This window comes from Callorhinchus milii, unplaced genomic scaffold (assembly GCF_018977255.1).
Source record: "Callorhinchus milii isolate IMCB2004 unplaced genomic scaffold, IMCB_Cmil_1.0 Scaffold18, whole genome shotgun sequence".
Taxonomy (NCBI): domain Eukaryota; kingdom Metazoa; phylum Chordata; class Chondrichthyes; order Chimaeriformes; family Callorhinchidae; genus Callorhinchus; species Callorhinchus milii.
The window spans coordinates 14788592-14859561 of record NW_024704759.1 but is presented as its reverse complement, the minus strand read 5'-3'; the positions used below and the strand labels follow the sequence as shown (position 1 = coordinate 14859561).

Genomic DNA, 70970 nt, shown 5'->3' with positions numbered 1-70970 from the left:
TTGAACGCACTGAAACATGACCCTATCCCACAAAACGCTTAGTTCATAATTTGAACTTAAATCGAAAATCAAAATCATAAGCGCACCACAAAAGCCGAACATTTACCTGATCGCTTTCTCTGAGGAAGAGGCTTTTTATTCTCATCATTCACTTGAGCCTGACCTCGCTGCCCTGCAGTTTGCTGGATGTCTAAAGAGGAATAAAGGAAAAGGCACAATTCAGCTGAATGCACAAGTGCAAAACATCTTCACTATGAGTTTTTAGAACAACAATGTTTGAAATTCGTAGCCAGATTAAATGACTAGCGTTGTGAGCAACAACTTGGATTTACATTGCGTCCTCCACAGACTAATGAAATGAAAGTGCTTTGCCCTCCATAAATCCCCACTCTAATTTTTCATCACTGCAGCTATTTCGAGTTACTGCTGGTAACTTTGCATGTTTTCAGACAATAATAATGAACATACGCTAACAAAGTGTCACAATGTTAAAATGCCACTTGCAGTTTGTCTCCTTGCAACCAGTGTCTCATGGCCATTGTGTATCCATACCAGGATAGGTTCTTTCCTACCTTTTCTTTGCTCCTGTCCAGCTTGCTCATTTGTATTGGCTAATACTTTGGCTTGTTGCAGGTTCTTCTGATTAATGCCATCTATAGGACTGGTCTGCACACCCTGCTCCACCATGGGACTCTTCCTTTGAGGCATAGATGCAAAGCCAGAAGCTGCTGAACAAATACAGTTTCATTCCAGTGAATACTTCAGACCCAAATAGGCAGGGGAAGAGAGTAATGCATGCATTAAATTGATTGTTTTGTTCATCGGAGAATTAAAATGAATGACCAAAACTAAATTATACAAGAGCAATAATAAATGTACAGGATAATGTTATCCAACTAGTATTTGAGCAAAGATGCAGGGAAGTAGTTAAAAGTTTTCATACTGACCACAATCCAGGCCAATACTAAAATACCCTGCAAAACTAAAGGGTAGCACATTACTACTCAAAATCCAACTCAGTTTGCATTATGGTTTTAAAACTCATCCATAAAACAGCTGTTGCAACAAGTAGGAAAAAAATGGGATGCATGGAAATATCAGCTTGGCTTGGAGACTCTTAAGCATGGTGATGGGTTTCCACATATGTCAGACACCCGGCTGACCAAAAAAGTAGTGGTACTTTCCACAGTAAGTATTCAAGCAGAATCCAACCTCTCTCTCTCCCCAACTGAAACATATTTTTAGATCAATAATATAATTTTAAAATACACAGTGAATCTATTTGAGGTGGGCTAGGGTTAGTTACCCCCCCCCCTTGAGACAATGCACAACTGTGCAACACAGTGACAATCTGTCCTCAACTCAACAGCCAAGTGCCAACGTCTGTTCGTACTAGTCCATTCAACTCTTTGAAGGCAAGTAGCATTGCAGCTGCAAGGTTTCATTTAGCAAACAACAGGAAGATGATCAAAGTATGTTCTTTAAATTTAATTCAGGTTTATACATGTTGCTGCAACGTGCCAACATTAATATTTGAGAGCACAGAATTTCAGTATTCAAAGTCTTCTTCCTTCCAGACAGTCAGTTAGCTATTAATGAACCAAGATTTAATAACCTGATCTAATAGAATTCCAATTCACCATTTTATTGATCTACAAATCCAATATTTCACAAGTAACTGAACTCAGAATTCACAACACTAACTTACAGCGACTATCAGAGCAGCCGTTGTGATGACGTTTGATCAAATTTAAATCAGGTAAATAAACCACTAATGTAGACTATTGAAATGTATTTTACAATAATAATGCCTCTTCCAAATGCTCCCCCACCGACTTAACATGAAGTCTAATCCGACAACAAAATGACATTTGTATGGCGTCTTTCACGTTGGGAGGATGTCTCAAGGCACTAGACGGTCAGTGTTTCGGACCCGATCTTGGGATCAGGGAAGGGTGGAGGGCAGTTGAAGAGGAGGGTCTTGAAGGAGGCAAGGGAGGATCCAGGCGGAGGGACTGCGGGATAGAGTTTCAGAGGGTGGGGGCAGAGTAGCAGAATGTCCGCCGCCAATAGTGGGGTGAGCGAGGCTGGAGACGTGAAGCAGGCCGGAGCCCACTGAGCGAAGGGCGTGGGCAGGATGGTAGGAGGTCGCAGAGGTAGGCGGGAGCAAAACCATGAAGGGCTTTGAAGGTGAGGACTAGGATCTTGAACTGTATCCTCTGTGTGATGCGGAGCCAGTGGAGTTGGGCGAGGATCGGGGTGATGGGGTCACAGAGCCTGGTGCGGGAGAGGACACGGGCTGCAGATTTCCGGATGATCTGCAGCCTATGGAGGGAGGAGTTGGGGAGGCCGACAAGCAAGGAGGTTGCATAGTCAAGCCTCGACAGGTACTGATCAACCTTCAGGATCTTTCCAAAGAAGCCAATCTTCATCCGTAAGTTTAAATTGTGAATGTCAGCAGGATTACAAGAGACAGAGGCAAATGCTGTGCTCAGTTGACACCTGGGCACATACACACTTTACTGGAGGTCAGAGATAGCAATCAGACATCAGTTAAGAGATTACAAAGAAGGACCAATTGATTAGTACTACAGGACAACGATTAACAGACCCAAAGGCATAAAGAAACAACGAAAGACAGATGCAAAAAGCAGTCAGTGGTGCTACTCTGCGTGATGCATAGTACTAATTCTGTGAACAGCAAGAGAGAAAGCCATATTTCTCATCTCAATAATGGTGCAGAAAAATGGTTTATACCAAATGCTGCTGTTGAGTAAGAACGACCACAATAACATCCATCCCATAGGGCAGCAATATAGTAGCCATCATCAGCTATCCCATTGGTGAATATGGAGCACTTTTTCTCGCCCCCTCCAGATCAGAGGATTATAATTGCATTGCTAATTCACAGCTAATCCTCCATCACTGAGATTGCTCATTCCTGTAGGCTGGTATCAAAAAATAACTGTAGGCACAAATGATAACCATAACAAGGGCTTAAATAACTGTAGGCACAAATGATAACCCATAACAAGGGCTCAAAAATGCTCATTCAACAATGATTTGGGTGGAGATAGTTCTGGGGCAAAAATTCAACCCTTTCAATGGCAATGTTTGACCAACAAAATCTGAGGTAGAGCTTCACACACTGGAGTCCAATAAATGCTTATGCATTTGAATTGAGCCTGACTCAGTTAAACCTGAATATAGTGAACCTCTCATTATTGTGCTCCATTTCCAACAATGGGTTTATTAAGAGGTAGAAACCTCACAAAAAATTCCAAACTGTTTTATAGAAAACAAAAAGATTAATATCCCAAAGGTAGTGGAGAAGGAAATTTACATGTATAGATATGATGAAAAAAATTATGTAGATTCAGTGGGGGACAAAAAAAATCAAATCTTTATAATTTTTATGTCATGTTAATTTTCAGTGCCTTGGGACATCCTCCCGACATGAAAGGCGCTATATAAATGTAATTTTGTTGTTTCAATTCAGGAAAACTGAATCCATTCTGATTGCTGTAATTCGATGAGAAGGATACTTTAGTTTTGAATATTTGAAATAAACCTAAACTCAACCCATCCATGAACACAAGAGACACGGAGACACGTTCGCAACTGTCAGGTATTTACAACAGATGGACAACCTTCAGGACACTACTGTTACAGACATTACCCTGAGAAGTCAGTTGGTTTTTCTGCAAAGCTGCGGGATCAGATGGTTTTTCACGCTCTGTGCAGGCTGGCTGTGGTGAGGAAGGACTATCAGTGCTGGAGTGAGAAACTGTTGTGATTTGGGAGGGTGCTGAGCATCCTGTTAAAGCACAGGGAAGGAGAGAAAAGGGAACCAGAGGATCAATTCTACCAGTTCTTGTGAAAATTAAGCATCTTCAAAGCTCCTCAAGGATACTACGCAAAACAGTTAGAAGATGACAGACTCCAAAACTACTTTCTCAGCAGGAACGTAAATATTGCAGGGGCAAACCTTGCCTCCACTTCAACCTCTAAACCACAGCTCAAATAATCAAACAGATTGGCAACTTACTAAAAAAAAAGGAAAAAAACATGTAGTACAGACTTTCACAAGTTATATGGAAAATGCTTCCCAGAAATTAATAAGTTGAGTACTCTTGCACTCCATAATCCCAATTAATAGTAAATTAACTATTGTAAATTAAAATATAATTTGTTAGTGTCTAGATGCACATCAGTATTTTTAAAAAAAACAAACGTAGATGCTCATCTTTTTTCACGACAGGAATACATGTTCAGAGACTGTTAAAACAATTACATAGAATGATCAACCTTTTAGAACAATTGATCCTTTGCAATGCATTTGATCCACAGAAATAGAAATATTGCTACCAAACGTTATGTAATGAACTACGTTGTAAAAAAAAGCTATTACAATAAGGAGCTAAAATTAACATTATAAACTGGCCAGAAGCAATTAATGAACCAACTATTAATTTACAGTATAACCTAGCCAGAGTTTTCACTAAAGTTCAATGAACTATTATTATTATTCACATTCATTTACATCAATGAAAACTGATGAAATAGAACACTGACCTAAACCCACAGAGCCACCATATTGCTGTCCAACTAGAGATCTTCCAGCAAACTGACTGTACGGATTCATACTATGGAATGTGCTGTACGAAGCAGGAGGCTGAAATGAAGTCGTTGACGAATCACTCAATGAAGACTAGAAGAAAGATGTTTATGGCATTACTGACACACAGCTTGGATGAAAAAATAGTCAAAGTTCATCGTATTTACGAGGAGTATTGAGTATTCAGGAGGAATAATAGCACAGTGCATCAATAGCCATCCAGTGGAATAGGATAGGCAAGGTTTCCTCAAAATCATAAGAGAGATAGGTGGTCAATTTTTATTAACTTGTCGACATCACACAAAGTTAGCATGGCAAACAATTTACAAGAAGCATGGCACACTAAAGTTCAAAGATGTACCAGGAGGGTTTGTAAAATACACCAAAATAAATTAATTGGAACTAAATATTATAAGTTACCAGTTATTTACCTGTACAATAGCAGGATCCTGAGGTAAAGTATGTTGAGGTTTTGGGGGTTCACACACAGTAATATCTTTGATATCACTACCACGAAAGATAATGTATTCATAGATCTCATCTTTTGGGGCAAAAGGCCTATCTGTAGGCCGGTCTTCTGTTCCAAATGACCTCACTGCCAAACAAACAAGTTTACATTTCTTACACAGCATATATTCAAAAGGGTCACTTGAGAACAAAAGCTTTTCAGCACACTTTTTTGCTGGTTGTACATTTGTCATGATACTAACAGATTCCCTGCATGAATGAACATAATTGTTAACAATTACATATTCAGTCAGAGTGATCAGCAGTATCTTTGTCCATAGAGCAAGTATATCCAAGTTTGCTCTGACCTACATTTGAGCAAGACTTGCTGCATTACATTTTGAGGAATTCATGAAATTCTTAAATATGAACAATTGAGAAAGTAGTATATTACTACTCAAGTCCTCAAAAGCAGAATTTACATGTAAAGATTGCATTTCTCATTTAAAAAAAAATATTGTGCTCACCTAGTTATGGGATTTTTATGCTGCAAACTTTTAAAATCAGCAAAAACAAGGTCACAATCTCATCTACCTGAGCTGGATTCTATCTCCAGTCCCAGAGGTGAATATCAGGGTCAAACTCACTCCACTACCCTTTCAAAACGATATATATATTCATCTTTCTGTGCATCGATTTAAAACATGCCTGACATTTTGCCTTGTGAACACTGATAAATGCTGAAAACATAGAAAACCTGAAAAATTTGTACCAGGCAGAGCAGTAACAAGCCATATTTCCAAATCCTGATGTGTGCTTGAGCAAACCGCTGTTAACTCTTAATTTGTAGTTCTTACATAAGACAAGTATTTTAGGAGAAATTGTGTTGTGATTAGTGGGTGGTTGGAACCAGTTTACCAATACTAAGTTAAGCACTAATTATCCTTCTACAGGTTAGCAATTGAAGTGCATGAAATAATCAAGTGTCCCAACCAAAGTTAACAGTTCCAGGTTCAGGCTCCATTTCAAAACCTGCTCTAATCCCCAGTCCTCTGCAGTTGAGAATGGTCATTTCAGGTTGAAAGCCAAGAATGAGAGGAGGAATTGGTGATTCAAGCCAGGATTCCATATTGCAACAACAAAAGAAAGGAAATAATTAACAAGACTGCTATCAGGTGAAATAGTTGCACCTTTAGTGCATTTTAAACAGATCTACATTAGAGCCTACAGCAGGCAGAGGTTTTTATATATAAAAAACACTTGGAAGGTGTATTGGAGATAAAGCAAACATAGGAGGAGGGCCACAGGTTGGTGCACAATACCGGGTGCAAGTTGGGATTCGGGCATTTAAAATGACTAAAAAAAGGCAGTTTAATGGCGGTTTCAGTCAAATGGGGCCACAGGTAACGTTGGACATGTCTCAACGCCTCCTCCCAGCCAGAAACATAGGAACAGGAGGAGGCCATTCAGCCCCTCGAGCCTGTTCCGCATTCTAAGATCATGGCTGATCTGAACCTCAATTACCCGCCCATACCCCATATCCCCTGACCAATCCACCTCAGTCTGGACAATGTGAACGGATCCAACATCCACCGCCTTTTGGGGGATAGAGTTCCAGATTTTCATTGCTATTCAGGGACAAACCTCCATAACACATGTCTAATTGTGCACTTTGTGTGTGTGTGTGAGATGGTGTGAGGGGAAGCGGACAATTCAAGCCCTGGTTGACGGTCAGTGTGGCCCAGTGCAGCATATCCCCCCCCACCCCAGTCCCCTCAGCCCACACCCCCCCCACCCCAGTCCCCTCAGCCCACACCCCCCCCACCCCAGTCCCCTCAGCCCACATCCCCCCCCACCCCAGTCCCCTCAGCCCACACACCCCCCCACCCCAGTCCCCTCAGCCCACACCCACCCCAGTCCCCTCAGCCCCCCCCCACCCCAGTCCCCTCAGCCCACACCCACCCCAGTCCCCTCAGCCCACACCCCCCCCACCCCAGTCCCCTCAACCCACATCCCGGCTGCTGCCCCACCCACCACGTGCACACGCACGCACTCCCCTCCCCCCCCCCAAGGCTGTAAGGGTCGCGTGGCGTTGCGGGGATGAGGAGGCGAAGGAAGGAGAGAGGGGGGAGAGGAGAGGGGGAGAGGACGAAAATAGGCGCTAAATGAAACCCCTTTCGGACAAAGTGTGTGGGAGAGGTTCCCTCTCAAACAGCAAACACACAAACAAACAAACAAACAAACAAATAGCTGAGAGCCGCCCCTGGGGCCGCCCCTGGGGCCGAGGCCGCTCGGGGGCCGCCCCTGGGGCCGAGGCCGCTCGGGGCCGCTCCGGGCCGCTCCGGGCCGGGCCGGGCCCGCGGTCACTCACCCTTGGCCAGGGCCACGGTGGAGTTGTCCGTGTCGATGGTGTACAGGATTCCCTCATAGCGGATCTGCGCCTTGGAGATCAGACTGATCTTACTGCCGATATACGGCGTCCCGCCGCTCATGGTCACCGCCTCGCACTCTCCCTCTCAGACACCTCCTCCTTCCCCCTCTCTCTCCCGTCACCGCCTCTTAAATATGGCGCCGGACGGCCATCGCCACCCCAGCGGCCCCGACCCCACACGCTCCCCCACAGCGACACCCACAGGCCGGAGGAGAGCAGAGCACGTCAAGCTGTGCAGGCTGCGTGCTCCAGCGCTGCCGCACCGTGTGAGCGTGTGGACGGTGTGAGTGAGTGTGAGTCAGTGAGTGTGAGTGAGTGAGTGTGGTATGTGAATGAGTGTGGTGTGTGATGTGAGTATGTGTGAGTGAGTGTGTGTGAGTGTGGTATGTGATGTGAGTGAGTGTGGTATGTGATGTGAGTGAGTGTGGTGTGTGATGTGAGTATGTGTGAGTGTGTGTGAGTCAGTGAGTGTGTGTGAGTGTGGTATGTGATGTGAGTGAGTGTGAGTATGTGAATGAGTGTGGTGTGTGATGTGAGTATGTGTATGTGAATGAGTGAGTGAATGTGAGTGAGGGTATGTGTGAGTGTGTGGTGTGCTGTGTGTGAGTGAGTGAATGTGAGTGAGTGTGTGTGGTGAGTGTGCGTTAGTCGATCGGAGGGATCCCTTTTCCGGGGGTAATAATTACTTATTCCATGACTGTTTGTGAGACGCTGCTGTGCGCAATTCACAAAACACAGTCGATTCACTTTACAGCGTCTCGAAGACGCGATAAGGCACTATATAAATGCAAGAATTAGTAATAATTGCTCTAAACTTTCTAACAGTTTTCGACTGTTTGACATTGCGCCTCATCATCAGCTTCTCAAAATGCTTTACAAGAGGGTAGTGAGTGACGTATGCATTTTGCAGGTGAACTGGGAAGATAATTTTTACAAAGCAGTGTCCCACAAACAGCAAATGAAGTGAATGACCAATCTTATCTGATGGATTGTTGTCCAGCACACCGGAAATGCCATTGTCTTTTTGAATTGTGCCATGGGCTCAATATCCAGTTGGATCTTGGTTTAATTTCTCATTTAAAGGCCAACATCTCCCAGCATTTTATTGGAGTGTCAGCCTTGACTAGAGGTCAGAGGCTTGAATCCATATCCTGATACTGAAAGACGGGAGTTATCCCAACTGAACCAGGTTGACACACCAAATTACTTTTAAATTTGATAAGATTATTTTTAAAAATGTTAAGTGAATTAAATAAAATATTGAATGGCTGTAATCCTTCAAACGTAAACGTGGTACATTGATGAGCTGGCTCACAGTCCAGGCTAACTCTCCATGAAGTACTATAATGGTACACACTCCCCCCACCCCCAAGGAGGGGGAGGGTGTGCCATTTTTTGTCTCCCAAAGTGACACTCGTGCGGAGTACATTTCTCCTTTGGAATTGTAGAAATATCACCAAACGATTCAAACCCTTGTGGTCATCACAGTTGAGAATAATCCAATAGGATGATGCACTTTCAGGCAGGGATCATTGGATAATGATCAGTAGCAAGAAAACCCAGTTCTAATCTCAATGAACTCATCACAGACTGAATATTTTATCATGAGAGCTATCCTGGAAGTATTTTGATCATAGAATAAATAACAAATATTGTGTTTTAAGGGTTGGTCTTCAATTCTCAAGAGATTAGCATAAGTTAGTTTTACCTTTGTCCAATATCCTATATTTTCATCAATGTAAAATACATAGACCAATTTTTTCCAATTATCTTTAATAACCATGTTCAGGTAAAAATATTCTGGTAAGTGAATCGAGGGACATATGGCGGTGATGCCATCCTTTGTGATGAAATGGAATTTCCTTTTCAGAAGGTTAACATTTTATTTGTGACATAATAGAAACTTAGAATTGCATCTCAGGGTCAAATTGTTACAATTCCATAAATAGAATAACTGAAGGGGAGACAGTAGTTGCTTCGTCTAATTTTGTGATGTTGTGAAATATGTAACCAACTGGCAATAAAAGGTAGGCTGGACTATGTTGCATAATTTGACATGAAAAAATTGGATATTCTATTCCACATACATTTGAAGTATTGATGTAATCAACACCAAACAAATTCATAACATGACAAGGATAACAATTTGAAAGAGAAAGCCAATGTTTAAAAGCTGGCGATATTCATGGTACGTCACCATTACTAGTTCTAAGATGCAAATTTCTTAGTGGATTAGATTCCAGACACAAGGTAGGTGGATATCAAATGAGTCTTAGAAAGGCTTTAACTGGCACAAGTTGATTCACAGTATACTTGGGTTAATCAACTGTGTAATTCAAATTTTAAAAAAAGCTCAGGTGCCAATATCCATGATTAGCATGGGTACAGTTTTGGAGGGTGGGGGTACAATAGTTTGCAATTAGTCTCTTGATTCACTATTGTAAATGCTGCAAATATAAAACTCCAAATTTAGTAATGCTGGATGCATTTCTCAATCCTGTTTAATTTAAATTACTTTTGCTGCCTCAATTTGATTTGTGTTTAATGATCACATTCCTTCTGTGTGAAGACATTTGATTTCCGTCTTTCTTTTCTTCCCCCTGAAATGTTGTGCTATTTTCTCTTTTTAATTGTTGGCAGTTTCTCCCTATACTTTTTTTTAAAAAAACTACCTGGTATATTTCTACTTATGGTCTAAAAATGGTCTACCGTCATTTGTTGTTTTCTTCTCTTGTGCTCTTCCTTATATTTTGAACATCTATTCACACCAAAACACCTCAATATAATGAAACTTCAGGAGCGTTGCAATTTTGTACACAAGAGATTGTCATGTTCTCACATTATCGGGGCATGCTGTGTATAATTGTGAAAACTGATAATTGTGGATGTCTCTCATCATAAGAGCCTCTTTAACCAATTAAAATGAGAACGTCCCAGCTGTCAAAACAAAAAATATCAACTGCAAAAGTTATTTATCTGGGATTTCATTAAATATTTCCAATCAAAACTATTTCTTCACAAGCTGTTAATTCTCTCCTTTTGTAATGGAAATAAATGTGTTTAAGTTCCACACTACTAACCATCTTTAGAAAACTATGTCAACACAAATAGAAACATGTCTCTAATATGCACTCATCAGTTTCATTGAGCTTTCAGACTGTTGTGCCTCCACTATATTCCCACTGGATAGATCTATTCTAATCCTATTTCACTGTTCTTCCCCCCTTCACTGCCTTATCGTTTATAATTCTTAGCTGCAGTTTTGTCTGAAAGTGTAATTTTCAGCAATGTTAAATATACCCAATTATTTAGTATGGAAGAGAACACAATACCATTGCAAGTTTATTTGCCATTACACACATTGAAAATGATACACAAATTCCAGGCTCTTCTCCAAATGCAAGTTGTTGTTGAAGTTGTTCTTAAATGACTGGATGTTCTTCAAGATGATGCAACTGTCTTATGTAAATATTGCTCAATGATCCTTAATTAACATGGAACTATCAAGTTGAGGAAAGTTCACATGGTTTAACAATGGAAAAGTCCAGCGTCAAATCCCTATGGAACAACTCAACCCTTTACCCTTTAGGGTTGAACAAATGAGCATCAGGGGAGGATATCAATGCATTTCCCTGGGACTTAAGTAGTGCTAGGGACACAAGGTGATCTTAGTCACAGTCGTCTCAAGTTACTGTTGATCGTTAGCAAACCTGACTGGCTCATCAGTGAAAGATGGAGTCATCACTAACAATGGAGCAAAGTTACAGTACAAACTTAGCTCAGGAATTACGTGATTAAATTGACAGTTCCTTTGGCAGATACCATTGCAGGTGATCAATCAAAGGAAGGATGTAGAAATAGATTGAGCAATAGTTGTAGGTAAACTTTCTGGTTAGAACTAGTCAAAACATCTCATCAAGGCAGATGCTCCTGAAATGGGTAAATGTGCATTTATAACCTGAGATGGCTGTCACTAACAATTGGATAGATCGAGAAACTAAGGGTGTTATCAGATTAGTTAGGGAGTGGAGGTGTTGTACTGCCCCATTCAATCTCATTACGAGGCTAACCCAATGAATTTAGGTTTAAAATCCCCATAATGAATAGCACTCATTTGTTGATTTTAGCAAGTCCAAGTGGTTTCAATTCAGTTCACACATACAACAGGTTTTGTATAGTTTATCACTAATCTACTCCCAAATTGAAGTCTAGTATATACAAACTAATAGATGCTCCACATTTGCTCTCCTCCACCCTCACGTCTTACTTTTTTGTCCTCTTAACATGACAGGGATTTCAGTGAACTGAGTCAGCATGGATGGATGTGGAGGAAACCCTAGTTACAAGGAAGACTACAGTAAGTAATAGTGTATCTCATTGGATAGCATCAAGAGATAGCTGCAGTTTAAGATCTTTTCCCCATATTACAAATTATTGTGAAGAGGCAGAAACTCAAACATCTCTTCATAATTTTGAGCCAGAAATTGACCAACTTTACACACAACTTATTGACCTGAAAGATGTGTGAAGTCAATATAATTATTACTTCAAATCAATTTTGGTACACCAAGTGCATGACCTCCTAAACTTGATAATTCTGAAAAGCAATACATTTCTCTTATACAATCTTAGCTGCAAGGATGTCCTGATCGGATATGCCATAGGCTGATGCAAGTTAAAGCTTGCTAATAATGTCAAGATCTGCATTGCATACTGAAAGCTGAACACTTATCACCATGAAAATAGTCAACTACTTATGTGGTGAAAAGAATGGGAATTTTCTTATATTGTATTATAAAAATGTTGAATCTAGTACATTTAAATAATATTTCAGTCTTTCTCAGCATTAGATTTGCAAAAATATTTTTATTCACAAATGTCTTTATCCACACAAAATTCACATGGCACATTTGAATGTCAGGTTTAGCATGTTAATTTCTAAAGATTAAATATTCCTGGTTATTTAGTCCCAGAAGTTTCAGCAAGAAAGTAAATACCTTTTCTCATGCAGCTACACAACAGTTAACAGTACAAACAAGCTACAGGCAGCGGGGCTGGCTTGGAAGATTGGAAGGCTAAACGTACGTTTCTCTACTCAAAAAGAAGGGAGTTTCTCCTGGTATCCTGGCCAGCAATCATCCAGATAAAATTGGTCAATTACTTCATGGCTGTTTGTGGCCCATTGCTGTGCAAAAATTGTCTGCGGCATTCACCTAGAAATGCACGTTACAGTAAATTTTCAACAACATAAGACTATATCACAGTCTCTCTAGATAAAATTTACAAAGAATGGATAGCACAGAAACAGGCCACTTGGCCCAAATAGTCTGTGCCAGTGTTCATACTCCATACGAATTTCCACCCATTCCTTTACTCCTACCTGTACCCTTCTATTCCCCTTTCCCTCACGTGAAGGTCCAGCTTCCTCTTGAATGCATTTATACTATCTGATTCAACCACCGCTTTAGGCAGCGAGTTTCACAATCTCACTACCCTCTGCGTGAAGGAGTTTCCACTGATTACATCAATACATGGACAAGATTCATTTTCTTCAGTCTTGATTTTGAGATTCAATTTATAAAATAATGAAGCATCTCAACTTGGACCTTCACATATTTAGTTTGTTTCACATTCCCAGCCACCTTCTAACTGGTTTCTTGGCCACTTTAATTACAAATCCTCCAATGATATTGCACTGCTCAACAATGGAAAGAAGAGAGTATACAATCTCAGTATAATCTCAAAATAATAGCATTCACAAAAAAGCTTGCCTATCTCTATATTCTTTCTATAACTGTTGCCCTATCTTTATATACAAAGTTGTTCATGCAGCCTTTCAAGCTGCTTTAGAAAAATATTTTTCACTCATCTGCTGTGTTGGTTTCAAGAAAGTGTCCTTCAGTTGTATATTTGTCATTAAATAGTTTTACAAATGTTTGAATAACTGAATTGCCCTTCGCTATATCAAATGCAAGGGTTATTATTAATTCATCATGTGCATTCACGGATTTTATTCACTATCTTTGCCTGGTTGTTCAAATCAATAGCTTGTCTACAACAAACCTGGGCTTGAGCTTTGCCTTCATATTTCAATCAAGATCATTTGAAGAGCCACATTTCTTGAGTTGCACATGTTCACTATGCTGTAAAAGTGGCACCTTTTCTTTTGGAACAGAAAAAACACATCCTCCACACGCAAACGCACACTTTTTGAAAATTAACAACTGCAACAGCTTTATATAGCGCTATTCACACAGGATAGTGTTTCTTTAGGATTTTGTCCAGCACTTCAGTCCAGTCGACAAAGCCAGACAAGTTTCTTCATGATATTGCAGTAATTCCTCTTTAATGTTCCAAAAAAATCACATTGGAACTGTACAGAGAGAATATTCATTCACATTCATATTTTGATCTGAATATTCTTCGATGATGCCTACATCTTAGGCTGTGATGCATTTGGAACCACAATTTTAATCCTTTAATTTAAATCTAGAATTTTCCACTTTTAGTCTTCTTCTGCTGTACTCTGAAAGCATACTTAAATCCCAATCTCTATTGATAATCACCAGTAGAGAAATTCACACGTGAAGTTTTGAAAAAAAACTATTAAACAAGCTAACATATACTGAGTACCTTCAGAAGATAAATTATTTTACCAAATTGTCAAATGAATAGTGTAAACACACAGAACACAGCTCAGAACAAATTAACAGGGCTTAATAATACTTGCATTAAAATATAGCGTCTATTACATCAAAACATATCAAAGCACTTCAGAGTACTTCTGTTAAGTGTAGTAACTGTGTATTGATAGGCAAACACAGCAGACAATTTACGCAGGAAGTGAACAATGCTTTGACAACGGGGTCTTATTCCAATCTCAATGACATGGTATGGCACTATATCAACTGCAAGGATTATTATTAATAATCACTACTAACATACAATATAACTAGGCACGAATTTGTACACAGAACAATAAAACTATCAGTTCACTCAACCTCCTTTTCAACGCACAGGATTCCTATCCAACCATATGAAAAACCTATTGATGAGAATATATATATAGATATACACGTTTAAAAAAAGCACCAAAAAAAATCACCTTTTTTGTCCAGATCAAGTGCAAAGCTAACCAATTCTCTCACCTTCTTTGTGCAAGAAAAAAAAAGGGGGGAAATACTGCCATAAACAGGACACAAAGAAAAGGAGAAAAAAATCCCTCAAAAGTAGTAGCTTTTAGCATCTCCCACTGAGACACATCAAGTGAAGGATTGGAGAGCAAGTTGTAAGCTGCGGTTGCCCTGTTGCACCAGGTGTGGCGCCCTACAGCAGCTGGGAGGCAGGGAGCCATCTTGCCCACAGACAAATACACAGATAAAGGCTGAAAATCCGGTGGAAACGGCGCAATTCGACTCGAATCCGGTCGAAACGGCGAGGCTCTCGCGCCCGGTGTTGGCGGGAGGGCGGGGGGGGCCGGCCCCGGGGCTCCCCTGCCGGCCCGTCAGCCTGTTCCTCTCCAGCGCGTCCGCCGCCCGCTCGGCGCCATCGTCCCCACCGCCCAACACCGGGCTCCCTGATTGGCCGGCGCCGTACGCCGGGCGCGGGCCAATCGGCGGGCGCGGTGATGGGCCCGGGTCTGACGTCACCGCCGGCCACAGCGGGCAGTGCGCAGGCGCCGTGCAAGTCAAACAAGAGTTTCTGCCTTAAGATGGCGGCGGGGGCTCCAGATCTGCTGGACGATGTGTTCTTCTCGGACGTGGACGAGAAAGTGGTGAGCGACCTGGTGGGCTCCCTGGAGACCCAGTTGGCGGCCTCGGGTCACAGCGCGGCCGAGGAGCCGGGCAGCAGGGCCCAGGCCCTGAACAATCACGTGGAAAACACAGGCGGGAGCGGCGGCGGCGGCGGGAGCGGGAGCGGGGTGAGCAATAATGTCCAGCTGCCACCAACAGCAGAGAACAAAATGGGACTGGCAGGAGCGGGGCTCCCCAACGCGGCCAGTGTCAAAGTGGAGGCAGCCCCGGGGGGCAAAAACGCACAGATTACCTCGCAGAACGCGTTCGTCGGCGGCGGGGCTTTGCCCTGCCCGGTGGCGGGGACGGCGGGAAGCGGGCTTCAGCCAAGTGTTGTTCTCAATAACACCAGGTCCCAGGCTCCGGGAGTGGAACAAGAGCAGAACACGGCGGCGGCGGCGGTGACAGGATCTTCCTCCTCCTCCTCCTCATCCTCCTCCTCCTCCTCATCGGAGACGCCAGCTTCAGGCAGCATCGCTCAAGGGAAGTCGGTGGTGATCAGTGCGATGGCTCCCCCGGTCTCCAACCATGTGAAGACTGTCACCTCCAACGTACAAACTCTGAACGGGAATAATGGGATGCTGATCAACTCTCACAATGCAGGAAGTGCCACCACTTTCACTTGCTCGGCAGCTGCGACTACTACCTTACCAGCTGTCACAGTGGTTAATAATGGACCTGGATCTGTGGTGAAAGGCACGATGAATGCAGCTTTGCCAGCGGCGTCTTTACCGGCCTCCAGTTCTGCCTACACAGTTATTCAGACGTCTTTTGTCAGTACGCAGAATGTTCCTACTTCAACTGTCGTTTCCTCACCGGCAGCTGGACCCACGGTGACATTGGTTAGACCACCAGCTCACAGTGCTGCTACTCTGCCGGTTGCCTCCACGCCGAACGGTAGCAGTACAATATTGAACTCGACCGTTAATGTCACAAACTTGCCAGCTCCTGGTGGCGCCGGGACTTCTCATCAGACTTCACTTCTGACTTTAAACAGTCAGCCTAGTTTGTCAAGCAACGTGTCTTTGTCTGCTGGCGGGCAGGTTATCAAATCCGATTCACAACAGCCCAAAACTATTATACAGACACCACAACAGACGATCGGTACTGGAATGTTAACAACAACTGGTAGTACTGTAGTCAGTGTAAGCAATCAGTCAAATACGAGTACTATGGTAATAGGTCAGCCCATGCAAAGTGGGATCCAGAATGTGGCACCCAATCCTGGAGGAATTTCCACACAGCCAGCTGGTACACCAACAGGCATGGCCAAGGGAACGATTTGCACGGTTGCCCAAACTCTAGCAAGGACAGCAGCAGTGAACACTGGTCCAAGGACAACCATAACACCACAAATAATAGCTCCCCGCCTCCCTCAACCCCCACAGCATCAGCCAAACATTCAAAATATTCAGATTCCCCCAGGTGAGAGCCAATCATATTGTTCTGTGTTTTCTGCTTGTGCATTTAAGACTTTTGACAGTTAACTTTATACCCAAGGCCAGTTATACAGAGAGATAATTTATGGTGTTGGAGATAATTAACCCATAAGAGAAATTTATGGCAAAGTCTGAAATTAAAATATAATTGCAGAAATGAAGAAAGTACAGGAGACTGCAGTGAGATATGTCTTGTTCAGTTTAAGATTTCTAAAGCTGCTAACTTATGAATTCTGATTGTTGCAAATTGAATTTGAAATTTCACAAAGGAATCAGATTAAGAAATACAAATGATTTACATACAAATGCTACTACATACATACTTATTTAAGTAATCTAGGCAAACTTAATTTACAAATCAAATGCTTGCTCTATTTATCTATAGCATTCACTGAAATATGTTTGTAAGAGTACAGTACCGGGAACATTAGTTACCATATTTTGTATCTTGCAATGCTGCACTTGAGTAAGGCAACTGAATTTCTGCTCTAATACCGACCGACCGGTGTGTCAGTGTGTGTGTTGGAAAATGATTGCATCTACTAGATTTTAGAAAACAGGCAAGGTTTGTAATTACTTTTTATATTGATTTACCAAACATCCAATTACCATTTTTCTCACTCTTTCCTGAAATTAAAGTTACAAAATACCTAAAATTGAAGATTTTCAATGATCAGTATGTAACTAAGAACTTAATGGCTGATTTGTTGATTCGGTTAAGATCAGCTGAATGCATTGAATCATTGCAGAGTAAAATGTGCACCAAATATGAAGCCAGATTAATTGCGGTATTCTTTCTCTCTAAAACAAACCAACTTGCTGCTAAACATTCATAGAACTTTCTAAACTAATTTCTCAAAATGATTTGCATTGCATGTTATTTTCTTTACAGGTCGGAATGGAAAATGTTCTTAAGTTTATTTATAAGTTCATCAAATTGGTTATTATTATTATCATAGCACTTTCCAACCCTTTTAAAAGTAAATCTCTTAGAATAAGCTGCATTTCTGTAGTACCTTATACATAAAACTAAAGATTGCTTCACAAATTATAATCAATATCAAGTGAATGTTATGTAGGCAGCCAATCTGCACCAGCAATATCCCATAAATGATGCGATGAGCAGCCAATTAATTTGAATTTGGGAGTAAATGTTGATTAAGAGGGGGATGAAACACTGGGTAACCGGTAGAAAGACTCAAGTTTCTTTGAAGTAGCAATAGCAGGGCAGTCCCTTTAGGTCCACCTGATTCACAGAGGGGGAGAAAAGTTCAGGCTTTTAATGCACTCCATCTAACCTTATTAAAACGTCAATGGATTTGGTCGAGTTCTTCTAGTTGCATTCTCTGAAGAAGAGTCCAGTCAGCGTTGCACAATGTTTGAACTGAAATTAAATTGAAAATGTTTACCATTTCACCCAAGTAGGATATGTTCCACATCCACTGAACTCAATGTCCTCCTCTTTTGTACACATGATCTGAAATACAGTATTTTGCTGCTTCATTGCAAATTACAGTATAACCAATTTTTCATACCAGTGTTAAAGCTGACTCACTCACATTTATACTTAGTTTATCTTCAGTAAACGCACCTGCTGCTGTGTTCCAGTTCAGAAATAACAACAACAACTTGCATTAATACAGATCCCATCAAGCCAGGTGGTGTCTCGGAGACTTTCTAAAGTTATTAGTATTCAATGTAATGGTGTTTAAATGTCCACCTGATCTTGAAATGGCAATTTCTGGAGTTACTCTGACTCATTCCCTCCCTAGGTTTAAGGAACATCTCAAAACGTATTTCTTAGACTGCACTTTTGATCATCTTTCCCAACCTTACCCCCTTGTCTCCTACCCCTAGCTCGAGTATCCATCTCGCATTGGCAAGGTCTTCAAGATTTCCTCTCAATGCACTGTAAATGTATTGTATGGTATTTATTTTGATCTTAACATGATGCCTTTAGAGTTAAAAAGCATAGCTCAAAAAGAGAAGGGAGTTTCTCCCAGTGTCCTGGCCATTAATTTCTCTGGTAAAAATTTGTCATTTACTTCATGTCTGTTTGTGGGATTTTCCTGTGCTCAGAGTTAGCTGACGGCTTTGCTTACAGAATACACAGTCACTGTACCTTACAGTACATCCCATGAAGTGCTTAGAGGCGTCCTCCCGACATGAAAGGCACTATATCAAGTGTAAAGGTTGATTATAATAGCAAAGGGAAACCACGGCTCAAAAAAGTATTGACTAAATATCCTTAAACTTCTTTCCATTATATCTAATATTAGGTGTACTTTTATGTGCATTTAGGGCCATTGGGTGGCTTAAAAGGATTAAAGCAAAGAAAATTCTGGTGTCTTAACATCAATTCTTTCTGTTTTCTGCTTTTAGCCTCTTGTTTCAATTTTTTTTTTAAAAATACTCCAATTTCGTTAGACTAGTTGTGGCAGACTTTTACCTATAAGGTGGAGCACAACATACTAAACAGGGGAAGCTCCTGCCTCTCACCTCTTTAGTCCATCTATTTCATAACGACTTCAATACTTACAGGGATCAATTGGAGAGGGGTTTTATATATTAAAAAACCTAGCTTGAAAAAAACGTTCCCAGGCTAGAACCTAAAATGATAACAACAACAAAATTACATTTGTATAGTGCCTTTCATGTCAGGAGGACGTCCCAAGGTGCTGGACAAACAGAGTTTTGGACCCGAGCTTGGGGTCGGAGAGGGCGGGGGGGAAAGCAGGGAGATCGAAAGCACGATCGAAGTGGAGGGTCTTGAGATGGATCTTGAAGGAGGCAAAGGGAGGGGGTGAGGCGGAGGGACTGTGGGATGGAGTTCCAAAGCGTGGGGCAGAGTGGCAGAAGGCCCGCCTGCCAATAGTGGGGCGAGCAAGGCGGGGGACGTGAAGCAGGCCGGAGCCCACTGAATGGAGGGAGTGAACAAGATGGTCAGGGGTTAGGAGGTCGCAGAGGTGGGGAGGGGGAGCAAAACCATGGAGGGCTTTGAAGGTGAGGACCAGGATCTTGAACTGTATCCTCTGTGTGATGGGAAGCCAGTGGAGTCGGGCGAGGATGGGGGTGATAGGGTCATGGAGCCTGATGCAGGAGTAATGCTAAGGAAGAATCCCTAAGTCCAGCCAGTAGAAATGAAGTATATTTTCTAATTGTAAGTGTGCATATCAATTATACTCTAGTTTACAGTTAACTAATAGAACTTAGATTTATTGTTAACATTTTGACCTACTGAAAAAGGTCATTTTTGCCTAAAATTCCTCAGAAAATTGATGAATGCAAACAGAATGGTTTTCATTAATGTTAAACATCTTTCAACTAACCTTAATCAAGTACCTTTTTCATTATTTATGGTTATTTTTGTGTTAAATAAAATGGACAGAACACCTAGATTCATGTCATTTCAAAATGCGTCTGAGCAAATAAAAAAAAGTATGTGTCCAATTTGGTAACCTCCACTTTGAAACTTAGACAGCTGAAGTTATTAGAAACCAGTGCTATATGCATCAACGTTGTTTGGATTTAGTATTTTACTTTCAATATTTTTTTGTATTAAGATAGTATATTGCCGGGGTCTTCTCTGGTGTAAATATTGCTTCAACATTTACACAGAAGTTTACGTATGGACAGGACAGAAAGCAAGAGAAGGAAATGGGACACAATTTAGAAGTTGAAGAATTGTCAGGCAACTTGACAAAGCAATTGCGCACTCTATAGTGGATAAAATGCTGTACATTCTGCATCACTACTGTGTCACAGAATAGTGCAGCTGAGCCAGAGCCTGGGTCAGCTCCACATTGCAACTGGGTGTAAAACCACTGACTGGTGCAGAGGAAATGTTCTATAGTGAAAGTTGCTGAGCCGTGCTCCACCTGCTTATAAGGTAGTTTCTATTACTGGAAAAGAACTTGTTCCGTTGCCTTTTTTCTCCTCTAGATAATAAAATTCTGACAGTTTAAAGTACTGGTGCAGAGATCTGCTGTGCCCGAAGTGGAAGCAGTACAAGAGGAGTCTCACTTTGGGTGTACACTGAGCTACTGTGGAGTCCTGTAGCTCAGTGGTTAGAGCACTCGCCTCACAAGCGACAGACCTGGGTTGCATTCCCAGACAGAGTGAAATGTTGGGCAGGTTTCCTTACCCCACACGCCTTTGTTTACCTTGCAGTTAGTAGGAACCCGGTTGTCAGCAGATTGGCGGATTGCTTTTCTGGGGGTAATAATTCTTTCAAAACAAAATAATAAATTGGTCAGTTCATTCCACGACTGTTTTTGGGACAGTGCTGGGTGCAAATGGCTGCTACGTTTCACCCACAAAATATACAGCCAATTCACTTTACAGAATATTCTGAAGCGCTTTGAGATGTCTCGAAGACATGATAAGGCGCTATATCAAATGAAAGGATTATTATTATATTATTACATTCTCAAACCCGTACCTCTGTACCAGCATCAACACTATTATGTGTAATACAACTGCAGTGTGAAACTCAACACTTGGAAGAATGAAGCTTCTTTCCAACTAGTTTAGGTGAAACAATCTGAACAGAACCTCTGTTGTGAGAAGAACCTCATAAACAATACAGGAATCAGATTAGATTTTAGTTTGTGGCAGATTTTGTAAACCCATTTTCCCGCCTTTTCTCAACATCCCTTCCTTCCCAAGTACCTCTTTTTTTAAGCATTCCAATCAATGTTGCATCTGTGGGATTCTGGGACTATGGATTAATTCTTGCCAGCCTCTGCGTGACATAGTGAAATATCTTTTGATTTTATTTAACCATTCAAACTAATTGAAGGATTTGGTACCAATATTTTGGATCTATGAGAGAAAGAGTTCTTACACTTAGCTCATCAATTCCCTTCATTGCTTTATTTAACCATAACCCCCTCATTCACAGCTAAGACCCTTCATTCAATGTAATGTTGAATCTTCTTGAAACTAAACTATTTCAAATGAGACCTGAGCAGAACTGTGTACAAACTCAGCAGTACTTGTTTTCATATTCTCCAACCTTTGCTGTAAATTAGCTTTTTCATTGTTTTTCTATTCCTGCAAAATAGCTTTTTAACAACTTTGGACCTGTGAATCCCCTTTGTTCATCTAACTTCCCTCCCCTTTCTTCCCCCACACCCCTGGCATTTCCCCATTTAAGATGTATTCCAGTCTGACATTCTCATATTCAGAGCTTACTACTATTAAAGCGCCCCCTACTAGTATAATCTACCTATGCCCCTTTACAGTAGTCTCCTTTTCACAATATCACAATTTGTATCTTAATTTCATTAGAAAAAGGGGAATATACTCCCCTCTGTATTCAGGTCGTTTATGCGTAACATGAAAAGCAGTTACTTTCGCACTGATTCCTGAGGGATATCACTTGTCACTACCTGCCATTCAGATACAATTCCTTTTTATGCCAACTCTCTGCCTCTGAACCAATTTCCCATCTATGCCCCAAAATTGCCTCCAATTTCATGCACCTTCATTTGAGCTGGTAATTGTCTATCTGGAACTTCATCAAATGCCTTATAGAAAATCTATATAAATTGCATCCATTGATCCTCCTTTACTATTTCGATAGCTCTAATGAAGAACTCTAGATTAGCAGGTCAGAATCTTCAACCCATAGTGCCTACTCATACTGCCGCCGATTATCAGTGCAGAAACATTACTATATTGTATAATACATTTCATATGCACAACACAATTGTATAGCACCTTTCACATTAGGAGAGTGGCCCAAAGCGCTCAACGCTGCTGGCTGAATACCTTAGCTGAGGGGCTTGAGCTGAAGGGGATAGAGAGAGAAAAGGTGACAAAGGACACTCAAATAAATACTTTTTGAGATGGGCTTTCACTGAGGGAGTCAGAGGAACTTTGGGATTGAGTTCTGGAGATTGGGGCAGAATATAAAACATAGTACATATTCGGAAATAAAAAAATTCAAGAAATGCACAGCATGCCAATCGGCATTTGTGGAAAAAGATAAATTAGTTTGTACTTATTTTGTAACATTGAAAACAAACAATCATGTCAGAAAATTCTAAAACTCGGAAAATTATAAATTCCCTAAATAAGTTTGAACTAAGGTCTATTTTTTTCAATACAGTAATTTTACTATAGAAGTCACTTTAAAGATTCTAACTTGATGACAGTTGAGAGCTGAACTGTAAGGTGATGAGTAGAATGTGTTCAGTTTTGTTTCTTGCTTTTTACCCATTTCATTTGAAATGTTCTAGACATCAGTAGATTGGTCAAGCTCTCTGTGGACTGTAATACAAATCAAGCTCCTGAAACAAATTCTGAAGGTTTGATTTTGCATATGTCCGAAAATCTGGGAGAGGATTGTGCTGAATAAACAGGCACTTGGTCAGATATTCATTGAAATTAGATTTGGAGAGTTTACTTTAAATAGACTACAATTCTGCCATATTTCACAATATCATATTCGCATTCAACGAATTCCAAATACCAACCCTGTTTAAGGTCAAATAAAGCTAGTTTAATGCTTATCCTTGCCTTCACAAACCTATACTCAAAATTAATCCTAATAAATCATCACTTGGACACAATAATAAATGTGGTCACAATGCAAGTGCTGCAAGTTGCTGCAAGAATCACTGGTCCCATTTATGACAAAAATCAGTGAAGGCTGGTTGTTATAGCAATAAGTAGCTGCCTGCTTTACACACTGAAACATAGTGCACGCGTAACCTTAAAAAAACAGTGTGGTTAACTGTTCAATCACCACCAGGTTGCTTGCTTAGAAAACTATTTAAATTGCTTTGGATAAGTGTGAACTGTTATCGAGGCCGGATCTCATTACGGAGTTACAGAATGATCATTCATGCTGAACAGAAACAGTGATAAGCGAAAGGAACCTGTTTTGGTCTTCCTGAGTCTCCCATAACCTTCATCCAAGTCTCCAGGCGAAGAAATAAAACAACTTCGACAAACTAATTTTAAATTTTTACTTTTAATAGTTATTGCAGGATTTCCTTAATTTTTGGTGAGGTTAAAATTGCCATGTGCATCAACAAAAGGTTCTGTACTTACATTCTATTGTTCGCTGGTTGGGAATAAAACTTCAGAGTTCCCTGTTTATGTACGGATGTGTTAACTTGAATGAAAACAGTTGGAACAGTAACAGACTCAAATCTGCAAAGGATCCTTGGAGGGAAAAAGTTGACACAAGGAGAAGGGAAAATAAATGACCGTTTGAGGAGGCAGTCTTTATAACCTACTCTAACATGTATACATACACCATGCAACAGGCTATAAAAAGGATGAGGCTTCACAGGCTTTTAAATACAGTAGAGGTTTAGCAATCATTATGGAGTATCCACTTCTTACTCATTCCACAAACAATTTCTGTATTCATCAAAGATGTTGTCTTTCTGTCATGGATCCCTGCAATAGAGCAGATAGACATTTCCGCAGGTTCCGGCCGGCCAGCAGCCCTGTCCTAACAAACTGTAGGGTAGTCTGGTAGCGGCAGGAGGCAATCTGCTAACCAGCCAGAGGCCAACCTCTGCTTTGGGCATTGACAAAAACAATCATTCACTACACTTCAATGCTTGTAAACTAAAAAACACTTTACTGTTAGTAAATCAAGATTTTAGTTAAGTCACATCTTAGAGTCTTATGATCTAGTGCTCGATATAGATTGTGGCTAAGTAAATGGGATGACGTCTGAAAAGGTAGAAGCATGTGTACTGCATCCTCTGCACATCTCTACACTTCAGACATCTTTATTCCTTGTTAGGGTTTATAACTTAAAAATACAACTAAAGCTCCAAGCAAGAAATAACAGTATTTGATTCACAGCACATTTCTACTAGGTCCAGCATTCCTCAGCCTGAGGTACAGAACCCACTGTTCATATCTCTGGACAGTCACCAATTTTCCATTTGAAGTCTGATGGACCCATTAATATTTTCTTTCACTATTTTCTAAATGGCTGCAGTTGTGCATCATTGGCTCCAATGCTCCCTTCAAATCCAGCTTCAGCGCTGTGACTGTTAATGATTTTAAAAACCTTCTCTTTCCCATACTGCTCCTCTAAATATGATTTGGTGTTGAAAATAAATAAATAACTACACCAGAACCTGGCACTAAAATGGTCTTGATTCCCCCCCAAATTGGCAGCCATCCCAAGCCACCAAGGAATACGTGAACACAAATTAATTTTAATAACAGGTAGAAACGTTAGTGAGAATATTTATTGGGAGCAAATCTAGTTTCTCAGTAGAAATCAGCTTACAAGAGCTGGAATCAATCAGGAGGGACATCGCCTGGAGAGATGCTGTAGTGACAATCAGACAGTGGGAAACTGGCTTGAAAAGGAAAGATTTCTGGATTGATTAATTCTTAACTATGCTACGCTTGATAATCATACATTGCCCAGTTTTGCCATTAAAGCATGCTTGCTGCCAGTCTTGGAACAAGGTAACATCCTAAATGTGTGTTTCTAAATTTCTGCCAATCTCTGCTCGTAATGTCTATTTAAAATTCAGTAACATTTGGCGTGTAATGTAAAACCAGAGAAGAGGAGAGTAATTTTGGACTGATGCTAGAGAGTGGAACTGGGGATCTTTTATTCAAAACACTTTGGCTGCTTGTATTTATTTACCAACAGAGAACTTTGTCTGAAACTCCACTTTAAGTTCTGGCAGCACATTTGAGAGTAGAACTAAAAAGCTCTCATGAAGTGGCAAGGTGTAATTACTCATATTGGAAGAGGGTTGTTAAAGGTAACCCAACTAAACCATTTACCGATCAGTTCAAATAGGATTAAAGTGGCATAGGATCATGCCACACACCTACTCGGATTCAGGGGAGAAGCAGAACCACCTGGGAGACAATATAAAACTCTTATTGTGCTCAGTTGTCACTTATAAGAGGAGCAGTGGAAAAGGTTCAAAGAATCAAAAGTTTTGAGCTGGAGAATCTCCATTTATAATTACATGTGAAACAGCCCTGGAAGGGAGCAGCGAAAAATGGTACTTTTACACTCCCAAGGCTGACTTACTCATACTATTGTGGTGATATTCCTTGCATTTAATGCCTCTCAAATCAGGAGAACATCTCAAAGCACTTCACAGGTTTTATTGTAAAGTGTAGTGACTATCCTCTAGGTGAACATGCATAGCAAAGGAAAGTTCCACAAACAGCCAATGACCAATTGTGTTGTGGGGGGGCCACTTGCAGAAATTTCTTTTCAATTAGTGCCATAGGTTTTTTAACATTTACCTAAACAGGGAGACCAGCACCTCAGTTTAACATCTCATCTGAAGGATGTGCTTCCAAAAATTTTGCACCATTGGAATGTTGTCACCAGTTGGGTGCAACTTCTAAATGTAGAGTAAAGCCATCTCCATCTATCACCCACAATGAACATTATCCTCTCTCTGCCTCCCACCTTGTGGTAAAGTTGTAGCTGCTATGGGAGGGAAACCCATCTCGTGGATCAGATATTTCCTTACTCCACAAGCCTCTGTTTACTGAACAGTAAGTAGAACCCGATTGTTGGTTGATTGACGGATCGCTTTCTGGGGGTAATAATCCCTTCACAAAATAATGATTTGGTCCCTCATTCCACGACTGTTTGTGGGGCACTGCTGTGCGCAATTGGCTGCCGCATTTCGCCCACAAAATACGCAATCAATCCACTTTACAATACATTCTGTGAAATGCTTTGAGACGTTTCAACAACATGATTAGGTGTATATCAAGTGCAATGATTATTATATGCGAGAAGCAGGTAAACATAAGTAAGAAGATCTTCATGATTTAGCCGAATGCTTTGAAGTTAATTACGATAATAATAATCGTGTGAAGAGGGAGATTTAGGTTTATACAAGAACAAACAATGCAACTCATTGATCCTACACAGAATCCAGTTCCTGTGTCCTTTTGCTTAGGGAAGCAGCAGACAGGCTACGATGCACAAAGCTAGATTTCCTTACTTTTCTCCAGTTTCTGGTATGATCTATATTTAACACAATTGTGTATGAGTACATGCATGTCGGTGAATGTGAATATGGTGTGTATGTGAGACTAGAAGCACAATCTGAACCATTTGATCTTTCTCATTGCATTTATTATGGGAGTGGGGGGGAGGAGGCTGAGAATAATTCTGAAAACTAAAAATCGCATCAACATATTTGTCCTGACAGAGTAAGCTCTGATTCCATATAAACAACGTCAGTGAAGATACCAAAGTGAAGCAAAGGTAGTTTATGTAACCGCAATTTCTGAACCTAACAGATTGTTTTCTGTGACCAGGAATGGTTCTTGTGCGCAGTGACAGTGGCCAGTTGATGCTGATCCCTCAGCAAGCTCTACAACAGATGCAGTCACAAGCTCAGAGTCAAGGGGCTCTCACCTCACGCTCGGCAACACCAGGCAGTGCTCCTCCAGTTCAAATTTCAACTGTACAGGTAAGATCAAGGCTCATCAGCGTCCCTACAACTGCATTTATCAACAAAGCCTTAATAGCCCTCCCCCTCTGCATACATTAGTATAATAATAATAATACCCCAGAACAATCAGATGACACTATGGCACACAATGTGAAGTTGACCCACTTCCACCTACTGGGTACATTGGGTCATTAGAGATTTCTTTGTCGCGTCTTCATTGTTCCCTACAGAGGTTAGACATAGTTTGAGAGCAACCCTTATGCATATTCTGAAAATCTGAAATTACCAAGAAGTAATTAAAATCAAAGAATAACTGCGGCGCAGGATGTGTTACTCCACGTGGTTCCTGTTACACGTTTCATTTAAGTACCCTGGAGAATACTGCTCAGGAAAAAGTCCAGGAGTAGCAGGAGAGTTTTTTAAAAAATTGAATGCTGGAAATCCCCAACATTCAAAACATTAGTTGTAAAGCGAAAGATCTCAAGAAAGGGCCTACCCAAATCATTAAACTAACTTTCTCTTTGAGATACCGATCCATTTGCTGTCAATTTCCAGTACGTGAAGCACTTTAAGACGTTTCAATGACGTACTAAGGCGCTATGTCAAATGCATTATTTTTTATTGTTGTTTTGCTCCTGCCCGTTTCTAATTAAGGCTTGTGGGTTGGTCAGTTATCTTTCCACTCTCCAAGGTACTGAAAATGTCTACTTCAAAGGAATTTGACATTGGAGTTGAATACTAAAATGACTTGTGTATAACTTTTTTTAAAAAGACAAGATGATGCAATCTTTTGCCTTTGCAACAGTTTGAGCGGTCAGAATTTTTGAAGGCAACATGCTCTTCACAAAAATGTGCCAAAAGTGTTACCCACAATCTTTTTGGTCTTAAAATCCTCTCTAGGCACCAGGAACACAAATAATTGCACGTCAAGTGACACCGACGATCATTAAGCCGGTTTCACAGCCACAGACAACAGTACAACAAACAACGACATTGCAGCGGCCACCCACTGTACAGGTTTGTTTATTACAGTTGTACTTTACTGTGGATTTCAGGACATTGAACTGAAATTCAATAGGAAAGGTGAAGCAAACAAATTGACTGGGCTAAGGTAGTGAAGAGGTATTTTTTTAAAATTCACTTTAAGCCTCAACAACATCACAGAACTGAATAACTTTTATATTGATCTATTTTATCATTACACACATAGATGAATTACATTTCAAGAAATGCACATCTTAATGATGTTTTAAGTTTTACTACTGTTTGTTGGGGACTTGTTTATTTAATACCAAAAGTTTGATTGACTCGTGGAGGGCCATTCTAATGTGAATTATTCCCCTGGTTTTTACCCGTTGCAGTCTCAGATTGTAATAAGCGGGGCAACATCAACAGCAACAACAGTTCAACCAGGAACACCTCAGAGAACAGCAGCAGGGCCAGCGACCTCGCAGATACTGCAGCCTTCTCCCTCTGCTACTGCGGTAAGAAAAAGGGTACATAACTTATTTACCATCATAATCTAGTTTTCCTTTTCATCTTCTCTGCCTGTACACGGGAGGAGAGTCTTCTTTCCCTCCTCCTCCGCCCCCACAGGACTGTATTGTCATTATTATTTGCTTTGCCTCACTTTGCACAGTTATTTGTGCCTTTAGAAAAACTGATTGCACTTCAGTTTGGCAGGTTTAGACAGTATCTGACAAAAGAAAGTAAATGCAGGACTATTAAGGAGTCCTGTTAGAGCACTCGCCTCACAAGCAAGAGATCTGGGTTCGATTCCCAGCAGGGCGAAACCATGGGCAAGTTTCCTTATTCCACACGCCTGATAATAATCCCGCAAGAAAACAAAACTAATAATAATTTGGTCGCTCCATCCACGACTGTTTGTGGGACACTGCTGTGCGCAACTGGCTGCTGCGTTTCGCCCACAAATATACAGTCAATTCACTTTACAAAATATTCCGTGAAGCGCTTTAAGACGTCTCGAAGACGTAAAAAGCGCTATATCAAATGCAAGGATTAGTAGTAGTAGTAGCAAAAGTGAATTGGGCTGAATTACTAAGGCACACATTTGGCTCAATTGATATCAGCATTCTCACCTCTGCGTCAAAAGATTGTGGGTTTGAAGTCTCGCGTCAGGAAGTTTGCGCTCATTGCCTAGGCCTGTAATGGCCAACACTGTATACTTCGTTGGCGAGATCTTGTCTGCCTGTTCAGGTGGACACTAAAGATCCCACAAAACTTTTCAGAGAACAAGAGTTTTTCCCACCGATCCTGATCGACAAATCCTCCAGCTAAATTGATCAACAAAAACAAGATTACATTTGTATAGCCCCTTTCACGTTGGGAGGATGTCCCAAGGCACGGGACAGTGTACAGCATTTCAGATCCGAGCTGGGGTCAGGTGGGGGGGAGAAGGGAGGGGAAGGGGGGTGGCCGATGGCATGGTCGAAGAGGAGGGTCTTGAGGCGGGATTTGAAGGAGGCTAATGGGGGGACGAGGCGGAGTGACTGAGGGATGGAATTCCAGAGGTTGGGACAGAGTGGCTGAAGACTCTCCCGCCAATGGTGTGGCGGGTGGGTCGGGAGACGTGGAGCAGCCAGAGCCGGCTGAGCGGAGGGAGCGGGCGGGTTGGTAGGGGGTTAGGAGGTCGCAGTTAGGGTGGGGCGAGGCCATGGAGGGCTTTGTATGTGAGGACCAGGATCTTGAACAATGGAGTCGGGCGAGAGTGGGGGAGATGGGGTCACGGAGTTTGGTGCGGAAGAGGACACGGGCTGCAGAGTTCTGGATTACCTGCAGCTGTGGAGGGAGGAGTTGGGAAGGCCGACAAGCAGAGCGTTTGCACAGTCGAGCCTGGAGGTGATGAAAGTATGAACAAGAGTTTCAGTGGCCTGAGGGGTGAGGTAGTGGCGGAGTCGGGCGATGTTACGGAGGTGAGGGAAGGCAGAGCGGCTCATGGCTTGAATGTGGGGGAGAAAAGACAGTTGAGGGTTGAACAAGACACCCAGGTTCCTGACTGGCTGGTGAGTTGTAGTGTGCAACCATGGAAGTTGATGTTGCCAGAGCCTGAGGCGTTGACGGGAGCTAATCAGGAGGGCCTCAGTCTTGTTTACATTCAACTGTAGGAAGTTTGCTCTCATCCAGGACTTGATGTCCGACAGACAGTCTGTCAGGACAGCAGTGGAGTTGAGGGTGGAGGCAGAAAGATAGAGTTGGCTGTCATCTGCATACATGTGGAAGTTGACCCCATGTCTGCGGATGATGTCACCAAGGGGGAGCATGTAGATATTAAAGAGGAGAGGGCCAAGGACAGAGCCCTGGGGGACACCAGACGTAACAGTGCGGGGGCTGGAGGAGAAACCGTTAAGAGGCAACAAAGTGGAGACGGTGAGAGAGATAGGAAATCGAACCAGGCAAGGGCAGGTCCGCGAAGAATAACTAAAGAGGAGAGGCGGTGTTTGAGGATGATCCTGTAACAATGTTACGCACAAATGAGCTGCTGTTTTCATATAAATACAGTCACTACATTTAATTTAACACATGACATTTAACACTACAGTAATAGCTGTGAAACTGATGTTTTGACACGATAAGAGACTGTATCAAATGCAAAGGTGATTATTCAATTTGATTAAAGAATATATTTTAATATAAAAAGATGTTTTAAATTCACTTCATTTGACCCCAAATATCAGTGGGCTTTGTTCAGTGACAAGATTCTTTGATCGCTTCTATCCTCTGTGGTCTCCCAGTTCCAGTTATCCACTCTCGCAATACTATAAGATGCCAATTTTTGCTGCTGTTTTATAAGATTTGAAAAATCTATCAATCATAATCTGGTTAACTGCGCTACTTTTTTGGCATGTCTTCCCTCTAATTCTATTTACATTGGAACATTGACTGCCATCTGTCATCCACAAGAGAGGTTCAGATGAAGAAGGCCCTTCATCCCATTTGATCTCATTCTACCACAATACCCACATTATCGTCTCCCACTTATAAACAGCTAGCTGCTAAACTCCAGGCCACTGGTCTCAATCAAATTTTTTTTGATAACTGTCCTTTAGATGAGATATTAAACCAAGGTCAAGTCTGACTATTAAAATAAATGTCAACATTCCCCATGATACAATTTGGAGAGAACAAGAGTTTCTCCCTCCCCCGAGTCCTAGCCATCAATCCCCCAGATAAAAATGGGCCGTTCACTTTATGGCCGCTTGTGGGACATTGCTGCATATAAACTGGCTTGCTAAATCCACCTACAAGATACACAGTCACTGCACTTTGCAGAAATCTCTGAAGCATTTTGACATGCTTTGATGAGAGAAGGTCTATATTAAATGCAAGGATCATTTTTGTTACAATCCAGCTGGTGATCACGCAGGATAAATAAATAGTTCCTGGTGTCCGTCCTAATCATATCCTTCCTATGCCTTAACCTGTGCCTCTAATCTATCCTCTACTGACAATTTAAGCCTCAGTAGCAGTGATCAAATGTAGATTACTGTAACTAATCCACCGTAATTAAGCAGGTTTTTTCTAGAACTGATCGAGCAATTTTATTAATTAAATTGGAACCAAATTTGAACAGTAACTTTCAAATGAGAAGAGAAAGTACGGTATTTTCTAGCATGGAATTCTGTTCAGAATACCCTTCAAAAGTAATCTAGGTCAGTATGTCAGCAGCTAACTGGCTTTGGCACAGAAACTCCAACCCGCTTCCTGGCTGGCGAGTTAGACACATACAGCCATCTGCTGGCAGACTCTCAGAGCTGTACATAGTGTTGTGGTACTAAAAAAAAGTTCCACTTCTGTAAAACATTCATTTACCAGGAGCGTCAGGATTACGTGTGCAGAATTCTGCATCTAGAGAGAGTCGACGGAGGTAAAGTAATTAGCTTTTGGTAACAAAATTGTCAAAGCATTTTTCCACCGAAGAGCAATTTCCATTAGTGAGCATCATTCTTATGAATATTCTCCACTGATGTGATTATGTTTAAAAGATAGAAGTAATTGCATGTATTTTCAGGCACATCTAAAGTGAAGTGATAAATAAAAGTAGCAAAATTCCCTTCCCTTTAGGAATAGTTCCAAGAAATCTTCAACATCCACTTGACCTCGGTTTAATGGCTCATACTTATATCAAAGAACAGAATACTGTGCATTTTGAACAGGGCAAGTGTCTAGATACTGTATCAAGAATAATCTAATACACCAATACAGGAAATAAAGACTTTTTTTCACAGGAAACTATGGAAAATGTCAAGAAATGCAAGAACTTTCTGTCCACGCTGATCAAGCTAGCTTCAAGCGGCAAACAGTCAACTGAAACGGCTGCTAACGTCAAAGAATTGGTGCAAAACTTACTGGTGAGAAAGTGTTTTACACGTTTACATTGAAGCCATCGAGAATTTAAAAAAACAAATGAATTGTTCAGTTGGCCACAAAGAGGGATTCAGCCACTGAGTTTCTTTGAAAGGCGACCAATAAAGCAAAGTGAACCATGTGTAAGGACCATTAAAGTCAGTTTTTAATCCATAAAATAAATCTCATATTTTCAGGCTCTTATTTTTCTGTCAAACTCGAGGAGGGGTTTGGGAGGGGGCAATTTGACACAACCTGAGCACAATCAACTGTAAAGCATCGTGTGCCATAGATTTTCTGTGATTCTGTTAAGTAGTTAATATGGTTTCCACTAAACTTCCTAAGTTTTCTTTCTTTTGGGTCAATGGATTCTGTATGTTTTCATGCACAGTAAGGCTGAAAAAAGTAGTTAGATTATATTTGAATAGTGCCTGTATCTTCTTTATACTGGTCAATACTGATTAGAAGAAAGTATTGGTTTATTCCCTATGGAGTACAAATGAACTATTAAAACGGAAATGGAATTTTATCAAGTTAAATGCTCTTAACCTTTTAATTCCCCCAGGATGGGAAAATTGAAGCTGAAGACTTCACTAGTCGACTATACAGAGAGCTAAATTCCTCGCCTCAACCTTATCTTGTGCCTTTCCTGAAGGTAATTCATTGTCTCAGTACTACATCCCAAGTTTCCCCCCCCCCCCACCCCAAAATGCCTTTCGTGCCTTCATTGAAGTTGGCATTTTAAAATGTGTGATACAAGTATTTTGTTTGATAAACTAAAGATCTGATTGTAAGTAAGATACATTTGTATAAGTGGATAAAATATTTCCATCTTGCCTTTCCCAGCGGAGTTTGCCTGCCTTGCGCCAACTTACTCAAGACTCGCAAGCTTTCATTCAGCAAAGTCAACTTCAGCAACCTTCAACTCAGACCACGACAGCCCTGACAGCAGTCGTACTCGGAAACACAGTTCCACAGCGCTCCACAGTGCGAACAGCTACAGCCACAGTGACCAGTACCCTCCAACATCCTGTGTTAAGCTTAGCACAGACTGGGCAAGCAGGACAGAGCAAAGCAGGGCAACCAACACAACTGGTATGTCACATTAGCATTTCATATGATGTGTGTATACGTTAAAGAGAAACGTGAATAATCTAATTTGCTTAATAAATAGCTGTAGGCTGGCTGGTTTCCTTTATCATATTTCAACAATGCAGGTGGGAGAGAGTCTGTAAACAAGCAACCAATCCCCCTTTCCAATGACCAGGGGGAATGTTCCACATTTTGAGTGAAAGAGACTGTACGTAAAATTCCATTTACACTGTCATCAAGCAAACATTATGCTTCCCCATAAAACACACAGAGTGACAGGAGTAATATAATAATATATTGCATTTTATATAGCGCCTTATCACGTCTTCGAGACGTCTCAAAGCGCTTCACAGAATATACTGTAAAGTGAATTGACTGTATATTTTGTGGGCGAACCATGGCAACTAATTGCACACAGCAGCGTCCCACAAACAGTCATGGATTGAGTGACCATTTTATTATTTTTTTTGGAGGGATTATTATCCACGGAAAAGCAATCCGCCAATTGACTAACAACCAGGATCCTACTTACTGCTAGGTGTGTGGAGTAAGGAAACTTGCCCAACATTTTGCCCTGCAATATGGAGTTTTCCCTTGTGTAACATTTAGGATAATGTGACACTTGATTTAAATACAGAATGACTCATGTAGACAAAGGTTATAGACAAAGGTACTCGTTAAAACGTCCAAGCTTGTGTGTATAATCTTCTCAAATGACCTTGAAGTACTGGGAAACTCAAGAATAATTATATAAAAGTGCTTCATTTTAATTGTTTTTTTAAAAAAAGTTTACGACTCTCAACTAACTAACACAGAAAATCAGGGAAAAGGTACTCTTGCAAAATATACTGTATGTTTTTGAATGCAAGCAGAACACAATTTTCGGTAACTTGGGTGGGAGGGGAGAAAGCAACCAGATTACTTTCTACACTATTGTATAAGCAAATATCAAGCATCTTTGGGTGCATTCAATTAAAGCACACAATTTTAATTTAAAATTTCCATTTTAATTTAGATTTCTGTGATATTAAAATACTTATAATAAATTATTGCATTTTCTGCAATTCTCTATCAAGTCATTGACACGTCTCAAAGCACTTCACATAATTTACTGTCAAGTCTACTGGCAACGTATTCGTATTTCAGCCTCTGTACCCATAATAAAAAAGGCTGAGTTTTTAATATATAAACTGTTGTCAGGGTTCTAACCCACTGCTTTTGCCTTTAGGTTGTTCAGCCACAATCGCAGCAAGGCACCCTGGTGAGACCACAGGTAACACTGACATCAGCACCCATGGTAACGCTTCGACAACCACAGAACCGCATCATGTTGACAGCTCCTCCGCAGGTTCAGTTGAAGCAATTTCATCAAACAGGTTAGTAACCCATGGGGTAGGTTTGCCTTTTACAATGTAATCCACACCGCATCACCGCAAAACATCATGTCTATGTTCAGTAATTGTTCCCAAAATTACCTTGGACCTCGGACTTCTTTAATCGAATCCATTTAAGATCAACATTAACTTTCAAAAGCACGAGACCATTGAAGGGACAATGGCTGAATGTTAAGAGGGACCTCCTGGGGATGGGGGGGGATTGAATTGCTCTCCTGGCCTTGTGAGCCGCTACACACACCATGGGCAGAATGTTCTTCCGAGCCCTAGATTTCTACATAATCTCGATTAACCACTGTCAATTCCAGCAGTGGTGCCAGGCAGCACAGACAGTGCTTAAGTTTAATTAAGTAAAAGCTTTAAAAGAAAATCAGATGGAAGGTGGAGAGTGGTGAGGTACTGGGAGAGTGCCTCGCATGTAAGACATAATAAACATCATTCTTAAAAATAACCTTCCTAGCATCCCATTGCTTCGACTTTTCAGTAAACAGTTTGCACTTTAACGCACAAATACAGTTGAGCTGTGCTCCCTCAGTGAGGCCAGTATACGATCAGTAACAGCTCAAGTACTGTACTTTTCACTGCCAAAAAATCCCAAATAGTCCACAATTCTGTCAGTCTCCAGCAGTAAATTTGATGAATTTAGCATAATATTGGCACAACCATATCATGAAGTTTTTACAACACACCCAGTAAATTTACTGCAAATCTAGTAAAGTTTTTTTTAAAACCAGACTTACTGGGCAATCTTGATATATTAAGGGAACTTCAGTTTATTGACTTTGGGAGCAAACTATAAAATATATTCAATGATGGAGCAAGTCCTGAAATACCCAGACAACAGTTTATCGAATGGTTTGTTGTCAGCATAACAAAGGCTGAAATTCTGGACCGCTACAAGCATTTTTACAGCTGAATATTTACGTATAAAAAAAAATGTGAGCTGGAGAATGTTACCGGATTGAAGATGGGTGTAGATTTTAGCAAGATTCGGTCTTTAATGCCCAATTTTACTTTGGATTCAGTTCCTGTTATGAAACAGACGGTGGTGTCGGGAAATAAAGCTGGCGTGACCTACTCTGTCCAGACCTCAGTTGTTCAGAAGAACAAGCTTAAAGAAGCAGCAGGTGGTTCATTCAGGTGAGTCACAGAATGAAGCAAATTATATTTAGTAAATTATTGAACAGCTTCATTCCACCATATCACCATTATAATACTCTTAATCAGTGATAAAAATATTTATCTTCATGAAAGCCTAAAAGGAATGTCGATCATCTCCAGACACAAGTGTTGTGTGAGTTGGATATATTCCTTCAAGCTTTCCTTCCCCACTAAGTCCCAATATCAGATGTGAAATAAACAGAGTAATTCTAGTTAGGCTGGCTGACATGGCAGCCCGTTCCTCTCAGAGTCAAAGGGTTTCAGGCTCCAGCCCGTCACTAGGTTTGAGCCGATAGCCTCAGAGTCTGCTGGCCACTGAACTGGCCGTTCAGCTTGTGGGACCTCACTGACACCACATGGCCAGAGTTTGCCTTTTGATTAAGTCCCTTTTCCTCATCAGTAATGAAAGGAAACCATCAGTACCATGGTCTGCACACAGCAGTTATGTGGCAGTGAGCAATAAGCCTGAGAGCAAGTCAACTGCTGACCTGCACTTGGGAAGAATTGAGAGAAATGTCTCTTCATTTCCTGCCAAAATACGATGTCATAAATACTTACTGATTTTCACAAAGTGCTTTTCATTTTAATTCACCACATTGTGACATTGGATGTGCGTTCCCCTAGGGACGACGACGACATCAATGATGTGGCGTCCATGGCTGGAGTCAACCTCTCGGAAGAAAGTGCCCGGATCTTGGCAACCAATTCAGAGCTGGTGGGCACCCTGACCAGATCGTGTAAAGATGAGGCATTCCTGTTTAATGCACCGTTGCACAGAAGAATATTAGAAATAGGTAAAAAGTTGTCTTAACCGCTTTCAGGACAGATACTTAATTGCGCAAGTTTTGTTGATCATCAGGCATCATCTAGAAACACAAACTGAACATGTAAGGTATTATTGCGCAGACGTATAATAGCGCATGCATTTATTTTTCCATCAAACGTTACATCCTCCATCGATCAATGCTGCATGTTACAAGGATGTTGCTATAATAATTTCATTATTGTTTAACCAACACCACGGTGTCCCACTTCTTGTTTTGGGGAATAGGAAAAAAACATGGAATAACTGAAATTCATCCCGATGTAGTAAGTTTTGTGTCACACGCAACCCAGCAGAGGTTACAAACACTTGTAGAAAAAATATCTGAAGTCGCCCAACAGAGAAACATTTCGTATAAGGTGAGTGCAGCTTCTTTCTGAGAGGCCCAGTTCTTTTCCAATCTTTCAAATCAAGATTAATGTGTGATTTATTGCTATCAAAATGGTTACATCCAAATGCAATTTATCATTATGTCCGTCTAATCACTGCCTATTTCAAAGTGCAAATTATATTTGATTTATTCCATATGTTTTGTCTTGAAGACTATACAAGGCTAATTGGAGAGAATGTGTTACTGAACATATGCAAGGGTGGCAAACACTTGATATTTTATACATATGTTTATTCCAATGTAGCTTTTTCCCATATCTCAATGTTGCCAAAATATACCACAAATAAATGAGACAGCTTATTCTGTGTTGCTTCTCTACCTATTTAATGAGCAGAGTAAAGTATCATTCCATAGTTTGGGAGAATCGTGTGTGGAACATTTCTCTCCACCCACAAGATTGGACCTGAAAGTCTAACCAATATATCGATGGGCTTCAATGTCATCTCCTTATTGGAGCTCAAACCTGCCTAAAGCAAAACATTACTGTCTATTTTTCCATATGCCTCTGTCTATTTATCCATTAGTCAAAGTTGCTGTACAAACAGTTCTTTTCATACTTCTACAGATCATCAGTAATGTCATTATTTTTTGATTTTAGGAGGATGACAGGTATGAGCAGTTAAGTGATGTAAGGTCACAGCTAAAGTTCTTTGAACAACTCGATCAAATGGAAAAGCAGAGAAAAGATGAACAAGAAAGGGAAATTTTAATGCGAGCGGCAAAGGTAAGCAACACTTCTCCATTGTAATTACGATGACAAAACTTGTATTAGGTGCAGGTTGCTGACTGAAACCAACCAGGAAATGACTGATTATAAACGAGCCTGCAATTCAATTGTGTAGCCACACAGTCCTAAAGTTAAAATTTATTAATTCTAGCATTTAGCACGTAACCAGCCAAAGCTAAACTTGGTGCATTCCTCAATCATATCCAACAATGGGTGCTGTGTGCACTAGTACATCATATAATGACAGTCTCCAGTTGATATTTTTGCTTCACTCAATTAACTCAAAGGCAGTTGCACGAAAATATCTGCAATTCTTTTCCTACTTCGTCATAATCCATTATTCAGTGTGCTTGCAATATAAGTATGTTCAGAATAATCCTTGCATTTGATATATGTATTTATGAAATACCTCAAAGTGCTTCACAGTGTAGTGCCTGTATTTGTAGGCAAATTCAGCAGCCAATTTGTACACAGCAAGATTTCACCTCCAGCCATGAAGTGAACAAATAATTTGTGGGACTTCAAACCACAATCCTCTGGCCCAGAGGCGAAAATACTATCCACTGAGCCCAGCTAAACACCTACATTTACACTGGACTAAAATTATCAGCCTCGAATTTCATCCAGTTTAATAAATCAAACCCATCGCTATAACAAAGAGTCTGATATTGTACATTAGGAAACAAGTGATAGGATGCTTTACATTTATTATTTCCTTCTTTGTGACTCAGTCTCGCTCCAGACAAGAGGACCCAGAACAACTGAGGCTAAAACAAAAGGCCAAAGAGGTATGCAAACTTTCTGAACCAATTCTGTGAGTGATAGATGCTTGAATAAAGTAGAGGATCACAGAAGCTTATGGGAAAATCTGTATCTACAACCGAAGAGCAAGTTAACCTTAGTCAGAAAGCAGTAACAGAAAAAATAATAAAGTAAATCTATTCAACATTGAGATTAGGGTGTATAAATTGTTGATCTCTAAAGCACGAGCTAGTTACAGTTCACTTAGCTATGAAGAAGCTCTTACTAATTAATTAAAATGACGTAGAGCTTCACTCAAACCACCCAAAGCTGAGGGAAGAAAGATAAGCAGGACATGGGAACATCCTGAAAACTGTAAACCACTTAAACACATATTACTTTGATAACCAGATGCAACAACAGGAGTTGGCACAAATGAGACAGAGAGAAGCCAACTTAACTGCATTAGCTGCCATCGGTCCCAGAAAGAAGCGGAAGGTTGATTCACCAGGACCTGGCACTGGGTCGGGAACAGAGGTAAAGTATTTAACGTTATACACACACACAGCACACTCGCATGGCATTCAGATAGGTTCTATGTAATGCAGATTTGGAACATGACATGGGAAAAATATGCATCGGTGCTTTTGCAAATTAAACCTGCTCTGTCTACATTTAATGCAGCAGCAAAACTGATTGTGTACCTCTGAGCACAAACATTACTCTGTAGAGTATTGTGGACTCAATGTAGGGCACAAACCTGAAACAGGCTTTCGCTAAACAAATTTGGAGAGGACACGGCTGTTAAGAAAACTTCTTCAGCACTGCTTACGAGTTATCTGCTGCACAAGAATTGGGTTCTAGAGAAAGCTGGACTTAATCTTTCCCTGGGTTGAATTTCTGATTCTTCCTAGGTCAATCTGTTTCTACTGATTAATTTTTAGCAAACAAATATCTACCCATTTACTATACAGCTCATAGGCATTTCACACCTCATTTGCTATTCAGGAAGTCTGTTATTGATCAGTTTTGCCCAGAAAATACACAGTAGATATGTGAAATGCTACAATTAACTCCTTGAAACACACAACTGCAAAAAGCCGTCAACAATATGCACTGTAACTTGGGGACCAGTTAAAACCGGTGGAAAATGTTAATTTTTTGCAAATATAATAGCAAATCAGGAAAACAGATAATCCGTTGAACTTCAGAAATGTGTGAAATTAGACAATAAACACAATGGTTTCCTTTTACTTTTCTCCTCTGCTGAAAGTGAGAGGTCGGGTAGCTTTCCAATACCTCACCAGGCGACCATTCCTCATGATTCACAACTGAAGTTAGGACAGAAAACGTTAAAAAAAACTCCCATTACAGCGTACAAGCGTGTTCTTACCTCATACCACAGACTAATCCTGGAGGTGGTGAGGGAGGAGTCTCACTCACTCAATAGCAATCGGGGAATAGTGGGCACGAAGGCCACTTGTATACTGACCTGATTTGAGATGAGATGAACTAACTTAGCACACACCTCCAGTAAGGCAACACTGCACATGCCCCGTCGTGTAATTAACGGCCGCCTGCTTTGCCTTGCTGTAGGGTACCAGCCCTGGAGGGACACCGGGTGGCTCTGGAGTTGGAACAACTCGGCAGTTCGCACGGCAACGAATAACAAGAGTCAACCTCAGGGACCTTATATTCTGCTTGGAGAATGAGCGAGAGACGAGCCATTCACTAACACTATACCGTGCATTCCTTAAATAAACATCATAGGTTGATTTGTATTTGTTTTTTGACTGAGACAACTTTCTGCCATTTCTTTCTTTGCTTTTTTTTTGGGTGGGGGTGGGGGGGTTGTATAGGTGGAGAATAGCTGGAATTCTGCAAGTGGAAATGTTTTTAATGTTCAGCTTTACATTAACTCTTCTTTTTAAAAATTTTAGTTAGAAAATTTGTGATACAATAAGACCTGTGGATACTTTATTTATAAAATAAAAAAATCTGATCACTTCTCGTCTCCTGACTGAGTGGCCTTCTTGCCAAACAAGCCATATTTTGAAAAAAAATGTCACCAATACATAATTTGCCACCTTTTTGGCAGATTAGCAGCAACTTGAAACATTAGAAGTATTGTTTAGAGTACAATGAATCATTTGGCTTAGAGAACTTTTAATTATATGGGTCTGAAGCTAAGGACCTGACATTTTACCTTTAAGGGCATGGAGCAAAAACATTTTCATTTTTTGTATTTTTATCTATTTCTCGTAGTTTCCTTTCCTTTGCTGTATTTTTCCTGATTTAGCCTTCGTAAATGTATGGGTTTGTGAAGAGTTTAGGAGAGTTTTGTTCAGTGGTAACTGCAGTTCTCACCATGTGATTTGCATGTCGGAGGCTTTTCCTTGGGGGTAGCCTTTTAAGAAGGGTTTTCTTTTGTGAATGTTGTAGGGCATTTGTAAAAAGATTTAAAAAAAATCTCGCTTTTATTTGATACAATACATAATGCCGTAAAGGATTAAAAAAAAACTTTCCTGCATAAATATACATTACTTGCACTGTGTTGGCTCTCTAGCTAAAACTTTAGTTTAAACAAAAATCTAATAGTGAATTGTGAAAGGATCGTTTCCTGGTATGAATCACGTGTAGAAAACAATTTGCTGGTGTCTATCAGTGAGCTAATAATTTGTACATAATTTTGGCACATAACATAAATTGCTATGTAAACCGTAATTATTTTGGTAAAAAGACTGTATGCAAGCGATGGACCTACTTAATGGTAACCAGAGCAATGTCCCTTCTTTGTATCTATTTTTTTATAAAAAATACTAAATTTTTCTTTATATTTTCAGAGGTTATTGTATTAAATGATTGTCTATCGATAGGACATTATGATTGTAAATACTTTTGCTTTCTCCGTGTGTAATTTTATGTTGTTAAAGAAATGTTTAAGATGCTATTAAGCTGATGAATTCTGTGTGTGAACTGAAAACTAATCAGTATTTTTACCAATGCCTGAAAACTGTTACACCCTGGGTCTTTTACAAATCCTGTCTTTCCATTTTTCATGTAAATTTTGCACAGTTACTTGTTAATATGTAAATATTTTACTTTCGAAAAAGGAAGTTTTTAATTACTATTGTTTTATATAGGATTGAAAGAGAATTAACTCCTTTATTAAAACAATGAATTTATCTGTATTTTGCTTACTGTTTTTCTCATCACTTGACCCCATCCCTTTTAGAATTTGTCAACTCCTTAGTACAAAAACAATCCGATGACCAAATGCAGTATTATTTCACTGCTATTCCACCACAATGTTCTAATTAGATTTTTTTTAAAAAGTTAAGTGCTTGTAGTAATTGCATGCGTCGTAAGAGATTATGGATTGACAGGTCTAAAAACAATCCCATTGCCTTCCTCGTGTCGCAGGATAATGTGTAGGGAGGGTGGCAGCTGATTGAGGTAATCCATCGTGTTAAACATAATTTTTTTTACAAAAGTCAGAAGGATCCTCGAGCGATACTGACCATTGTGAAAATTACATGTGAAAGTTTACTAAGAAAAACTGTCGCCATATTTCTAAGCACAAGCCGTGTACTTCATACTAAAAGACTAAACCTTCAAAACACACCCGTTTGCACAAATCATTTATCTGAAATCTCTGCAGATAAGTTTAATATATACAGAATCAAACAAGGCAGTTCTTAATTCACACTATCAGCAGACACACATACAATTAAATGACATTTTTGACCTGGTTCAGAAACGGAACCATCATTTTAATGAGGAATAAGGCAATGCAGGCTCGACCTGAAGTCTGTACAAATACCAGATCAGCCAGTGCTGTGACAAACACGACAAAACGTTAGGAAACCCTCCTCAATAGCACCACAAGCCTTGTTTGTTTCCACAATGATTGGAAACACTCTAACTAAGACCTGCCTGGGAACGAGAGGCTTTTAAGGATCAACAGCAAAGTCGATTGTTACAGGATTTATTATTTTTAATACCAACGACAAGCATATGATTCCCTTCAGTTCACAAACAAACGTTGCAGAGTTCAAATCACACCTGCGTGATGTTCTCCCGACCACAATAAGTGCACCTTCACATCCAAGGTGATAAAATGGAACACTTTCCAAAAGGATAGTCTGGAACAGCAACATTGCTTTTGGTTTTCTGTAGATTGGTCTTAAAACTTTAGCCCACTGCATTGTGCAAGGTAATTTCTGTTGAAAGAGTCGTCCAGAGAATATTGTACCCAAAAAATAAGGTACCTTTTCTCCAGCAAGTTATAAAATCAAGGTCCTGGAAGTTTGAGACGCTTTGAATGTATCTAGGTATTTCCTTGCCTTCTCCGTCATTATCAGCTGATCTTTTGTTTTTCCACAAGCCACTATTTCCCAAGCGCTGTTCATCTGCAAACAGAAATCAAAGGGAGGAAAGGGTTTGAAAGTTATTTGCAAAACTACTTCATATGCTGAAAACAGAGAACAAAATCCGTGAAATTAAAATTCACCTTATTTTCTACCTACAATGAAACTCTGATAGCTTGCCAAACGCACAAAACTCGTCACTCACTCAAACTCCCGGCTATTTCCCATAATAAATGTGAAGGTTTCGCCCTGCCCAGGAATCGAACCCAGGTCCTCACTTGCGAGGCGAGTGCTCCAACCACTGAGCTACAGGTCTCCACAACCTGCTGGTGGCAGAAGGCACTCACAGTACATACCCGGATTGGAGTTTTCTGTTTACAGCACACAGAGGAACAGCTCGCTCCTTCCTTTGGGATAATGAACCCTGTGTCCAGGGTACTGTTGTGATTCTTACTTGTTGAGGTGTTCAAAGAATTTGACAGAAAGCTTTCTGACTGCTTGAAAAACAAAGGTAAAAAGCGTACAATGGTCAGGCTAAAATAAAGCAAAATATTAAACTTATTGAAGTTAGTGGCTTTTTTTTCTTTTACACCCAAATATTTCATCCCGGTTTGATACGACAATTCTACCATCAATGCTGCCTTTCCTCTCGGCACCCGACCCTCTCTCAGAAATTGTCCCAATCGAATGATTAAGCGTTTTGGGGTTCTGGAGGGTATATCCAGCACCTGAAAGTGAATGTTTCTGGGCACTGGGATAGCTGACAGTGGAAATGTAATATGAATTTATGGTGTTGGGAAAAACGCTCATCAGAAAAATGGCAACACAAAGTGACTGAAGCCTCGCACCAGGAAAAGCAGCTCAGGGGTAAAAGGGTGCATCTCATGATACAGAGGAACTGTGTGGGTTTCTGCAAGTCAGGAATTTCTTTCTTTGTATGTGTTTTTTAAAGCCGGCAACAGCAAAAAAAAATACATCTTTATTCAAACGTTCAAAAGTCACAATGACCAGATTTCTCTGTACAGGAAAGTCCACACCAAACGTACAGTGTCTCCCCTCCCCTCCTCTGGCTGGTAAAGATTACCTGGTTATTGGTGCTGGATGAAGCTTGATTCACTTTACTTGTATCTTTGTCCAAAATGTCTAAAGCAAGTGACTTTCTCACTTTCTTCACAGGAGGTCTGTGTTGCTGCACAAACAAGATCAGTTAAAAACATTTTTTTTTAACCAAACTGAGATTTCTAGAGCTTTATTAATCAAGTCGCAAAAGGTTCAACGCCAAATGGTTCATGCAGCATTGACCAGCACAAGGTTTAACTGATTCCTAATAAATACAAACAGACCAACATACCAAACGAAGAGATTACTAACTAAGTGCTCACTCCATAACAGACAAAACAGAAATTCCCATACGTGAGGAGCTCTCAATAAATTGGTTTGGAAGGTGAGGTGATGGAAGGGATTATGTGCTAAAAAATCTGGAGCAGTAATTATTGCTCAAATAAAAGCTATACTTCACATGTGGCGAGTTGCACAATTGGGAGAGGATAGGGAGGAACTGAAAGGAATTTCAATCCGGTTAAGACTTCCAGACACAAAGTCTCAAAATGTTCTCTCACAACAAGACTAACTCTCCAGGCAGAGACTAACGTTCTTTGGGCCATTTACATCTTAATGAAAGGAGAGGCAGGAAGGAGGAACTGCTTGAATTTTCACGCACACACTGACCCTGTACATCTTTCTTTTGATTGCCTGCATTTCCTCTTCATGCATCGCCATATCAGCCTCATTCCGTAAAATCTCTTTAAGGTCCTCTTCGAAATGGGGCGTCGGAGGCTTGGTTGGACGTTTAAAAAAAAGGTATTTTTTTAAAAATTATCTCTTGCATAAACACTTACTTCGAATGAATTCTCCCCCCATCCCAACCCCCTCATTCGGCACGTCCTGGTTGATACCTACTCGTGGCTTTAAGTATCCATACTTTTCCAGGGCGTTTTTGAAAGGAGTGGGTGTCCGTGGTGTACTGTCCAAGAGGGATCTGCGGCTTCTGGGGGTACAAGACCTGCAAATGGACAAACAAATGAGTTCACCTTAAACAAAGAAGGACAGCATCACTATTCGTTATTTGATGGCCTATCGGGGGGGGGGGGGGGAGAGAGAGAGAGCGCATTCCATTCCAACAATCTATCTCTGGATTTACATGTCCAGGTGGATGCAGGGAATTCTCAGTTTTGTTTGGAGACTCTTAAGCAATGGTGAGGATTTCTGCATGTGTTGCTAATAAAACAATTAATCATTAAGTTCCACTGTTTATACTGACAGCCGCTTTATATCTCTTTGCTGCTGTGCCAAAGGGGTTAATAGACAGAATCTGTTCCAAAACTGGTTCTGATCAACTCCCAGTTCCTGTTTGTTTTAGGGCAGCATGGACATCTATTTATTTATTTATAAAGAATTATTCAGCAACAGGGAGCCACAGAGCACTTACATTCTCAGACTGGCAGGGTTTCTAACTGCTGCAGTCACTTAGCATGGCAGGTGCTCCAGGGTTAATTGTTCGGCTGTCAGAGCAGTGTGTAAAGTTGCCATTTTTGTCTTGTGCGCAACGTAAATACTCATTTATTTCTGCGGATCACCTTGTTCTGGATTTCAGATGTCAGCTGTGCAGCACTTACATCAGGATGACACTGGTTAAGCTACAAGAGCAATTGACCGAGAACTCGGTTTCTCCAGATTTCATTGATTCCTTCCCGCCTGTTCTGTTATTTCACATGCGGGTTTTGTCTGCAACAGTTTTTTTCATGAGTCAAATCCTTGGTTTGGTTTGTCAAATATTATATATTTTTTTAAAAAAAGAAATATTCATGTAAATGCCAAACTGAGAGAGACCTTAAATGATGATGCGGATGAATGCTGGTCTGGGCGAGCCGAACACACACAGACAGAGGTCAGTAAAAGAATTAAAATTGACGGAGGAGAGTTGGCAAAGGTAAAGTTAGGTGACTCAGCAATCCAGGAATTGCATTTCCAAGAAGCTAGCGGGGAATACGATCTTCTCAACAGGATCCAGCGTACACATGGACAGTAACACACACAGTCTGTCCTCAGGTGTGTGAACAATCAGCTGATTAAATGGAAGATGAACACAGCTTATACCATTCTGGGAGGGAGGGAGAGGGGGCGAGGGGGGGAGGAGGGAGGAAAGAGGGGGTTCAGCATTGCTACTCGAGTACTTTAGATTTACTTCACAGCTTGATATTTCAGCACATTTAGCCCAAGTTTGTAACTTCACAGTTTGTGACACGAAGGGGCTGCCCAACTCCAGCTACTTACACAGAATTCTCCTTCTGAAGTTTGGGTGTGTAGTCCCGCTGCAGAGGGGTGGTGACCACTATTTTCTGGCTGCAGACTGGTGTAGAGGTGAGAGAGGGATTCTCTATATCAAGACTGTCTTGTTTGGTCCAGAAATTCAAAAACTGAAGGAGAAGAGAAGGAAAGAAACAACAGCATCAATAATTAGACTCAATTTATAGCACGTTTATCCCTAAAATAATTTATGAAACAAGACAACTGTTGTAGTAATTTTAAAAAGTTGGATTAAGTTCCAGTGTGCTTCAGTTGGTAGCGCTCTTGCTTCTGGGTCAAAAAATTGTGGGTTCAAACCCTATTTTAGTACTTGAGTTCAGATTCCAGGCTGACACTCTGCTGTGCAATGGGAGGTGCCATCCTTTGGAAGATCTGAAAACTGAGATCCTTCCAGGCTATTCAGCTGGATATTAAAGATTATGTGACACTATAGTTTCTTACTGTGTCCTGACTACAAACCCTCTGGATAAACGTCCTTAGACTACATCAAATGCACAGAACTTTATTCACTTCATGGTAGTTTGTGGAAATATTGCCATGTCTTTGCCTGCAAATACAGTTACTACACTTGACAACAACTCCATGAAAAGGGATGTTCGGTGCTATATCAAATGCGTCTATTAATTATAAAGAATCCAATAGTTGAAGGGAAATCGTCACCAGGTGAGCCAAGCTGACAGAATTCAAACCACATGTTCCAGCGCCTCGGGACGTCCTCCCGACATGAAAGGCACTATACAAATGTAATTCTGTTGTTGTACTAAACAGTGGTTCAGCTACACTAACGATCATCAGTTATTAATTGTGCAGACAGAAAAAAGTGCTCAGCACAGACATTACCTGCGAGGGTGAGAAAGGCAGACTCTTCACTGGAGTGCTCTTGGGGGTCATGGTGCTGTTACTGGTGTCCATGACCACAGAACTGTTGTTAGAGTTACTGCTGTCATTAACTGGCGACAGTGTAACCTTGGTCTTCTTCTTGCGCCTCAGGATTGTTGGCGGAGTACTGAAGCTGCCCGCCACTGGGGAGGTGATCATAGGAATCAGTTCCCCTTTCTTTACGCTTTTGCTCAGGTCCGAGATGGAAGTTGCATCAAAGTGAAATTCAGTTACAGTTTGCTCAGCCACTGAGCTCTTTTTATCAGGAGTTTGTTTAGCTAGACTGGTGGCCGGCTCTTCTGGCAAGTCAAAGTTCGGCAGTTCACACCATCCATCTGGGTACTGAAGTTCAGGAGAGAAAGTAAATAGAGCAGTGATTAATTAGACCCTTTCTGTACCTGCTTCCATGTTGCTGCTAAATATCACACTGCTTCTGAAAACCTGCCTTCAACAAGACAGATATACACCCACAACCAGACATTGCACAGCATCCATCCCTCCCTCCCCAATTTCTGAATGAATAATAATCTATCTTAAAAAGCACCAGTAACATGTAATGTATGTGAGAATGATTTCCTAGGGTAGTGTGAGTGAGTGAGTGAGTGAGTGAGTGAGTGAGTGAGTGAGTGAGTGAGTGAGTGAGTGAGTGAGTGAGTGAGTGAGTGAGTGCCTGCGTGGGGTGCAGTGCAAAGCAGGAGTGAGGAATAGAATATTTCCCACAATCCAAAAAAGGAAGGACAGAGAGAACACCTTTATGATCTTCCCCCCCACCCCCTCCAATCAATAACTTACACATTGGACAAGCTCCAAAGGTTCAGACAATTCAGCAGTCGAAGGCTCAGGAAATATTTCTCCGGAATCCACAACCAGGAACATACTGCAACAAGCCTCGTCAGCCGACTCATTGCATTCCTGGGATTGGGTGCAGCTGGGCTGCTCGGGCTCCAGCTGGACGTCAGAGGTGCTGCTGGACGAACCATTGTCATTGAGCTCAGAGGTTTCCTGGAGAAGACTGTCTGACAAGCTGGCCGTCTGAAAACTGTCCTCCTGCGGGCGGGGGAATAAAATGGTTTATGCTGGTTTAACTACAACTACCTAAATGCAAAGGATGTGAATCGTTGAACACAAGCATTGTAAATAAATATGGTATTAAATTAACCCAAACAATATAAATTACTCTAAACAGTGTACAAGTGCACAGTATTCAGACCCACTCCCCCAATTTGTGGCTGAAATGCATTGAGTAAATCAGCACAATAGATGTACACATTGTATGGGATGAATAGAATAACAATAAATTAAACACAGCTACATATCTAACTCCAGCTAAAAGTGTACAGAGTACATCAAAAACCACCCAAACTACCCAACTCTCCAGTTCAATGCAAAGACTCCCCTCACCTGCTTCACGGTGACGGATGCCGGTTGTGGGAATGTTTCTGAGATCTCAGAGCTTTGTGGTACAGGTGTCTACAGTGAAAGGGAGAAACAGGATTATAAAGATATTATTTAATATTATTATTATTATAAAGATGCACCTCATTCATGTTGTTAAATTTGACACACGCAAGGTTAGCCAACTTAAAAAGCTACGGTTCATCAGTTTCCCACCTGGTGAGAATCAATCTTTCACCACAAGTAAAGGGCAATGCGCTTATTTTTGCCGTTGTATGTACCTTGCACAAATGTTTTTTCACTGAAAAATCTGCCTGTATCGGAAAGATGGGCTAAAAAGTCCTGTGCAACCTGACAACCAACGTCACAAACAGTTTTAATTTGCCATTGGCACCCCATTGCACCAGGTAATACCTGGTTCCACTAAATTAATGAAAAATACCTCAGTCATTGTTGTCCGAAAACACTGGATTTCCCCATCATCTGAATGAGCGATGACAAACATGGGAATACTCTGGCCGGACTCTTGCAAGTAATCCTCCATCTCCACCTTCCTTTTCATTGTTGAGTTCCAATGGTTCTTTACCGCATTGTCTGTCCTGTGATTAAAAACATTTGTAATTGTCCACTAAGATTCGAACATTACTGCAGTAAATTGGTCAGTCGCTTCATGCCTCTCTGTGTGAGTTGCTGTGCGCAAACTGTTCATTGTTTCTGATAACAAATAGTCAATACACTTGACAGCAAATACCTGTGAAGTGCTTTGGGATGTCAACTCCATGCCCCTCAATCACTTGACTCTCTGCTTATACTGTGAAATCCATTTGTTTAAAGTTCTGCAGTAGAACTGCCAGTTATTCACATTCCAACTAACTCCGTGTCTCCGTCAGACTTAGCTATGTAAGTGGACACGGGGGCGAGGTGGTGGGGTGGAGAAATCAATGTGAAGTTGCAGCAAACGCACAAAGTTACAAATGATGGGTATTAGTCATTCTGGTGGACACCATCTGCTTACACCAAGTTACAAACCCGGTGAGATAGCAGCAGTCAAACCTCATGAAGATAAATGGCTTACTGACCTGCCGGGTAGCAGTTTTGCAATCTCTGCCCAGCGATTCCCAAGGACCTTGTGTGCTTCGTAAATAATCCTGTCCTCGTCTTCTGTCCAGTGTGACTTTTTCACCTCGGGATTGAGGTGATTGTGCCACCGTTCACGGCACTGTTTTCCAAGTCTTCCCTTGAGTTGTCTGGCAATCAACGACCAACGTTTGGGCCCATATTTCTGGACCAGTTCAATTACCTGAAAGACGAGGAGTCAAAGGGGGCAGGTTATTCACTCGTTTCCTTTCATTGCATTAGATAACCTAACCACTCTGTTCACTTCTGGTTTTCTCCCTTGATTGCCCCGCACATACCATAACTCTAATCGGAGGTAACCCTCGTCCTGCTACAACTAACCATGGGATCATCTGACCAAGCCAGTGGTGCTCCACAGCCAGCCACCACTACACACCAGCAAATCAACAATACCTCATTACCGACTGACCCATACTAGAACAAGCTACAATACAGTATCATGGAAAGCATCACAATGATCGTCTTGTACCCTGTATTACCTTCTGGTCTTCTTCTTTTGTCCACGGACCTTTCACAAGTTCTGGATTGAGAACCTTTAGCCACCGATGTTGGCACTGACCATCAGTTCGGTTCTGCAACAATTAAAACATTTTTCAAACGGGAAAAGCAACCAGAATTTCAGGGTGGCAAAATCCAGCAAAGAGCCTGACAACAGGAGTTATGTTCTTCAAACAGAAACAGTTGATGACTAAACAATGAAAAACGCAAACGTGTATTTTTGGCCGAACTCATTCTCTCTTCGTACAAAGTAAAAATAATTAAACATTATTATTCCTTGCCGATTGAGGAAGAAACAAGGAAGTCAATAGAAAATCTACTGATCAATAACATGAACAGATGAGTGGGTATGGGGATTAGGGCAAATATATATTTTTAAGAATCATTCAAAATTAAGCTAAACCACAGCAGTTTGAATAGCCTTCAGTGGGAAATGCAAACACTTAATAATTGAATAAATTGCTCAAATTCTTGCAGATCCAATGCTTCAATAGAAAACGTCGCAAGCAGAATGTTTTTGTTTAAAAAATAATATTGTGCTGATGTGAGCTCAGAAAGAAACACTTCTTCAACTTTGTGACAACAATTTTGAGGCCATCCGCTGCTCTCCACAACACCCTCAACCACACCCTCAAAGAGTGACTTCACCAATGCGCCATATCCAGCCTTGTTGACCCGAAGGCAGAATTGTCAACTTTGTACAGAATGCTTGGTAGGGTTTCGTTGGGAAACCAAACCTCCTGCAAATGAAGCAACACTAACTGACCTGACTCCACACCAGCAGAGGCCAAGGATTGTCCACCCCGTCACCTGGCCTGGATTTTGGACCAAGTTCCACCCCTGAAACACCCACTGATCTAACCAACGGAAATGTTTCTACAATAATCAGTTGGGAACTTTTAAACCTTCTCATTAGGAAATGGGAGTCCAAGGACCAAAAGGTCTCAAGAGTGCTTCAATTACAAGATCCCAACCTCTGGCTTTTGGCAAGTGGGTTGGTTAGTAACGGCAAGGTTTTTACACTGAGTAATTGAATAGTTAAGTCCTCCTTCCCAACAGCACAGAAGAAAACATGGACAGGGAAGGTTTATGATTCTTGTATCTATACCAACAACCTTCCAGCACCACATTAAATAACGTGCAGGTGGTCTACCAGGTTAACTTTGCTTATGATGAACTGGATGAGGGACGACCTACAAGTCACAGCTGCAAATAATACTTACTGAGAAATGAAATGACTTGCTATAAGTTTCCAATCATTTTTGTCATATTGCTTTACCAACTTCTTCAACCTTTCATCCTACACAAAAGTAAAACATTTAACATAAACCCCTGTATAGTATGTCACCGATATTTCTGTTGCAGACATAGTGCCTCTTGCAACCTCCATAAGCAGATGACTAAATCACTGAAGATTATCCATTAAAGTAAAATGGAAGTAAAATTTCAAGAAGTTGAACAGAAATTTGAAAACGTCTCCCTTTTGATAAGTTAATTCGGGTAACTAAAACACATAAAATGATCTATTACCCCAAAATGTAAAATACTAAGCTACTAACGAGTGCCTGACTTTGAGTATAAACAATTGTATGGAATTTTGCAATGGGCAAAACAGACAATGTATTTTTCAAAACTGCTATGGTTCTAACACTTATTGCATTGTACTCAGCTTTCTTTTACGGTAAGGCTGATCTATTTTCATACTTTCTTTAGTAACATGTTCTTTCTTTAGCATGTGGTGGCTGTAAGATTAGCAGTGAATTAAGGAAGAATTGAAGACATCAGCACATAATCTTTGTGGAAACGGATTGTGAGAAAGCAGTCACACATGATTTGTTGTGCACAATTCCCTAGTAAAGCACAGATAAAGAACGTGCAATACCATCAGAGAAATTCCAATACAAGTTCAAAATAGACCATAGTTGATGTCACTGATGTAGTGCTATATATGGTCAGGCTGATGTCCAGATTTGAAGAGCAATTGGTCTACTTGTAATTTCCCTATTAATTAGAAGATACAATGGAGTTATTGTGCTCTATACACAGAATTCATGTCAGACAAAGCTATTGTTCGTATTTCAGTGTCCCACTACCATGACAGGAAGCTGCAGGATTTAGGAGGAACAGTAAGAGGCTCAATTTCCAAAAAAAATTAGAACAATGTCTCTCTCGTCCTCTCCAAACAAACGTTTTCCAACTTTTTTGAGAGAAAATCTATACAGGTTGTATTCATAAAATCACAGAATCGTACAGCACAAAAAGAGGCCATTCAGCCCATCGAGTCTGTGCGGCTCTTTGAATGGAGCAATTAATGTCAATCCCACTCCCCAGCCCTTTCCCCATAACCTGCAAACCCGTCCTCCTCAAATACCCGTCCACTGCGTTTTTAAAAGTAGTTATCGAACAAATAGTAGTTATTGTGGACAAATCAACTCTATGGTTAAAAAGGAAAGATCCATGGGACAAAGTAAGAAAGCATGCTTTAGTCTCTTTAATAGTCGAATGGATACTACGTATAATTTGCATTTCTCTCATAAACTGAAATCAAGCGGTGAGCTGCTCTGTTAGGGTTTAACTTAAATTTCGAATGTTGGCACAATCAAAACCAGGCAGTTGTGTGATGCCAAAGATTAAAGCAATTTAGATTTCAGCAGGCTTCTTTAAGCCCTTGGCAAGTTATTTCTTAACCGGCAATAAATCAATTATTTCTATTTGCTGAACAAGTACCTCTTCGGGCATCCACTTCATTTTATACAGCTTGCTGGCATCTCTGGAATCCGAACCATCGCAGTCCATATCAATCAAGAATTCATCCGATTCCTCCCTACAAAATAAAGCATTGTTATCTTTTGCGACAAGCAGGTATCCATCATATAAGACCACAGATCATTTCATTTATAAAATGGCAAAAAGATACCAATCAGATAGGCCAGTATAATTAGTGTAGCTTAGGGTTAGTATATCCTTAAGTCTCCAGTGACCAGTAAACTGTAAGAAAGGTCAAAAAGTAGGTTTTCAGGAGACTTTTAAAGACAGACAGAGAGATGACATTAGAAACGTCCATCTCTCAGTCAGTACAGAAATCTTTGCTGTAATACCGTTTATACTGGTTTACAAATGCAGGGTAACCCAAGGATCCATCCTTAGTCCCTTCTTTCTTATTTACACGCTCTCTCTCAGCGATGTCATCTGCAGACATGGGGTAAACTCCCACCTTTATGAGGATGGCACACAGATCTACTTCTACTCTTCCGGCTGTGACTCCAGGTCCCTGGAATTCTGTCAGCTTGTTTGTCAGACATCAAGGCCTGGATGAGCGCAAACTTACTGTACCGAGTGTCGTACTTCTCATCTCCCATCAACATCTTCTCTTCTACAGCTCTGACCTCCTCAACCTCCCCGGCCTGTCCCCAAGACTCACCGAACCGAGTTCGTAACCTAGTCGTTGGTTTTGATCACCAGCTATCCGACCTTCTCCCATATCGGGTCAAGTTCTACCACTGTTAAGACCCCCCCGAGACCCTACCCCGATAAGGGCCGCTATATAAATACAACTTGGGATTGTCTTAAGTATTGGAAAATATTGTATCCTGAAGAGCGGTTACATTGACTGCAATTAAACATGAACGTCCTTTGGATGAGACCTTAAACCGAGGTCCCGTCTGCCTGTTCTGGTAGATGTTAAAGATCTCTCTGCGCTAATTAAAAACAAAAGCGAGTTTCTCTCTCTCTCTCTCCCGGTGTCCCGTCCCCCACAAGTACAATTGATCGCTCGCTCCATGACTGTGTGTGGGGACGTCGCTGTGCACAAATTGGCTGCCGCGTTTCTCCCACAAAATACAGTCACTACACTTTACAGTATATCCTGTGAAGCGCTTTGAGGCGTCTCGACGACGTGATCAGACGTCGGGTCAAATACAAGGATTATTATTTTATGCAAAAATGAAAAAGAAAAACACAAAATTTCTCTCAAACACAGAAATGATTCACTCACCAGTGAGTCGGTGTCTCCAGGGTGGGGGGGGGGAGGGGGGAGAGCTCCAGGGTGGGGGAGGGGAGGGGAGAGAGCTCCAGGGTGGGGGTAGGGAGGTCCAGGGTGGGGGTGGGGGGTCCAGGGTGGGGGAGGGGAGGGGAGAGAACTCCAGGGTGGGAGTAGGGAGGTCCAGGGTGGGAGTAGGGAGGTCCAGGGTGGGAGTAGGGAGGTCCAGGGTGGGGGAGGGGGGGTCCAGGGTGGGGGAGGGGGGGTCCAGGGTGGGGAGGGGAGGTCCAGGGTGGGGGAGGGAGGGAGACAACTCCAGGGTGGGAGTAGGGAGGTCCAGGGTGGGGGGGTCCAGGGTGGGGGTGTCCAGGGTGGGGGTGTCCAGGGTGAGGGGGTCCAGGGTGGGGGCTGCGGCCTGGCAGCTGTTTACAAGCCCGGACTCTGGTCAGGCGAGTGGCCGGGGGGGGGGGGGGGGTCCCGTCCTCCTCTGTGTCTCCGAGCAGCAGCGGCAGCGGCAGCTGTGTGTTACACCATTTCCTCCTCTCTCCCCCTCTCTCTCTCCCCCTCTCTCCCCCCTCTCTCTATCTCCTTCCCTCTCTCTCTCCCCCTCTCCCCTCTCTCCCCCCCTCTCTCCCCCTCTCTCCCTCTCTCCCCCTCTCTCTCTCCTCTCTCCCCCTCTCTCTATCTCCTTCCCTCTCTCTCTCCCCCTCTCCCTCTCCCCCTCTCTCTCTCCCCTCTCCCTCTCCCCTCTCACTCTCCCCTCTCTCTCTCCCTCTCTCCCCCTCTCTCTATCTCCTTCCCTCTCTCTCTCCCCCTCTCCCTCTCCCCCTCTCTCTCTCCCCCTCTCCCTCTCCCCCTCTCTCTCTCCCCTCTCCCTCTCCCCCTCTCTCTCTCCCCTCTCCCTCTCCCCCTCTCTCTCTCCCTCTCTCCCTCTCCCCCTCTCTCTCCCCCTCTCCTCTCCCCCTCTTCTCCCCCTCTCTCTCCCCCTCTCTATCTCTCTCCCCTCTCCCCTCCCTCTCTCTCCCCCTCTCTCTCTCTCCCTCTCCCTCTCCCCCTCTCTCTCTCTCCCTCTCTCCCTCCTTATTTTCTGAAAAACCCGCCAAATCCGCGCCCTCTGGTGCCATTGGCGGCGGCGCATGCGCTGTTGTTGCTGCTGCGCAGTGGGCGGTTTCGCGCCCAATTGGGCGGTTTTTGTTTTTGTTCCTTTAAAAACAATACCAACAAAATGTCTTTTTCTTGTGGTTTATTTTCCTCTTTGAAAACCTTTCCTTTACGCGGTGTCAAACCACTGACCGACATACAGTGTCTCCGCAACTGCCAACACACAGGGCATTGGGGCTATTTTTGGGGCTATTTTTTGGGGCTCGTGTTTGTTGGGACTTTGGCTCATAACAATGTACTTTAATCTCTGGTATTTCCCCCCTCCGCTCCCCCCCCCGGGCTCTCCCCCCCCCCGGGCTCTCATCCATTCCCGGGGCTCTCGGCTGCAAATCAGCCGTTTTCTAGGTCGGAAGATGTTTTGAGGGGAGGGGGTGAGGTGGAGGGGGGTGAGAGGGGGGAGGGGGTGAGGTGGGGGGGGTGAGAGGGGGGGAGGGGTGAGGTGGAGGGGGGAGAGGGGGAGGTGGAGGGGGGGGAGGGGGTGAGAGGGGGGAGGTGGAGGGGGGGGGGGGGGAGGGGGTGAGGTGGAGGGGGGGGGGGGGGAGGGGTGAGGTGGAGGGGGGGGGGGGGGGGGAGGGGGTGAGAGGGGGAGGTGGAGGGGGGGGGAGGGGGGGTGAGAGGGGGGAGGGGGGAGGTGGAGGGGGGGGGGGGAGGGGGTGAGGTGGAGGGGGGGGGAGGGGTGAGGTGGAGGGGGGGGGGGAGGGGTGAGGTGGAGGGGGTGAGAGGGGGAGGTGGAGGGGAGGGGTGAGGGGGGTCTCCACCCCAACACATTGACAATTCCAGTCCTGATGTGGATGTTGCAAACGACCCTTTCTTTAGAATTGAGCCATTTATCGCCCAAAACAACAACAACAACAACATCTACTGAACTACTGAGTGGACAACTCTATAAGATACCATTTGAGTCCGTGAGTGACGGTTTACAGTGAGTGATTTCTGGCACCAAAACCGAACCCGAAGGACTTCCCTTATCTTCCTGTTAGAAATCCATCAACTTCAACCCATTCTGGTTTTGGAGCCCATTTGCCTTTCCCTCTCGGGGGGAGAGGGGGACTTTGAACATCTGTTGATTTATTTGACAGCTTTCAAGAACTTTCTGGTTAGTGCTGAGGTCACACAGTGACATTGACACAGTTGAGTTGTGTGTCTGAAGGAGTACATTATATATGTATTTTGAGGATAAAACAAGTGGAGCCTTCAGTCTGTGGGAATCTGATTGACATTGTTACTTTCACACCATTGATTGGAATTACTAATCAACTCGTGTTAATTGGTTCCGGGATTCAAATGAATTGCACCTGAAGGCAATAAGTGCAGCGGTGGAGAAGTGACTGCACTTGAAATGCAATGAAAGTCACCCGAAGAGGAGAGAAGAGGAGGTTTTTAGGCGGTGGGAACCGTTACGATGGAGACCGAATGGAAGCTGCGCTTTTCCAGTCTGAGTTCCACATTAGATACAGGTTTTGCCATCAGCTCCTCGAGTCTCTCAGCTTCTGACCAACAGGACGTGACCCTGTCCCTCAACTGTGAAAGCCAACTCTGCCCAAACGAGGAGAGCGACCCCAGTCCCCAGCAGAGGGGGGGAGCCCCACCCGGGGGTGCTGGAGGCTCCCCGAGAGTCGACGGTACGAGCGATGGGCAACTTTGCAAAACCAACCTCTTAGCTCCTCCATCACCTCGACTTGAAAGCCTCCCGGTGTTTAATGCGGATCCTCTACACTGGCGAGGGAATGGCTGTGGCTCTATGTGTGTCTCTCCACCGAGATCTCCCCCTGTCCCACCCACTGCAGAGACACTGAGCACTGAAGCTCGGGGACCTTCCCCCGGGGCCTCCAATTGCTTCGCTGTGGATCTGTTGGATAACTTGTGCTCCACCCCGCTCTCTGGTCTGAAGAATTTGCAAGTGCATTGGTATAAACCAACTGAGATCTCCGCCATCGCCCACCAGTCCATAGAAGAAGCCACTGACCACTCGGGGGTCCTGAAGATTGCTTCTGCTTTGGAGGACACGTCGGACATTCAACCTCATCATGTTGAACCTGCGCTGGTGCAAGAACCGAAGGGTTGATGCCTTCTTGACCTGCCTCACTCCCTCTTGCAATTCTCTAGTCTCTTTGCCAACTTGATGCGTTTCTGGTCGGTCAGAATGAAACTGGAGCAATCTGGTGACTGACTTCAATGTTCACTTTGTTCCCAACAATTTCCATCTATTCAGGATCCTGCTTTACCTCGTCTGGACCATAAACTTACAAAGTGTCTGGAGGGAATTAAAATAGGCACATGGGACACAGTGTGGGTATAATCCTGCTTCGTGACTACTGAACTTCAGTTCCTGTGGTGTAATTGATCACTGATTTCAAAGGTAATAATTGTGTGGGGGTGTGTATGTGTGTGGGGTAAATAAAAGTATTGCTTCAATTACTTAAATCTATTGTCTATTTAGCACTTTCTCAAGTAAATTAACTGCATTCAAAAGCTGCCTCTAAAGCACTGAACGGAAATTTAATACCATAAGACATAGGAGTAGGCCATTCGGCCCCTCGAACCTGCCCCGTCATTTAATAAGATCATGGCTGATCTTCTAACCTAATTCCATTTACCAGCCCTATCCCCAGTATCCCTCAATCCTTTAGAAATCTATCAACCTCAGTCTTGAATATGTTCAAGGACTGAGTATCCACAGCCTCTGGGGGAGAGAATTCCACAAATTCACTACCCTCTGAGTGAAGAAGTTTCAACTCAGTTCGAAAAGGCTGACCCTTAATCTTGAGATGTGACCCCTAGTTTTAAATTCTCCAACCAGGGGAAACAGTCTTACGGCATCTACCCTGTCAAGACCCTCAAGATTTCTATAAGATCACCTCTAATTCTTCTATATTCCAGAGAATATAGGCCTAGTTTACTCAACCTATCATAGGTCAATCCCCTCATCACAGGTACCAACGTAGTGAATCTGCGCTGCACCCTCTAAGGTGAGTATGTCCTATCTTAAATGAAACCAAAACTGCACACAATATTCCAGGTGCGATCTCGCCAAGGCTATACAACTGCAGCAAGAGTTCTCTACTCTTGTACTCTTAACCCTTTTTCCACAAACTCGAACATGCCATTATCCTTCCTAGTTGCTTGCTGTATCTGCATAATAACTTTTTGTGACGTGTACAAGGAAACCCAAATCTCTCTGAACAGTAACACTATCTAGTCTCTCCCCCTCTAGAAAATTATCTGCTTTTCTATTTTTACTACCTAGGTGAATAACTTCACACTTCCCCACACTATATTCCATCTGCCACCTTCTTGCCCACTCACCTCGCCTATCTATTTCCCTTTGCATTCTTCTTGTCATCCTCATAGGTTACTCTCCCATCTAGCTTTGTATCATCCACAAATTTAGATATGTTAAGTTCTATTTCCTCATCTAAATCATTGATATAGTTTGTAAATAATTGAGGCCCAAACACTGATTCTTGTGGCCTCCACTAGTCACATCTTGCCAATCTGAGAAGGACCTGTTTATCCCTACTCTGTTTTCTTCCTGTTAGCCACTCTCCAATCCATGCTAATATATTAACTTTAATTCCATGGGCTCTAATCTTATACAACAGCCTTTTATGTGGCACCTTGTTGAATGCCTTCTAGGAATCCAAATACACCATATCTACTGCTTCCCCCTATCTATTCTGCTAGTTACATCCTCAAAAAACTCTAAAAAAAAATTGTGAAACATGATTTCCCTTTCATAAAGCCATGTTGACTCTGCCCAATCATGTTATGATTTTCTAAGTGCCCCATGACAACGTCCCTAATTAAGGACTCTAGAATTTTCCCTACCACCGATGTCAGACTAACTGGTCTATAGTTCACCCATTTTTTGTCTCCCACCCTTCTTAAATAGCAAGGTGTTAAAATCTTGAACTTGAACTAACCTTATGAAAGCACACCCGAAATATTAACATGCTGTGAATTTTGCACATTTGCTGCTTATTTTGCCAACTTCCGATTACTGGCAGCCTCTATAGAGACGAGCTTCTCGTGGGAGCCACATCTTGTGGGGAAAACCTGAAACTGAGAATTCTCAACTCTTATCTTAATCCATCATTTTCACTCTAGGTCCTGAAGGATTATTGATGGGGGAGGTGACACGATACACACACTATGGTCATTACACTATTACTCGCATATCTTTGTTTGCATTTATTGTCAGCATACAAATATTTTGAAAGGGTAATTTTAAAACTATTTACAACCTGGAGATACAAATATAATTGAATGGAAATAAATATGAACAAACATTCAATGCAGCATAAATGAGAAAAGATTATCATCTGAAGATAAAGTATCATTTTTTTTCACTCTTTACAAATCAAATTATGCAGGTGGGCTATAACTTTTTTTTCAAGTGACCTAAATTTAACTGCAGATTAGGAACATTATGTATTTACATGGACATTAATGGGGTTGTTTTACAAATGGGTGGATGACCATAATCTTAAATGTAACACACCATAGTGTAAAATGCTTTGAAGCTTCATACAGAGAAATGATTAAATAACTTTGAATACAAAAATATACATTTTTTTGAATAAGGATGCTAATCTTTAGCAAATGACAAACTGCGGAAGAAGTAAGTTAATGCTTCTGGAGTCTCCATCATTGGACATGCTCTGCTGAATATCAGAGGCAAATATTTGTGAGCAGGAAGGGTGGAAAGATGTCAGTTTCGTTTTAAGTAAAGAAACTTTACTTTTAAACATCAGCCTCCCAAAGTTGTTGACCTGGAGAACAGTTACCATAACAATATTTGAAGATCACTTCCGTCAACAAACTCTGAGATTAAATGCCCCCGAGTGCAGATGTTCGGGGTTCTGCTGAAGGTAAGTAAGACTTGGGTTCAGTTGTTGTGAAAAGTAGTGATTCCACTCTCTGGTGTGGTAAGATCATGATCCTGTAAAGAAACAAAAAAAAGGACTGGACAATGCTTATTGGAACACATCAATTTTAACAGAAACACCGTAATTAGAGGGTTCATTGTATTTTTTTATAATGGCTGATTGCAAGACCTAATCTCGAAAGTTAAATATTCTTTCACATGTAACTCTCCAGCTTCCTTACTGAAAATCTATTTAATTTTACCTGGTTGAGCTTCTTGAACTCTACCACTTGGAAAAAGACGTGCTCTAAAATGTGTTTTGCGTCTCGATCATCCTGTGGGAGTTTACTCGAGATACCAAGAATATCGCCACACTTTCGAACGTAGAATTCAAGATCATCGTCGGAGCCTAAAAACAGAACACACAAAAATACCAGTTTGTATTCTTGTTTAGTATCTAACTCCTTCACTATACACAACTACTAGTGGAATTCACAACCAACCAGAAGAATTCCACTACAAATTAGGAAATGTGACTCAAAAACTGGCCATTTAAATATTGATGCAGTCAATGGGAGAAATACTGTCTCACCCACCTTCCTCCAAAAGAAAAGTTTAAATAGAAGTTGAAAATCAAGTGCTTCTAGTTCCTTGCCTAAGTGGCCAGTGTGTGTAGGCTATCCTGGTTCTAGAGGACAAACTTGACGTCCAAACCAACATTTAAAACACACAAGCGGACACAATTAAGAATGGGAAACCTAGCAGTCTTTTCCCTTAATTTACACAATATTGATCAGCAAATGTGATGTGGCATAAGTGACATGCTTCAACAAAGTAATTGCCTAAAAATAAAGAAACAAATGACAGAACTGTAATATTGTTTGCTTACATTTATTTGTCAGCTGAGCAAGTCTAACTTTCTCAGATGAAAACGTTTCATCCAGATCAAAGAGATCCAAGGTTGGTGCTGGCAACTCTCGAAAGGAAGGAGGGAAAACCTGTCAACGACAAACAATGGACCCATTTTCATCTGGGATTATTTTCAATGTAATACGCTCCAATGATGCTAAAGCTAAGCTTTACTAATTTCTCTTATTTTTAAACTACCAAGGGAACACTGCACCACAAATGAAGCTAATTTATATGTGATATTTTCACACGTTCCGGTGGATGGTTCTGTTGATCTGTACTTACCGCTGGTTGCAATGTGGGAAGTGGTGTTTCAAACTGGGGTTGTATCAGTTGGAGTGATTCATGTTTCACATTTAGCTGCTCATACGCACTGTAGACCAAAACAATGAAAATCCAATAAGTTTGCAAGTAACATGACTCTCGCAGACATTGAAGATTTTACAAATGAAAGTGAGCCATCCATCAGACTGCATTTGAAATGATCTATGATCCACATTTCAACAAGACATTTATTGTCCTCTGGTTTGCAAAATCAATTGGATTCAGACAAATTTTTAATTCTCAGGGTAGGAAGGGTTAGTAAGTTCACATGCCATCTAAAATTAACTTTACCTACATTTGTATTTTTTTCTTAATAAAGCATATTTTCAAGTTTATTTTATTCCAAATTGAAGAATAAATTCCCCTTGAGCTGGAATGTTAAGTATCTTAATTTATCATACAAATTTGGCATATTATTCAAAAGTTAGTCAGTTTTAGTTAAATTAGTAGTAATTCTAACTTAGACTGAAATAGCTGTTTTTGGATTTACGCTGCCACGGACAATGTTATCAGCAGACAAACATCATTCCTGGTCTCTGAGATTACATTAAATTATCATTGAGATAAGATTGTAAGGATGGAGCCTCGGCTAAATTGTCCTCCAGTTTTCTCTTCCCTCTCTATGGCATCTCTTCCTGTTGGCTCAGATCAGATTGATAACAAATCATATAGGAAATGATGGGTATATGAACATGCTTCCTCTGGTGTAACACAGCAAAAAAAAACAATCAACAAATTGGGGTGCTAGCCATTGTTATAAAAATTACTCTTTCCGACGTGAAGGGTGCTATAAAGTGTAATTTGTTGTTGTTTTACTCAAATCTTCAAATTCAGATACAAATGGATTGATTGTTGTACTAAGCAGCTGTTGTTCTATATTTTGCCCACAAATATAGTCAATTCACTTTACAGTTTATTCTGTGAAGCGCTTTGAGACGTCTAGAAGACGTGAAAAGTGCTATATCAAATGCAAGTATTATTATTATATGATACTAACTCAATAACTTTTGGAAGAGCTGTTGTATCCAACTTAAAGACCGCCATATCGAACAGAGTGGTAAAATCTCGTGGATTTTCATCCCCTTCTTGCAAACACACCCTCACTCTTTCAGACAATTTAGCTGTGTCCGGCAGCATGGTGTAATCTGAAATCTTCAAAAAATAAAGGGTGAGTTTTTCATCAACAGTTTGAATAGTTAAACAAGGTAAGATTTTTATACACAGAGTATCAATTGTCAGTGTTTATTAATAATGTCTCATCTGGGTATATCCAGATGTAAACAACTCCTTTGTTTTCTACCATTTTGGAAAATTACTGAGTTAACAAAGTTAACATTTTTTGAGGACAAAGACAGTTTCAACATCACTTCCACCAAAGAGACAAAGCACACAGTTTACCTCTGGATCTTCTGCATCTATTTGGTTCAACTGGATTTCGTTTGTAGTGAGCCACTGAAAAACAACTTCCTGAAGCAAAAGGAAATATTAGATCAGCCACAAAATTTCAGAAGTTATCTCTGAAATCCAAATGCCATCAGGAATTTATTTTGCATTTATATCATCAGCCAATAAGAATAATTTACAGTTTGCCGATATACAAAAACACAAACTTGTTAGCCCCCTTCCCCACCCATATGACATACTTTGTGAAATCATTGCACATTTGGTTGGTTGCATGGTACGGTACATGTGTCTGTTAACTGCAAAACTGTGCGTATGTTCTCTAAATGCAAGAAAAATAATATGGCAAGGCAGCCAAGAAGAGGTGTGTGAATGGTGACCAGAGTTTGGTGAAGACAAGCCCTCATAAACCCACCTAACTCTCTAAGCCCCAAACAGGGAATAATTGCCAACATAGTTTTAGTGTCTAACACCATATCATTGAGTGTTTTTTCTTGACATTTACCCCCCCCAAAAAAAAACTTACCATGATTTTGCTATTTTCTTCTTTGTCCAAGTACTGATCACTGATCATGTGACAAGAGCCCAGCACAGCCAACTTCCCACCTTTGTTCTGTTCAGAGAAACGTTATACATTTTAATACGAGGCAATATCGCCTATGACGCAGCCCAGTCCAACTGAGCGACACTATGTTTGGGTTTGGAGTCAAGCGCTTAACATGTGTCTGCAGTGACAAGAGTAACATTGGAAGGAAACACTATATTTCAGTCTTTGAAAACCATGTTTCATTCTAATCTGTGGAAGAAGCTCACACCATTGTCTCTGCCTCTTCCATAACCCTGAAGAGGAGGATCACATTCAATAAGAGGCATGTACTGAATGACGTATTACATTGATGTTAGTGATACTCCAATGTCACATTAACTGACATCCTGGAAAGTTGTACAATTTACTTTCACTGAATTAAAACTGCAAGTTTCTTATTCCATATTTTTTTCAAACAATACCTTGGCCTGGTAGAATGCCAGAATAGGTCTGTTGAGAGGAAAACACACAGAGCCGGTCGACAACACTGCAACAGCTGGCTTCATTACACTCAGTGTGGCACCAAACGGATAAACAAATGTCAGGGCTCTAAAGGATGTAATTAACAGTATTACCAATAATACAGGGATAACCATCTTGCAACTACACATGGTTTCATCACCAAATAATCTTTATGTTGAAACAGAAGTCTACCACTCGAGGACAACGTAAAAGAGGGTCAATATACCGAGTAAGACGACTGCGTATCACAGAATCAATCACAGGGCAAATCAAGGCATGTGATACAATAATGATAATACTTGTATTTTGATGACTTAATCCTCATTTTCTGCGCCAAAATGCCTCTTTGCAATTTTTCTACAAAAGGACTTAAAATATGCATTCAAAGCAGTAAAAAAAAAACCAGCATACAGAGGAAGCACAAAATAGAGAAATGGATCACGTAATTCTATTTTATTAAATTTGCAAAAAACCTACTGTAAGTTGTTTCCATTATTGTCTTCATCCATCACTCCAGGCACAGCTTTGCCAGCAGCTCGACTGATTTCTCTGTGAACATCAATTTGTTTTCTGTTACATGGTTTTAAGTGCAGGATTTTCACAGTAAACTCTAATACATTACATTATGTATATGATTAATAGGATTAAGATCAAATCATATTTATCCGTTTTACACTCAGCTTTACAGAAAAAAATTAGAAAGCAGAAAAATTCGCATTTGCTTCTCATTCTCAAATAAGAACATACCTTAAACCTGCTCTCTGGCATGAAGGAGAGCAAGATAAATATGGATTTCCCCCAATAATAAGCATGTTGTCAACCCTTCTCAAAGGAATTTGTCACCTACTGTGTTTGGAAGGAATTTATATGTCATGGATCGGCCACTAGAGAGCACGCACTCATCAGTTCCTTATTGATGTCGGGAAAGTTATTAAACTGTAAGGATTTTTTTTTAAAATAACCTCCACAAATCTTTGTGCTGCCATAAACAAACACTTGGTGAACAGGCACAATATTGGTGAAAGGGGCTATACAAATGTAAACTTTTTGTTGTTGTTGACGATCCACAAAATTATTAAACCAGCAAACTGTACCTTTTGAGTTTACCAAGCAAGAAGTCACTGGATTATTTGCTTCTTGCACCCATTCCCCAAAATGCAATTAATGGAAAGAGTAGCCTAGCAACCAAATGATAATTATGTTTACCTACTTTGCAAACATCACTAGAGCCAACATGTAATACTGAGATAATTAAAGGGTAAAGAAGATTTACCTGTTCAAAACGCCATTAGATATTAGTGCTTCTTTGGGATGGAAATATTTGTAGTACACATTTCTCACAACAGCGTCTTAAAAACAAAAATTAAATTATGGGTTAAATCCTTGTGCGGAAACTGAGTTCAAATGAAAAAAAAGCTGAAGAATGAAAGTTACAATGCTCACCATTGTTTACCATAATTCCATATTCTTCCAACAAAAAGTTTATGTTTGTGTCGTATTTAGATTCTCCACCTTCCCCCAGCATCACCAAGATATCGCCTCCATCTTCTACATACTTTTTCAATACTTCAAACTGATGAAAAATAATGCAATCGCAAATTCTGGGTAAAATAATTTCACTGCTATGTTGCATAAAACCATACCGATTTTCATTTTGTTTTCCAACATATTCAGTTGGAGGTACAATCAACACTTATAGAGATGTGAAACTCAATGTGGGCAACATTAGCAATCTTTTAATGACAGAGTCTGCTGTAACAATTAACTGCCATTTCAAACAAAGTCCTCAGCAAGGTTTACTTTGTGAAGCCAAAGATACAATTACTTGCAGATAAAATCTAAACTCTGGTGTATTGGTTGGCTGACACTTTGTGTCTTATGCAACAGATAATAAGAAATGCATATTTTCTGAGTTGCATCTATATGGTATTTTATCAGAAATTGTTTCCACACATTTGCAAAATTTTAAAGAGATTTTATTTTTCAATATGGTCTTATAAGGAATAATAAATATTCCTTATATATACTATATATTTTTATAAATTGCATGAACCACTAAAGTAACTAATTAACTGAAGTTCATTTATAAAACCTCCATTTATATATTTTAATACATCAACTCACTTCAGCAGCTGTGAATTTCTCTCTGGGTCCTGCTGAAATCCACAATTTCACACCAATCAGTTTTTCTTCTGTGATTTCATCCTTGAAACTGTCATAAACACAAAACGATAGTAGGCTCAAAACCATTAAGACTAACCTTCACATCCAGAATACAACTCTCACTAAGTGAATGTAAAACAAAATGATTGCTCACTGATTCTTATATAGTGATCTGAGTGTTACTCTGGGTTATTTTGAAACTACAGCCAGAGACAATATGCACAAGAAGTTGTTTTCATTGAAGTCACGATACCAAACTCGAATGTATTTTATGACATACGTATCTCTTAGAGCATGAAATGTGTGCTTATATTTCAAAACATCTTATCCAATCATTAAAAATCCAGTCAGCATATTCTCTGTACTTCAGTCCCTCAACAGCATAAGTGAGCAGACAACAACAACAAAATTATATTTGAACATCGCCTTTCACATCAGGAGGATGGAATGTGTTAGGAGTTAGATGCCCTCTAGAAATTTCCATATCCAATTAGGATAAAATAAATCATCCACCAGGGAGTACGCTCTGTAGAAACAGTGCTCTCTCAAGTTGAAGGCTGCAGAAAAGTATAATCTTATAACCTTATATAAGCCTTATTTGTTCAAATAAAAATATTATTGTGTCTCAAATGGCATAAAAATAGTCCACAATAATTAAGACTTTTTTTTAGCTGCTTATAAACAAATTACATTAATTACTAACTGGACATGGGGTAATTATGATTTAAAATCCAATTCCTAAAGGTAATAATACTAACATTCAGTTGGTTCTATCCTTATGGAAAAATACAAGACTAGAAAGTCCGCAATGAACAGGCAATAATCCAAATGCAACACTTGCCTTTGTATTTTCCAGTTAGCCCGAAGTTTCTTCTGTAATGACTTGTACCCACTTCCGGTATTAAAAAGTTCTTTCTTTGATGAGTTGAAAACAATAGTGTTTCGCTGCTGTTCTTTCTCCATTTTAACCTGAAAATGTTAGTTTACTCTGCTGATCATACACTTCCATATTGTAACAGTGAGTGCTGTATAACCAGACGTATCACTATCCTCAAAACATACAACTAAATCTGATAAACACCTGTATTTTACAGATATAAAGCCAATTATATCAATAGATCTGGCCACTGCTCTAATCAAGCAAAACTGTTGATAATAAACATCATGGTAAAGTATTGGTATTATTGTATCATTTTACAATGTGATAAGGATGCGTTCTCGATTCTTCCATCTACACTCTACAATAACACAGCAATGACTTGAATTGTTCCGGCATAGAAGAAGGAATCAAAAAAAAATGCACTCTTAACAAGGAACAATGTACTCTTCTATGACATTTGTGTACTGTATCCCAATAGAAAAAAATCACAAGTTAAAAGATAAACGTGAAAATTAAAAAATCTCAATATAAAAAGTATACAAGATTACATTTGTACAGCGCCTTTCACATTGAAAGGACGTCCCAAGGCGCTGGACAGAGTACAGGATTTCAGACCCGAGCTGGGGTCGGGGGAGGGGGGTGGCCGATGGCATAGTCAAAGAGGAGGGTCTTGAGGCGGGATTTGAAGGAGGCTAATTGGGGGGCGAGGTGGAGTGACTGGGGGATGGGGGTTGGGGGCTCTCACGCCAATGTGGGGCGGGTGGGTCAGGGGACGTGGAGCAGCCAGAGCCGGCTGAGCGGAGGGAGCGGACGGGTTGGTAGGGGGTTAGGAGGTTACAGAGGTGGGGGGCTTTGTATGTGAGGACCAGGATCTTGAACTGGATCCTCTGAAGGATAGGGAGCCAATGGAGTCAGGTGAGAGTGGGGGAGATGGGGGTCACGGAGTTTGGTGCGGGAGAGGACACGGGCTGCAGAGTTCTGGATTACCTGCAGCTGTGGAGGGAGGAGTTGGGAAGGCCGACACGCAGAGCGTTTGCACAGTCGAGCCTGGAGGTGATGAAAGTATGAACAAGAGTTTCAGTGGCCTGAGGGGTGAGGTAGTGGCGGAGTCGGGCGATGTTACGGAGGTGAGGGAAGGCAGAGCGGCTCATGGCTTGAATGTGGGGGAGAAAAGACAGTTGAGGGTTGAACAAGACACCCAGGTTCCTGACTGGCTGGTGAGTTGTAGTGTGCAACCATGGAAGTTGATGTTGCCAGAGCCTGAGGCGTTGACGGGAGCTAATCAGGAGGGCCTCAGTCTTGTTTACATTCAACTGTAGGAAGTTTGCTCTCATCCAGGACTTGATGTCCGACAGACAGTCTGTCAGGACAGCAGTGGAGTTGAGGGTGGAGGCAGAAAGATAGAGTTGGCTGTCATCTGCGTGGGGGGGGGAGGTGTAGGGGGGAGGTGGGAGGTGTGGGGGTGGGTATAGGGGGGTTATTTGATGATGAATTTGGTTGAAGCCACAAACGTGTGGCCAACAGTCAGTCTCTATGGTAACTGACCGAATAACCCACCAACATCGCCACGTGTACAGTCGCTGCGGGGGGAGGGAGGGGGGGAATTACTGTAACTCTCCTCAGCCACAGTCCCCCGCGGGGCCCGCGCTGCCAACAGAGAGGCCTCATTACCTGCCCACTGACCACCATCTTCCTCCCTTCACTGAGCGGGCGCCGCGCGGCATGCTGGGAGGTGTGGCAGTAACCAAGGGTCCCCGCGCGGCATGCTGGGAGGTGTGGCAGTAACCAAGGGTCCCCCGCAGCATGCTGGGAGGTGTGGCGGTAACCAAGGGTCCCCGCGCAGCATGCTGGGAGGTGTGGCGGTAACCAAGGGTCCCCCGCAGCATGCTGGGAGGTGTGGCAGTAACCAAGGGTCCCCCGCAGCATGCTGGGAGGTGTGGCAGTAACCAAGGGTCCCCCGCAGCATGCTGGGAGGTGTGGCGGTAACCAAGGCCACGCTGACGGTTGCTAAGAACGCGGTGCCCACATGGCTGACTGCAGGGTTGGGCTGAGTGAGGTGAGGATGGGCAGCACCGGGTCAGCACCGGGTTTACGGACCTGAATAGACAAGAACATTTACACAGCGCCTTTCATGGGGTGGGGGGACGTCCCGAGGCGCTGCACAGACACGGGTTTGCACCCAATCTATGGGTTGGTATCCGGAGGTGGAGGGCAGGAGGATGAGGATGGCTGAAGACAGTCGAAGAGGAAGGTCTTCACAAGGGGTGGGAGGGGGTGAGGCTGCAGTGCTCCGAGTTGGTGTTCCAGAGGGTGGGGGGGCAGCAAAGCTGAAGGCCTGACCTCCAATGGTAGGGTGGGGGCCCGGAGCAGGCCAGTGCCCGCTGAGCATGGGGAGTGGGCAGGTTGTTGAGGTTATTGTAGGCCACAGAGGTAGGGAAGAGCAAGACCGTGGAGGGCTGTAAAAGAGAGGATGAGGATCTTAAACTCGATCCTCTGGGGGATGGGGAGCCAGTGAAGCCGGTCGAGGATGTGCGTGAATGGAGAAGACTTGGTAACTTCATCATAATTAATCCACCCACCATAACTTGTTGAGTGACACCATGTGCTTGTGACCAAACATAGTCTTGACAATTACACCCCTTTAAGAAAGGACTTTCTTTCCCACCTGTAATAAAGTTCCATTTCAGCATCACAGATGTCAAGGTGCCATAGAACCGCATTTAAGACATTTGATCTACTCAGTGGTATATTATCAGCAAATTAAACTGTACATATTATCTGGCGATTGATCTCTGTTGAAATCTGAACACAAGGTCAACAACAGTACACATACAAAATTAGAAATAATCACAAACTGTGGATTAATATAATGACTGTAAGGAAGTCAAGGAGACGACATCTTCGCAACAACCACCTTCGCGATGTCCCTCGAGTCCACACATTCCGGTTCATCTTTTCACAGAAGGTAATTGATGCCTGGAATGGATTACCAGGAAAGGTGGTTGAGGCCAGGACTTTATAGCGTAACGGGAGGAGAGCTGGATGGATATTTTAGGAAGATGACATTAAATGGGCCGAAGAACCTTCTCCATCCAAACCTGTCTCATGATCTTGTGATGAGCGGGAATTAATACCTTGATAATTAATGGTTCATATTAACTTCCTGCTCAGAGTCATTTGAAGTAAGTACAGCCCACTATAATGTATGTCCTAGTCTCTGGAGCTCCATCCTGGAGTCCCTCTGCCTCACACTTTCCCTTGCCTCCTTCGAGGTCCATCTCTGACCACAACAACAACAACAAGATTTCATTTATAGAGCGCCTTTCACGTCGGGAGGACGTTCCAAGGAGCTGGACAGTTGGGTCGGGACCTGAGCAGGGGGGGAAATGGTCAGGGTGAGGGGAGGGGATGGAGTTCCAGAGCCTAGGGACTGAGAGGCTGAAGGCCCGGCCACCGATGGTAGGGCAGTTGGGGCGGGGGATGTGGAGCAGACCGGAGCCAGAGGAACGGAGGGTACGGGCGGGTAGGTAGGGGGATAGTAGGTCAGAGAGGTAGGAGGGAGCAAGGCCGTGAATGGCCTTGTAGGTGAGGCACAACTCCAGCCATCTTTCTTCCCCGCACCCCAACCCTCCCAAAACTAACCTCCAGCTCATGTGCAAACCCTCAAATGTTCAGCTCCTGGTGAAGTCAACAACAACAACAAAATTACATGTATGGAGCACCTTTCACGTTGGGAGGAGTC

At 41.7% G+C, this 70970-nt stretch overlaps 4 protein-coding genes across 10 annotated transcripts in view; 1 reads left to right on the top strand and 3 right to left on the bottom strand.

Annotated features, from left to right (window-relative positions):
* Positions 1-7690, bottom strand: part of lsm14b (LSM family member 14B) — an 11486-nt gene extending 3796 nt beyond the window's left edge. The window contains exons 1-6 of one of the 4 annotated variants that reach the window (XM_042341690.1): positions 7437-7690; positions 5050-5213; positions 4576-4711; positions 3680-3817; positions 573-728; positions 107-190 (exon numbers count right to left, since the gene is read on the bottom strand). In XM_042341690.1, the coding sequence (XP_042197624.1) occupies positions 107-190; positions 573-728; positions 3680-3817; positions 4576-4711; positions 5050-5213; positions 7437-7557 (799 nt within the window). In that variant the 5' untranslated portion in view covers positions 7558-7690. The remainder of the gene's footprint in view (positions 1-106; positions 191-572; positions 729-3679; positions 3818-4575; positions 4712-5049; positions 5214-7436) is intronic. The other 3 variants (XM_042341691.1, XM_042341692.1, XM_042341693.1) reach the window with 3 other exon arrangements.
* A 7517-nt stretch (positions 7691-15207) lies between these two features.
* LOC103186261 (transcription initiation factor TFIID subunit 4) lies at positions 15208-41997 on the top strand. 2 transcript variants are annotated; one of them, XM_007905164.2, is made up of 15 exons: positions 15208-16714; positions 27022-27176; positions 28059-28175; positions 28520-28642; positions 32405-32527; positions 33088-33177; positions 33369-33617; positions 34843-34990; positions 36034-36148; positions 36794-36963; positions 37221-37351; positions 37982-38107; positions 38842-38898; positions 39263-39388; positions 40448-41997. In XM_007905164.2, the coding sequence occupies exons 1-15, from the start codon at positions 15208-15210 to the stop codon at positions 40610-40612; spliced, it is 3402 nt and encodes a 1133-aa protein (XP_007903355.2). In that variant the 3' UTR covers positions 40613-41997. The 2 variants fall into 2 exon arrangements, with proteins under 2 accessions (XP_007903355.2, XP_042197811.1); XM_042341877.1 differs by having other exon boundaries at positions 28520-28654.
* Positions 41998-42830: 833 nt separating this feature from the next.
* Positions 42831-54510, bottom strand: mybl2b (v-myb avian myeloblastosis viral oncogene homolog-like 2b). 3 transcript variants are annotated; one of them, XM_042341965.1, is made up of 14 exons: positions 54491-54510; positions 53224-53320; positions 50478-50570; positions 49941-50161; positions 49304-49460; positions 48868-48936; positions 48259-48513; positions 47428-47808; positions 46555-46697; positions 45181-45283; positions 44950-45057; positions 44306-44410; positions 43578-43718; positions 42831-43263 (listed from the first exon to the last, which is right to left on the bottom strand). In XM_042341965.1, the coding sequence occupies exons 2-14, from the start codon at positions 53290-53292 to the stop codon at positions 43138-43140; spliced, it is 1971 nt and encodes a 656-aa protein (XP_042197899.1). In that variant the 5' UTR covers positions 53293-53320; positions 54491-54510; the 3' UTR covers positions 42831-43137. The 3 variants fall into 3 exon arrangements, with proteins under 3 accessions (XP_042197899.1, XP_042197900.1, XP_042197901.1); XM_042341966.1 differs by having other exon boundaries at positions 43578-43715; XM_042341967.1 differs by lacking the exon at positions 44950-45057.
* A 5304-nt stretch (positions 54511-59814) lies between these two features.
* ift52 (intraflagellar transport 52 homolog (Chlamydomonas)) lies at positions 59815-68964 on the bottom strand. Its single transcript, XM_007905166.2, has 14 exons — positions 68900-68964; positions 67190-67317; positions 66310-66397; positions 65629-65758; positions 65459-65534; positions 64663-64734; positions 64146-64272; positions 63664-63750; positions 63135-63203; positions 62734-62888; positions 61698-61785; positions 61393-61501; positions 60767-60912; positions 59815-60578 (listed from the first exon to the last, which is right to left on the bottom strand). The coding sequence occupies exons 1-14, from the start codon at positions 68915-68917 to the stop codon at positions 60525-60527; spliced, it is 1347 nt and encodes a 448-aa protein (XP_007903357.1). The 5' UTR covers positions 68918-68964; the 3' UTR covers positions 59815-60524.
* Positions 68965-70970: the final 2006 nt, after the last annotated feature.

Excerpts from the sequence above, each read along its gene's own strand:
- mybl2b (XM_042341965.1), bottom strand. The coding sequence starts at position 53,292 with ATGGACTGCGATGGTTCGGATTCCAGAGATGCCAGCAAGCTGTATAAA. Across the intron at positions 49,461-49,940 it reads GCAAAACTGCTACCCGGCAG|GACAGACAATGCGGTAAAGA; the intron begins GTCAGTAAGCCA and ends TTTTAATCACAG. Across the intron at positions 44,411-44,949 it reads TCAAAAGAAAGATGTACAGG|CAACACAGACCTCCTGTGAA; the intron begins GTCAGTGTGTGC and ends TTGTTTGTGCAG.
- ift52 (XM_007905166.2), bottom strand. Across the intron at positions 66,398-67,189 it reads GCTAACTGGAAAATACAAAG|TTTCAAGGATGAAATCACAG; the intron begins GCAAGTGTTGCA and ends TGTTTATGACAG. Across the intron at positions 64,273-64,662 it reads AATAATGGAAACAACTTACA|AGCCCTGACATTTGTTTATC; the intron begins GTAGGTTTTTTG and ends TACATCCTTTAG.
- LOC103186261 (XM_042341877.1), top strand. The coding sequence starts at position 15,208 with ATGGCGGCGGGGGCTCCAGATCTGCTGGACGATGTGTTCTTCTCGGAC. Across the intron at positions 28,176-28,519 it reads AGCGGCCACCCACTGTACAG|TCTCAGATTGTAATAAGCGG; the intron begins GTTTGTTTATTA and ends TACCCGTTGCAG. Across the intron at positions 34,991-36,033 it reads GAAGCAATTTCATCAAACAG|TTCCTGTTATGAAACAGACG; the intron begins GTTAGTAACCCA and ends CTTTGGATTCAG.